This window comes from Hippocampus bargibanti, linkage group LG11 (genome assembly GCF_051943395.1).
Source record: "Hippocampus bargibanti isolate YZ-2025 linkage group LG11, ASM5194339v1, whole genome shotgun sequence".
Classification (NCBI taxonomy): domain Eukaryota; kingdom Metazoa; phylum Chordata; class Actinopteri; order Syngnathiformes; family Syngnathidae; genus Hippocampus; species Hippocampus bargibanti.
In genome coordinates this window covers 12756206-12826997 of record NC_142744.1, presented here as the reverse complement: position 1 = coordinate 12826997, position 70792 = coordinate 12756206, and the positions used below count along the sequence as shown (strand labels likewise).

The following is a 70792-nucleotide window of genomic DNA, read 5'->3' as shown; positions in this document are numbered from 1 at the left end:
GCCTTCTGCGTTGTGGTGTCAGAAAAAGAAATCCTGCAGTTCACTCAAATAAATAATTGTCTGACCCGCTTTGCACGCTCGCTCTTCGCGGAGGAATGCGGCTAACGTGTGTCCAAGTAGAGCGTGTCGATTTGCTTGGTTAAAGCAGCTGTCAATCAAGGTTCCCAAATGCGGATTGCATGTAACTAGAAGTGCCTACGCTGTCATTAAATATCACATCTGGTATATTTAGTGCATGTGGAAAATATTCACAGTAATTCACTTTCTCCACATTTTATTGTTCCAGTCCATAAGTGATTCTGTTAATTTGCTTTTTACGTAAAATAAAACAATTACACGCCAAACTAACAGCCTTCACGACTTTTAAGACACAAAGCTCGGCACGGCATTCTTTTTCAGTTCCTCAATGCAACATTTTATTATTTCAAAATAAAATACCATTTATTACTACACAACATGAAATTTGGGGGACATCTTTTGTGGGGCATCATTAACTCATTCACTGCCATTCCCGAAATGTATTCGGGAATTGACAATATGACAAAGAGCGCCATTCTCGAATTTGTTTGTGGGTTTTCTTCATGCTGGGGTGCCGATTAAGCACTGGCCGTGGCCTCTGGCAATGTTTTTTCCCTTCCACAAGGGGGCATCATTTCCCTTTGTTCCATGTTAGCGCTTTGTTCCAGCTTCAGCTGTTGTTAAAGTAAACCGATATGGATGTATTGCACTGTATTTTGGACAGCCACCATCATTTCAAGCTCAAATAACTCCAGACCCATATCATGTAGGAATTAACTCTTTTCTGATGAGAGAACAGAGTCTACGTTTTGTTATGCTACATTGAATGTTTATGTAGTCCTAAAACTCAATATTTTGTGGCTCCTGGAATTCGAGTGACAATGACAAAAACCCTGGCACTGGAGTGGACACATTTTTGCACATTGTCTGGCAGCGAATGAGTTAAATGTTACCGTTTGTAGTCTATGGTGTAGAGCAGAGGTCCCCAACCCACGGTCCGTGGGTCATTTGGTACCGGGCCGCGCAGAAAGAATAAATAATTTACATAAAATGAAAAATGAAAGATTACCAGATTACATCTGTTTATGATTTACTCTTGACGCATGTCAAAACGCTTGTCTAGGTCACATGATACATACCGCTAAAATTAGCCCACCGTAAGCTCGCAAAATGAGTAAAAAACAAACGTCTTATTTTGTTGTTTTTATCCGCCGGTCCGTGAAAATATTGTCTGACATTAAACGGTCCGTGGCGCAAAAAAAGGTCGGGGACCACTGGTGTAGAGCATTACAGTTGAATGTGTCAAGAAACTGCTAGACGTGCAAGCATTTTGCCCCTTGATGACTTTTTCTCGCCAAATGTAATCTGACAGCCAGCGGTCAGATGATGACAAATGACAGAACTCAGCGTTTTCCACGAAATAATCCCAACGTCGCAGCATTTGTCCAATCACCAACTGTTCCCAGCCACTCGCAAATAATCCTCTTGTTCCAAAAGTACATGAAAAAAAAAAACTTGTGTCATTTTTGTCTCACTACGTCACGGGATTGTGACGCACATGCAGCTTGACGTGTTACCATGATGAAAGCTTTCCTAACTGGATAGCCAATGTCACATTTTAATATCTTGAATTCTCATACAAATGAAAACAAATATGAACCATTTTCATCCAATCCTTTCACTATTTATGCAGCCTCGTATTCACCGACTTGTCCTGTCCTGCATTCCAACCCACACTATCACGAGAACGTCATACACATTTTTCTCCTGTTATTACATTTTAACTACCTGCTGCGGGAAATTCTATGCTCTGTTTCACTTGGACTCGGCTTTCATAAGATTGCTTTTTCAACAGAAGCGACTGATTTTCTACGCCATACCTGCAATGTTAAAAGTCATAAATCTCTAACAGATAGGAGATTTTTATTTTAACTCATTCACTGCCATTCCCAAATTTATTCAGGAATTAAAAAGCATCATGTGGAGCGCCATTCCTGATTTATTTTTTTGCGGCAAGTGTGCCAAAAAAGCACTGGTCATACCTCAGGCAATGTTTTTCCCTCCCACGTGGGAGCCGCATTTGCGTTGTGTCCAGCCACTCCCATTAAAGTCACAGTAAAGTGACCTTAAGAGTTTTGAAAAGTGCTTATAAATGAAATGTCTTACTGTATTATTATTTCAAGCTCAGATTACTCCGGACCCATATAACTTAGCTCTTCTTTCAGATGAAAGAAGAGAGTCGAAGGTTTCTAACGCTGCATTGAATGTTTATGTAGTCCTCAAACTCAATATTCTGTGGGTCCTGCAATTTAAATGAAAATGACAAAAACCCTGGCACTGGAGTGGACACATTTTGTACATCATCTGGCAGTGAATGAGTTAAGAAACATGACATGCTTGGTTGCTAAAATAGAGGCAATATTTCTATGTTTATGAAACCCGCAAGGGAAAATCAGGACGATGAAATCGAACAGCGGGTAGGTGTGTGTGTGTGTGTGTGTGTGTGTGTGTGTGTGTGTGTGTGTGTGTGTGTGTGTGTGTGTGTGTGTGTGTGTGTGTGTGTGTGTGTGTGTGTGTGTGTGTGTGCGTGCGTGCGTGCGTGCGTGCGTGGGGTGGGGTGGGGGATCGAGATGGTTCTTCTTTAATATTGATGAAAAGGTTTCTGGAAAGAAGAGCCTTTTCAAAAACATGTACATTGATATTTAGTGCGTCTAATGTGCACTGTTTATATAGTCCTATCTTTACATTCATCGCAAAATTCCCCATTGTGCTTTCTGATTCTGATTTAATCATCATTTGCCCAGTTCAATTTCTGTATGTCTACTTGATGCATTTGGCAAGCGAAGGTTGTGAGCTAGCTTGCTGGCTACGTGACAATCTATATCTTCCATCAAGGATGCTTTTTATTAAACATCACAAATAAATGGACAAAGATGGCAGGGGCTGATTTGTGAGTGTAGATTAATCATGACCATGTCTACTTAGGGTGATGAGGCTTTGTGGGCTAAATATAGAGCATAGCACTTTCCTTTGACAGCCTACTGATGATTGGCCCGCGGGCATAGCCGACTTCAACTTCATTACTCATCTGCTTTGCACTTCCTTCACCATCTACTCCCTCATCTTCCTCAGGATGAGTCCATGAGTATTGCTACCTGAATATGAGCTCATGTGAAGCTGCATATGATGACTCAGTTTGAAAAATTCACAAGAACCTGTGCATGAAACGGAACAGGAACACACCCATTGGAAAACTACACAGGGTCAATTACACAGGGTGCGTTTGCAAATACGGTCCGAGCGTGCGCTGGTTCACGCCAAAGGTTCGCAAAGTCAAAGCGTTGTTCAAATGTGCCGTTCAGTTCCACAGTGCCCCCAAAAGGGAGTGCTGGAACATATTCTAGGCCCAACTACTAACATCAGGCAGTACTGGTGGAAACAATTTGAGCACAAGCTGTTTATTGCGTTGACAAATTAAAATGTCTCAATACGCTAACAAGTAGCCCTTTGGAAATTTTGCAAAAACATTCTTCCCCCAAACGTGTTCCACAGATCAACATAAAATTGGGTTGATGTGATCATAATACAACGCACAAAAATTTAAAGCAATTTTTTAATCAGCCACTGAATCCCACCAATACCAAATTGGGCGGCCATGTCGATGAGAAAATGACCAAGATTTTGGCAATTAATCGAAATGTAATTGCAACACAACATTTGGAAAACATGTCAATCATAATAGGACATAAAAAAACTAACTAATTCACTGCTATTCCCAAATTTATTAAGAGAATTGAAAAACGGGGAGCGCCATTCCTGATTGTTTTTTTTAATTTTGGCAGGGGTATAAAACGCGATGAAGCGCTGGTCAGACCTCCGGCAATGTTTTTACCCTTCCACGAAGGGGCAGCATTTGCCTTTTATACAGCCGCCCCCCACATTACTCCAGACCCACATAATTTAGAAATTAACTCTTTTATTCTGATGAAAGAAGAGAGTCGAAGGTTTCTTACGCTGCATTGAATGTTTATGTAGGCCTAAAACTCAATATTCCGTGCGTCCAGGAATTTGAGTGAAAATGACAAAAACCCTGGCACTGGATGCATTTTTGCACATCTGGCAGTGAGTGAGTTAATGTTGAAAGCAGCCATTTCACAATCAGTCCTTCAATCTGAAAAGTTTGGAGGACAGAAAAAAACATTTTAAAAAGAACAAGGTAACCAAACAACTCGGTTATGTTATGCTATGCACCTTTAAAAATAAGGGCTTGCATAACAATTTAGGTCAAGCAACAAAGGTCAATGAATTTTGTGGTCAGTTTGAGCACAACACAACACGTTTTATTATGTGCAGGCTTGTTCCCAAAACAGTAAGACTTTTACAGCATGGAACACCCAGAGGCGAACCTGAGGTCACCATCTTGTTTTGTACATTTTTCCTTTAGAACGGCTACACCAAGTGACCTTTGAATACGTGTCAGCCATTTAATGATGTGGTTCATCTTAGGTGAAGCCTCCCATACGCTGACATCCATACATAAAACGCGGGTCAGGTAGCACCTTCTCCGAGGTACGTTTTTACTCCCGAGCAGCGTCAGCAGGATCATCGGAGAAGCTCTTAATCCCGCATTGTGCCCATTCTGGTAGCGGCTGTCACGGTTTTGCAAGGTGGTGATGGCGGGTTCGGATCCCAAAAAGCAGGCAGGAGGGAGCAGGAGGTTGTTTGACAAATTGTATTAAAATAAAGGTCAGCAGTAACAAAATGTAAAACATCAAAATGATCTGAATGGAAAAAATACAAAGTAGCAAAAGAAAACCAAGTGTAAAAGTCCGCCAAGGTTAAACAAACACGTACACAATGCATGCTGCCAACAAGCAGCAAACAAACAATGAATCGGCACCGGATGATCGTGCCAGGTGTCTTTTTAAATGTTATTGATTATAACGACCAGCACCTGCGAGGCTGCAGGCAGGGCTGACGTCGCTACCCGCTGGTCGCCAATCTGATCGGGACGACCAGCACCTGTGCAGGTGCAGGCGGGGCCGACAGCGCCCCCCGTTGGTCGCCAACCAGATCATGACAGTACCCCCCCTTCAAGGGGCTGCTTCCAGAAGTCCCAACAGTCTCCCAAAAGGTCCACTCGCCAGGGAACGGTCGGTGGAGAGGGCAACCGCCGCCTCTCCAGCACACGACGGGCGGCGGCCTGATGGGAACGGGACTCGGCCTGGAGTGGACGAAGACGCGGCACGGATCATCGTGGGCGCGAGTGCGATCCCTCTCGCACGTTCACGCGACGGCGCATGGCTCTGCGTAGACGTCGAACTGCCAGGCGCAGAATGGCACCCCGTACGGCCGTATGGGACCAGGTCTCGGCCGGACGCCGACGTGGGCTTGAACTGCCCGGCTCCGGGGGAACGAGACCAGTCCAGAGCCGCTCCGGGATCCAGCGGTGAGTGGGGTCTCGGACCGACATTGACGCGGACGTTGCACGGCTCGTCGTGGATGAGACTCAATTCGTCATGCACGACGACAGCGTGGCTGGACGTGGGCGTGCAATGCCAGTCACCCAGGGTCACCCTGGACGGCCACCTGGAAGGAGGTCTCGGCCGGACGTTTACGTGGACGTTGCGGCTCGTCGAGTGACGCAATTCAAACGCGACGATGCTTGCGCTAACGTGGACGTAGCATAGCCAGGCACAGGGTGGAAATGAGACGGGTCCGATGTACCTGCGGGATCCGATGGTTGGCCGATTCATTCTGTCACGGTTTTGCAAGGTGGTGATGGCGGGTTCGGATCCCAAAAAGCAGGCAGGAGGGAGCAGGAGGTTGTTTGACAAATTGTATTAAAATAAAGGTCAGCAGTAACAAAATGTAAAACATCAAAATGATCTGAATGGAAAAAATACAAAGTAGCAAAAGAAAACCAAGTGTAAAAGTCCGCCAAGGTTAAACAAACACGTACACAATGCATGCTGCCAACAAGCAGCAAACAAACAATGAATCGGCACCGGATGATCGTGCCAGGTGTCTTTTTAAATGTTATTGATTATAACGACCAGCACCTGCGAGGCTGCAGGCAGGGCTGACGTCGCTACCCGCTGGTCGCCAATCTGATCGGGACGACCAGCACCTGTGCAGGTGCAGGCGGGGCCGACAGCGCCCCCCGTTGGTCGCCAACCAGATCATGACAGCGGCAGGCTGTGGCTTGTGACAACCAAATGAACCGGAATGTCATCGGAACGCACGACTCCCCGTGAGGAGCCGGCTTTTGTCTCCAGCATGTATCTCCTCTCCGCCTCGAAGAGCAGACAACTCCAGGTTGGATCAGATGACAACTTGGATGATAGAAGTGACTCAAAAACCATTCGACTTCAAATGTTTCCTAGTGGTCAAAAATGTTTCTTGTCTTTTCGACATCCTGAGGAATTCTTGTGGTGTTAGTTCCATCCATTGGTGTTACAGTTAAGTGTGGGGGGGGGGGGTTAAAAGTGTTGGAAGCATTTTCGCTACAGCAGTCAGTGTAGAAACTTTCACTTTCTAGTGCATGCAAGGATGGATCTGGGATATTAAAAAAGGGGACCAGTTGGCCCCCTTATGTCTGAAAAGGGGGCCAAATTCTAAAATTGAGGGGGCCCAATATAACTAGATTCCCAAAGTATACAAAACAGTTTGAAATAAACGAAAAGATATTCATTGGAGTATTATATTTCTAAATTGCAAATGAAAAACTATTATTTGAGTAAAATGTTTTTGAATGGCAGGAATGTCGGTGCCATTTGACTGTCATTGCTGGACACCACAGGGGCCATTGTGCTTTTTTGCGCCTCTTCAACATCTTCACAGCATTTTCACAGCCCCGCTTTGTTCAGCGGAAAGGACAGTGCTGTTGGACAGTCTGCAGCTGGATGGATGCATGGCTTGAGGAGCCCGCAATAAGAAGAAAGGAGCGTCAGCGCAGAGCGCCGAGGCGTATGTGGAACTGTTGCGGCTTGGAATTGAAGCGGATTTATGTGGGACATGAGATTTGAGACAATCTCTTTTCGTCAATGGATGCGACAGCTGTGTGTTTGCTTTCAAAATTTAGCTAGTAGCAGACGTGCACATTCAACCATGATGTCCCTGATCCACTGGTGAAAAGGACGCTTTGATCCTCTCCTCTTTCATCTAGAACTGCTTCATGTCACAAAGAGTGTACAGCAAGTGCTGAAGAATGAATGACTGTGTTGTCATATTATTTGTTATTTAGTTTTTTTTACTTCAAGATGGCGCCGCGAGAGTGGCTGCCTTTGCAGCAGCTCCATTATTTTATTTTTCTACTGATTTCTTTCCTTTCTTCTTCCTTTCATAACTTTGCTGCTGTGAAATGTAAATTTCTCCAATGTGAGACAAATAAAGGTACATGCAATCCAATCCGAATCTAATTTTCTAATATATCAACAAACAATTTTAATTCAAGTCCAATACTTTTTCCATACATAAAATAAACAAATACGTGTAATTTCTTTTGTTCCTACACAATCAATCCTGTGCTATTTTGATATTGTACAGTATTAAAATATCCTGTGACTGTCAAGTGTCCTTGAGAGTTTTGAAAGGCGCTTATAAATGAAATGTATTATTATTATTATTATTATTATTATTATTATTATTACAGACAAGAAAAAGAAAGCAGACGTGGCACGTTATTTCTTACTAGTCTACTCCACTTAAACAATATGTATGTAATTTAAACAAATGTATTTGTTTGAAAATTTCCAACGTGCTGCAACAGCTCTAAAATCATTCCCATTAGCCACTAAATTCGAATCATTAACAGCACTTTGCTGCAACAAATTGTCACTACCCTCCGCAGAGTTATTTGTTTCTTAACAAACAAGATTTTTTTTTGCTGCCTCTTTTTAATGTCTTTTACAGTTTTACTCATGTTCTAACGCCCCATATTGCAACCATCCGCCATGTTCAATGAAAATAATGCAATGCACCATGGGTAAATGAATATTAAATTATCTCTTTCGGTAGTTTCTGGCGGATCACGGAAAAGCCCAAAATATCCTCTACTACGACTTTGGAATGCACCGAAACAAATGCAAGGTGCATCAGACACAGAAAATTAAAACCTCTGAAGGAAAACAAACAGTTTTCAATTGCTCTTGTGTGGCTGTCAAAATGCGTAAATGGCAAAATGGTGCAGCCCAGATGCATCCCTGTGGATGCAAACATAACATTTCCTGGCCCTGTGCCCTCCATCAACAGTATTCTAAACACCCTCCACCCCAAAAAAGAAAATGTGATAATATATATAGCTTCTGTACGTCCCCATTTTTCATGGTTTCGCAAGAAATTTCAAGTCGACCACACCGCAGACATCCGTGTGGTAAAACCTGACTTAACTCCAACGACACGTGAGCCTTGGGAGCACTTTTCCGCCAGAGAAATCTATCTATGTGACACCAGCTTGAATCGTCACACTTTCCCCTCCTGCCTCATTCAGCTCATTGCTCAGGTATGATAGGATCTTTCTGGATGTCAAAGCTAGCACACTGTTTTTCTATTATTACCCCCACTCCTTTACCCCTGGGAAGCATTCTTCTGTAATGACAAGGGAAGTGACAGTACAAGCCTTTACATATAAACATTACAGCGACATAGAACACGGTGGACTCATGTTGCGACACTTAGGAACCTTACACATATTTTGTTCGTTATTTATTGAGGAAAAAACATTGAATGGAATCGAAAGTTGGTTTAAAAATTGAAAATAAAAATGGCAATTTGGCCTGGAAAGTATTGATACCCCTTACTCACCCACAAGCCCGGGGGCCGTTATGAATTTGAGGAAGCCATTAACTCATTCACTGCCATTCCTGAATTTTTGGGGGAATTGAAAATATGACATCAAGCGCCAGGGACATCATTTACCTTTTGTACAGCCGCCCCCATTTCAAGCTCAGATAACTCCAGACCCATACAATTTAAGAATTAACTCTTTTTTTCTCATGAAAAAAAAAAGTCTAAAGTTTCTTGCGCTGCATTGAAATTGTATGTAGTCCTAAAAGACTATCTTCTGCCAGTCCTGCAATTTGAGTGAAAATGACAAAAACCCTGGCACTGAAGTAGACACATTTTGGCACATGTCTGGAAGTGAATTAGTTAAAATGTTTCATCCTCTCCACATATTACATATAGAGTGCACAAATAATAATAATAATAATAATAATAATAATAATAATAATAATAATAATAATAATAATATACATTTATATATAATAAATTTCATGTATAAGGGCCTTTCAAAACTGTCAAGGACACGTTCCAATCATGAATAACAACTTTTCAAATTTGTCTAAAAGTCAAAAATAATGTCATGTTGGGTGTGGTTTACATTGGTCAATTTGAAATTTTGGTTCAGACTTTAGCAAGCATCATGAAATTCCATTTGCTTTCGCGGGCCAAATAAAATAATGGGGCGGGCCAGATTTGGCCCCCGGGCCTTGACTCTGACACCCGTGTTCGACACTCTATTCCTAAAGTAAAGTGACAAGCAAGCTTGGTGTGAAAAGTAAAGTGCCTGCTCTTTCTTTTTATCGCTGGATCTGTTGCTTATATTGTGACGGAACATCATGTTTTGTGGGTTTAGAAGGAGGGCTGAAAATGCTGTTGTCTCTTTCTAGCCATCGGTATGACGCAGATAGAAAATGTGGCACGGTCGTTATTTTGATACGGTTCAAAATAAACAATTGTGCTCTTCGGGCAAAAACTAAAAGTAAGCGCTTCCTACAGATCAAAGAGAAGAAAATGTAACAATTCCCGCATAAAAACAGGTTGATCTGATAAGATGTGACTGATGAAGAAAAGTGCCTGAACACGTTTCGTGGAATTTGATGAAACTTTCCAATGAAATCCGATTTGATGACAAGTTGATTTATTCATTTGTTCGCGTTCGAGAACACTTATTCTCATTAAGGTCACGGTCAGGTAAACTGGAGTCTATCCCAGGTGATTTGGGGGATTTTTTGGGATTCCAGCACATCACAGAGCACATGTTGATAAACAACCCTCAATAACAGGAAAAACTATGAGAGGCTTGCTTGCTACATGTCAAATCAGATGCACAATTTGACGAGTGTGCTGTCTTTAGAAAATACTTTCCTGTGAGAAAGAATTTTGGATCAATTTGAAATTCAAAAAAGTATTGTCTTGAGATACAAGCAACAATTTAAAACACTAAAGCGCTTCAGACCTTGACTGACGGCTGCAACTCTCCAGATTTCTATAGTGGCATATCTCCAGTGCATTGCACAGGTGTAAAAGTTAAGGCCCAGGGTCAAATCTGGGCCACCACATCATTTTATTCGGCCCGCAAGGGCAAATCAATCTTGTGAAATTCCAAAACAAACTTTCACATTTTCCCACGTGAACCACAATAACTGATAATTTTTTACTTCAAATTTGAAAAATAGTAATTAATTTGTTGTTGTAACAGCCCCTGAGAGGAAACTGTAACTACAATGTGGCCCGCGGCAAAAAAACGAGTTTGACACCCTTGTTTTATGCAGCCAACCTTTAAAGTATGATAAAAATAATAAAGTGATTCATAAATATTCAATTCAACAATGTAACTCAGGTGACAAGTACCCGACAATAAAGTTTGCAAAACATCACTTTTCTTGTTTTCAACAACCCGTCAACTAGCTGTCATCGGCTTTTTTCGTTAACTTTTTATGATTAACCCATTCACGAAATTATTTGGGAATTGAAAATATGACAGAACGCCATTCTCGAATTTGTTCGGGTTTTGTTTTTTCATGCTTGGGTGCCGATGAAACGCTGGTCATGGCCTCTGACAATGTTTTCCCTTCCACAAGGGGGCAGCATTTGCCTTTTTTCCAGGTTAGCATTTTGTCCCAGCATCATCTGTTGTTAAAGCGCTCTATAAACTCATATGCATGTATTGCATTTTATTTTGGATGGCCGCCCTCATTTCAACATCATATAACTCCAAACCCATATATTTTAGGAATTAACTTTTTTTTCTGATGAACGGAGAGTCCCTGAGGTTTCTAACGCTATACTTAATGTATATCTAGTCCAAAAACTCAATATTCTGTAGGTCCTGGAATTCAAGTGACAAAACCCCTGGCGCTGGAATGGACACATTTTTGCACATCGTCTGGCAGTGAATGAGTAAAAGGGCGACCAAATGTTGCTTAAAAAGTCATGACAGAGCAGTGTTGCGGTAATTAAAACTGGGTGTTTAGCGAACAAACAGCAGTAAACATAAATGGCATTACAGGGTCCGCCCCTACCCCTGGTCAACCAGCTGCACCAAAAGGCAGACACAGCGTCTGTGCGAGCGTGCAAGAAAAAAGGCCCGCCAAGAGTCGGGTAAAAAAAAATAAACAACTCACATTTCTACCAGACAAGTGGGATTTAATGACAAGCGCACACCCTCTTAATGAACGATTGCGTCCTCTAATGTGTAATTTAATGTTGAAAAACGTGTAATATGCCTTTAAAGTGCACCTTAAAGACCAAGTTAATGGTGTATATTGTAACCTGTTTCCGTCTTGAAGCCCGAACCCACATCTTACCTTCTTTTTAGGATATAAAGTCAATAATAAAATGTTCCAGCAGCAATTGGAGATTAAAAGTGTCACTGTCATGAGGATAAGATCATTTTTAAAAGCTCGGTTATCAGTTCATAGCAACTTTCAGTCCAAGAATATAGCCTTGAGACATTTAACTTGATGACATATATAGTATGACAACTTGACCCGCTCTGATGAAGGCTGTAAAAAAACATTCATGAAGTCATCAATCAGACCCAATACTGTAATTTTGAGGTAATGAGTCAGCACTGCCAGATGACTTCACATTTGACAATTTTATTATTTATAATTACGATGATCATCAGTAGAATGTTTCAAATGTTTGTTATTGTGGACGCTGCTTAGATGCAAACCCGTCAGCAACTTCAGGAAGCTTCTTCGACACTTTTCGCCCAACATTTCCAACTGGGCCCCAAATATGTTAATCGTCGTGCATGGGTCTGAAGATGCTAGCAATCTAATTTTCTAACATCTCCTGAAAGCTACTACAACTCTTCCAAATCACTATTGTAAATCAATCGAAAAACAGTCCGCAGGAAAACGCAAACTTAGAACCACACCGATGGTAACAAGTTAAACAGCTAGCACCCCTGGAAGCTTCTACCACTCCCCCAAAGTGTGGCTACAGTTTCCAAGTGGTTTTAGGACCATACCAGCTACATTGAAATGCAAAATGCTTTACATAGTTTTTTGTATGATAATTGGCTAGCATCTTTTGGAAGGCTCTCACGGTCTTCTGAAGTAAGTCCAATGTTCCCTATCGCAGCAAAACATGCTACTACATCCAAAACAACATTATATAATTGTGAACTTTGTTGATGAGCCGGTGCCATTCATGGCAGTGACAGGGTTACATGACAAACCAAATGGAAATGTTTACGTTGAAGTTAGCACGGACGGTGCTCATATAAGAAAAAGACTACATTGTCAACAGAAGAATGTACAGGGGAAAATGACCTAAGTAAGAGATGGAACAATACATTTGAAAAATATTCGCTGGTGACAGCCCAACAATCATGTATGAAGATGAAGGTGATGTTTCATTGCCCTGATATGCCAGCTTCGCAAGGTGACGTTTAGGAGCAAAAAAAAAATCACAATAATCAGTGAAGACAAATATTTGAAGTGGGTATTGTTTTACTTATCTTTATTTTACTAAGTAAAATGAGATACCCCATTTTGCATTCTTGTTGACAGCTGACTGCATGCAATAACATGAGGGGCAACCAGCATTTCTGGTTCACTTCAACTTGATAATTCACATTTAGGTTCAATATAATAAATATAAAGGGGATGAACATTAGCATTGGCTATTGTCATTTAATAAGCTTTCACGCATGCACTTTACCATCTTGTTTTTTTTTCCTCATGCATAAAGTACATTTCGTGTTTTCTATAGAACTTCTGTGATTTCACAAATGCAGCATACTGTAGTTTCTCATAAATATTAGGTTAAAATGTCACACAGGGTTATCCTCGAGTAAGATGTCAAGTTTTGGGTTTCCCCAGTGATTTTCTTTTTCCACTGTGGGCGAGCGTCCAAATCTGAGTATTTCAGCTTGCCGACTCCTGCCCTTGTTTGATCCCCTACAAAGTCTCATGGACCAAACTAGCCAAAATGCGCGTGCATGATCTTCCCAATGCCAATGTCCTAACAACAAAGTTGCAAACGTTTTCTCTTTTTTATGGGGTTCTGTGATTGCTAACTTTTGCACAGAGAAATAGCAAAGATCATTGAAAACTTGACAGAAACAATCGGATTGCTCCAAGTTTGCGCCATATTGTGTGCGCACGCGCACGTCCCCCCAACGACGCGTCCAGAAAGATCGCAGCAACAAGTAGGCTAGCTAGTCGGGCGTGCTAACAGGCTAAAAACAACAGTAAGAAGACAACGACTGCGACGACTCGACTTACCTTGGCGATGGCCTTTTTATACCTCATAACGGCCTGTTGCACAAGGGCGTACACGTGAATGTTGCCATCCCCGCACGGCACAACAACGCGCGTCCGTCCGAAGCACACCGTCACTTTCATGGTCTCCGTCCGCCCTCGCTCGATGGTCCCAAGCCCGGCGAGAGGAATCGCAAGAAGTCCACAAGCGGCATGAGTTGGAGGGCGAACACGATGGGATTTGAGGTGGTTCTTTCCTCGGTTCGTTCGGTGGTGATTCCGCTAAAGGGGTTTTTCCCGTCCTCCCCGCAAGCACGACATGTTTGCTTGCTGTCTGTCGGTTTTTTTCTCTTTCGGACCACCTGTTTAGTGGAGGTCGCTCTATCTATTCTCTTTCTCCTTTTTTCCTTCCCGCGCTCGCTCGCGATGCATCTCTGCGCGTGCCCGCACGCCGCCCCGTGATGCCTTCTGCAAGCTCGGAAACTCGCCTTTCCGAATACGGTCCAGGTCTAAAATGTGTTTGATTGGCGAACAAATAATTTGTGATGTTATCAGGACGAAATTGAATATTAACAATGCAAATAACAAAAATGCACTGTTGCAGGCTGGACAAGCCACTTGTGAAGTTTTCATTTCCTACTGCTACAGTTGAAAGGTAATGATATTTCTATTTTTTAATACAGTACGTACCTTTTATCAATGTTGCATGGTCAATCCCAATCAATTTAATCTTCATTTGTATTCCACATTTTATATTTAAAAAGCAACACAATGCACTATATTGTTGCACTATAAAAATACACATTTCAATAATAAACACCCAAAAGCGGCCATCACAATTTAAGATGACCATGAGCGCATTTTTACAGTTGTCACGTGAATATTTCTATCCATCCCTGGTAGCAAGTGCCGAGTGTCCAAACTTCACTGTGACATTTGAACCTTAATATTGACGATGTGGCGTCTGAAAACATCCAAAAACACGTGCAACGATGGAAAACGTCGGAAGTGATGCAAACACTTAGTTTATTTTTATTCAAACCACAAAGAACATCACAAGTTTGAGTCTGAACGTTATGTGATTTCGAAGCCATTGTCCCACCTCAAACATACAAAGAAGGCTTTGATTTCCTCATTTACGTTCACTAAAATTCGAATCAAACGGAGCAAAGCGAAAAATGAAGAATACGTTTTGCCCATTTTCAAAGGAAAATAATGACATGTCACCTTAGGCTTTTCTATTCAAACAAATCCACGGAAGTCCTCTAATGGGTCTGAATTTGAGCACGAATGTTTATCTATTGTGTGCGTTGCTATTGGATGGCCGTTTCCTGTCCAAAGACAGCTGGGACAGACAAAGAGAAAAATGGACGTAAATTTTTTTCAAGTTTGTCCTGAAATGTGCACATTTAAAGTGTCCTCTATGCTTCCCACAAATAAACAAGTTAATAGCCCCCTCTAGAGATCATCAGTGGTAACAACAAGCGCCATTGTTTGTTGCTATGGTAACATGTATTATGGCGCAACAATTGAAATGACGTTTCTAGCTCATTCTCGGTGAATGTGAAATATTTATAGAAAATGACATAACCGCAATGAATGATTAAGTCTCCGGATAGATATCCTCATCCAACCAGTTTTTAACTATGGTTTAAGGCCAGGGTTAAGGTTTCAAGGGCTTTAAACAACAGTGTGGTATCAAATCATGTGAGGAGTTTGAGAGTCTGTTTCAAGCTAAAGTTATTTTGACCAATTAGGGTTGCGTGCTGCAGTTCCGGTTCCAATTTAGGGTGAGAACCAGGGTTTCGAATGAAACTGCACATGAAGTAGGGATTCAATCCATCCATCTTCTGCTGCTTATCCAGGGTCGGGTCGCGGGGGCAGCAGCTTCAGTAGGGAAGCACAGACTTCCCTCTCCCCAGCCACTTCTTCTAGCTCGTCCTGGCGGATCCCGAGGCGTTCCCAGGCCAGCTGGGAGACATAGTCTCTCCAGCGTGTACTGGGTCATCCACGGGGTCTCCTGCCAGTGGGGCATGCTCGGAACACCTCACCAGGGAGGCGTCCTGGAGGCATCCTAATCAGATGCCCGAGCCACCTCATCTGGCTCCTCTCGATGGAGGAGAAGCGGCTCGACTTTGAGCCCCTCTCAGATGACCGAGCTTCTCACCTTATCTCTAAGGGAGAGCCCGGACACCCTACAGAGAAAGCTCATTTCGGCCGCTTGCATCCGGGATCTCATTCTTTCAGACACAACCCATAGCTTGTGACCATAGATGAGGATTGGGGCGTAGATCGACCGGTAGATTGAGAGCTTTGCTTTTTGGCTCAGCTCCTTCTTCACCACGACAGATCGGTACAAATGCCGCATCACAGCAGACGCCGCACCGATCCGCCTGTCGAGCTCTCGCTCCCTTACACCCTCATTCGTCAACAAGACTCCCAGATACTTAAACTTCTCCACTTCAAAATGCAAAATCTTGTTGCAATATATCTAAATGCATTTCTTGATTCTGCACTATGTACAGTCTTGTTTATAGAACTGTTTTTGCACATCTACATTTGCACAGTATACAGTTGACATTTTTATTTTGTTATGCTTAGAATATCTTGTTTTCTATCCTTTCACTCCCACCCCAACCACATCCCTCTTCAATTGCTGCTGTGGACTGCAAATTTCCCCATTGCGGGACGAATAAAGGTATTCTGATTCTGATTCTGAGTGTTGGAGAGCTCCACTTGAAGACCCCAACAATACCACATCATCTGCAAAAAGCAGAGATGCTATACTGAGGCCACCCAGACGGAAACCTTCAACGCTTCGGCTGCGCCTAGAAATTCTGTCCATAACGGTTATGAACAGAATCGGTGACAAAGGGCAGCCTTGGTGAAGCCCAACCCTCACTGGAAACGATTCCGACTTATTGCCGGCAATACGAATCAGACTCTCAACTCGTATAGGGACCGAACGACCCGTATCAGGCGTTCCTGTACCCCATACCCCCAAAGCACCCCCCACAGAACTCCACGAGGGACACGGTCAAATGCTTTCTCCAAGTCCACAAAGCACATGTAGACTGGTTGGGCGAATTCCCATGCACCCTCGAGGACCCTGCTAAAGGTGTAGAGCTGGTCCACTGTTCCGCGGCCGGGACGAAAACCACACTGTTCCTCCTCAATCTGAGGCTCGACTTTCCGACGGACCCGCCCCTCTAGAACCCCTGAATAGATCTTTCCAGGGAGGCTGAGGAGTGTGATCCCTCTGTAGTTGGAACACACCCTCCGGTCCCCCTTTTTAAAAAGGGGAACCACCACCCCGGTCTGCCAATCCAGAGGCACTCTCCCCGATGACCACGCAATGTTGCAGAGGCGTGTCAGCAAGGACAGCCCTACGACATCCACAGCCTTTAGGAACTCCGGTCGTGGGTGGTCTCATCCACCCGCGGGGCCTTGCCACCGAGGAGCTTTTTAACCACCTCGGTGACTTCAGCCACAGAGATCGGAGGGCCCACCTCGGAGTCTCAAGACACTGCTTCCTCCAAGGAAGGCGTGTTGGTGGAGTTGAGGAGGTCTTCAAAGTACTCTGCCCACCGGTTCACGACGTCTCGAGTCGAGGTCAGCAGTGGTGGTGCACTGCTTTCCCCTCCTGAGACGCCGGATGGTGGATAAAAATTTCCTCGAAGCGGTCCGGAAGTCGGCTTCCATGGCTTCACCGAACTCTTCCCATGCCCGTGTTTTTGCCTCGGTGACCACCGAGGCTGCATTCCGCTTGGCTAATAGATGCCTGTCAGCTGTCTCAGAGGTCCCACCGGCCATATAGGCCCAGTAGGACTCCTTCTTCAGCTTTACGGCATCCCGTACTGCTGGTGTCGGGGGTTGCCGCCACGACAGGCACCAACCACCTAACGGCCACAACTCCAATTTGCCGCCTCAGCAAGGGAGGCACGGAACATGGTCCATTCGGACTCAATGTCCCCCAACTCCCCCGGGACATGTGTAAAGTTCTGCCGGAGGTGGGAGTTGAAACACCTTCTGACAGGGGTTTCCGCCAGACGTTCCCAAACAAACCCTCACAACACGTTTGGGTCTGCCAGGGAGGACTGTCATCTTCCCCTACCAACGGAGCCTACTTTGACAGCTCCGCCCCTCTCTTCACTTGAGTGTCCAAAACATGAGGCTGCAAATTTGATGATACAAGTATAAAGTCAATCATCGAACTGCGACCAAGGGTGTCCTGGTGCCACGTGCATATATGGATACCATTATGTTTGAATAAAGTGTTTGTTATAGACAATCCATGTCGAGCACAGAAGTCCAATCACAAAACACCACTCATGTTCTGATCGAGGGGGCCGTTCCTCCCAATCACGCCCCTCCAAGTCTCACTGTCATTGCCCACATGACCATTGAAATGGGCCAGCAGAACAAGGGAGTCCCCAGGGGGAGTGCTCTCCAGCACACCCCCTAAGGTCTCCAAAAAGGATGTGGACACTGAACTGCTGTTTGGTGCATATGCACAGACAACAGTCAGAAGCCGTCCCCCCACCCGAAGGCGGCGGGAAGCAACCCTTTCATCTACCTGGGTGAATCCCAACGTAGAGGCGGCGAGCCGGAGGGCAATAAGTATGCCGGCACCTGCTCTACGCCTCTCACCGTGGGCAACTCCAGAGTGGAAGAGAGTCCAACCCCTTTCGAAAGGGCTGGTACTCAGGCTGTGTGTGGAGGCAAGCCCAACTATGTCTAGTCGGAACTTTTCAACCTCGTGCACCAGCTCGGGCTCCTTCCCTGTAAGAGAGGTGACATTCCACGTCCCAAGAGCTAGCTTCTGCAGTCGAGGGTCGGTCCGCCAGGGTCCCCGCCTTTGGCTGCCGCCCAGCTCACAATGCACCCGACCCCTCCGGCCCCTCCCATGGGTCTTGAGAATGGGGACCCACGTTTCCTCTTGGGGCTGAGCCCGACCGGCCCCATGGGTTCAGGCCCGGCCACCAGGCGCTCGCCAACGAGCCCCATCTCCAGGCCTGGCTGGTGACCCGCGTCCGGGAAAGGGAAAACCAAATCCATTTGTGTTTTTCTTCATAAGGGGTCTTCTGAGTCGTACTTTGTCTGGTCCCTCACCCAATCCAAATTCAGAATTTAAAAGTAATGTTTAAAGCCAAGGTTATGGTTCCAAATGTATTCAATGTATCCATCAGCTTTTTGTCTAGTTTGTAATTCAGCCTGTAACAGATGTGCCAATGTGCATGAAGTTTCTGATTAACTGCCGATTCCCTCCTCTTTCACAGAGAACTGCTTCAAACAGCAAAAGGGTATGCTGGAATATCTTAATGATTAATTGCCTTTCGTTGCCTTATGTGTAGTATGTTATGTCTACTGTTCTGTAAATTAACTAATGAATTAATTAATGTTCTGTAAATGAATGTTTTACCGCTGTAGCTATTGTGAAAACACGACACAAATAAAGATGTACAGTATTGTTGTGTTTTACAAGTTAGGGTTTCAAGCCAGGGTTTAGGTGTTCTAATTTAGAGTTGAAACATAAGTTTTCAAATCAATGTGAGTCTGTCAAAGTAAGGTTTCAAATCAATATTAGGGTTTGAAAATGGGGGTTCGAGCCACAACTAAAGTTACAAGTGAGGGTTCCAAATTAGGGTTGTAAGACAGGGTGAGGGTTTAGGTTTCTCAGGGGGGTAAGGGATAAAGATTTTTGTTGTGTCGCCGGAAGCTGTTAATCTCTGCAAACTTCGAAGTCCTGATTTTGGGCTTTGAAGAGCCAACCCGGAAGTAAATGGGACTACTGCTCTCGCCCCTTTCTGGTCACAAGCACTCTTTGTCCGAAAAGCGTTTCTCTGCGTCGTCGTCATCCACATCGTCGTCGCTGACGTGGGATCGACGCGCGCGTGGTCACACTTCGTCACCAGTGACGAGCACTGCGTCAAAGTTTGGGTAAGTCTCAACTCAATCCGTCGACCAATCAATCACCCAATCATGAATTTTACGTGATAAATCCACTTTAGGTGCAGCAGAAAAACCGTGGAGATGAGTCAACAGGAAGCATTAAGTACATGTCAAGTTTAAAATTGTGACGTAAATGCAGTCAGGACGGAAGTGGGCTCTTGAAAATAAAAGTCAAATGCCTTACATATGCATTCGAATGCAAGCATGGGTTTGGTAATGCTTTTGATTGCAAGCCGCACTTATGGTTTCACGACTGTGGTATGATTACAAGCTTTTTAAAAATATTTTTTATTTATTTATTGACAATTAGGACTCCATTTTCGCTCATTTGTGCGACCAAGTGTTTCTTATTCATCAGTTCCAACATTGCTGTTTGTAACTTCCTGTTTGAAAGTTAAGTGTCAACATTTTTCACACACGCTTCACTTTTTATTAATCACTTAATAACGACCATCTCCAAGTTGCCTATTAATGTCATGGTGTATTGAAACAAACGACGGACTTGCAGCCAGTGTCAGAGGTTATTAAAGTGAACTGCTTAAATGCCAGAAGGGGGTTACAATTTAACATCGGTGCTACTGGGAGCCCACATAGATTCCAGCACTGACGAAGAGGGATAACAAAAATGCCATTTTAAATTCAGACAAATGACATGCCCTTACTGTATTTCATTTGTTTTAAATACATCAGAATCAGAAAACCTTTATTCGTCCCACAATGGGGACATTTGCAATTGCATTGCATTTCTCAATATATGCCTCTTTCACTATCCAAATTGGCGTTTTCGTGTTTATTATCTTTGTCAGTCATAATAAGTGCCGTGCACGCTGGGTCCGAGAGGACAGTAATTTCATATGTGCTGTATGACATGCATATTAGCATATTTGACAATAAAGCTGAGTTTGACTTTGACTACCCAATAACAAGGGCTTTGAAGCAAGCAACAAAATTGAAAAAGCCTCCACCCGAATGCAAAGGCCTTTTATTTAAAAGTAGTCATTTAAGGATAACAAAGGATAACAATGATGAGCAAGAAATGATTATAAGTGGAACATTTCTCCACCCCCCAAAAAAACTCACTCAAAAATGTAATATTAATGAGGTGCTGTTTTTTTGCATACCATTCCCAATGTGTAAAAAATGATTTGACCAATTCACGTCATTTCAGCAGCATAAAACCTATTTTCAGTGCAACTAAGACACGCCTGCCATCTACAGTAGTGTTGAATGGTTATATTTCAACATACCGTACATTCGGGTGTATAAGGCACACCCAAAAGCCTTGATTTTCTTGAAAAGATGACCCTGCGCCTTATACACAGGTGTGCCTTATATGTGAAGTCATATTAAGCCACAACAAGTCTCACAACTACTGTCTGCAGCCACCGACTCTATTTGCCCCTGTAGAAGTAGTGCGTAACCGCAGCCTCTACTGTAGCGCCTTATAATGTGGTGTGCCTTATTTTTTAAACGTTTAATATATTTATGTATTTGAAAAAAAATTTTCATTAATTGAAGGTGCGCCTGATAATCCAGTGTGCCTTATATCTGGAAAAAGTTTGAAAAGACACCAATCATTGGGGGTGCGCCTTATATTCCGGTGCGCCTTATACACTGGAAAATACGGTAAACATTAAACAGTTCAACACCTGCGTATTCACAATTTTTCAATTTCGTCCCATTTTTAAAAATACTGTATATTTTACATTTGGGGATCCACCACCACCTTTGTTTCCCCCTCTTTAGTGTGGAAAATGAATCTTAAATATTTGTCAGCATTATATCTGACTTGTTTAGGTTAAGCAACCATTGCCGCCAAAAGAAAACACGGTTCCATTTTTTTAATCCAAAGAGCGACCACAAATGTAATCTATTTGTTTCGTTTGAAATCAAAACTGTGTTTTAGGGTGTTTTTTCCCGCCTGTTCACAGACGAGACACGATGGACAGCGCCAATGACTCGACGGAAGACGAGGAGGAGCACCTGGATGGAATGTCTCCTTCACGAGTAAACACCTTCACACTTTTTGTACTTTCGACGTAATATGGCGTGAATCGTGAATTTCAATCTCGATTTTGTGTTGTTGTAATGAGTACTGACGCTTTTTGTGTGTGGGATGGGCCCTCTTCACTTGTGAAGGAGCCACTAACCACACAGCAAAACTGGCCATACTCTTGAGTCTCCAGAGATAAGGTTAAAAGTGTGGGTTAAGATCGAAAACAAACGATAGGGTTTCAAGACAGGGATTTCAAACCAACACTAGAAGGGTTTCAAGACTCTGTTAGATTGCCAAACCAAAGTTGGGTGTTCAAACTGGGGTTTCAAGTCACGGCAAGGATTTCAAAACACCATTCGGGTTTGAAATGAGCATAAACAATAACTCTATCCAGCAAACTTAATCTAAAACAGGATTAGGGTTTTAGTCAAGATTTCAAACCACGATTATACACTACAAAAACACAGCAACACTGACAAAACTACAAGAATCCAGAAACAAGGTTTCAGGCTCAATGGTACAGTACATACAAAGGTTGGGGTTTTGAACAAGGGTTAGAGTTTCAAACTCAGGATTACAGCCACCAACCAGTCTGAATTTCATTGACAAAAAAAAGCATCACAAATATTCTTCATTCAGACAAAAAAAATTGAGGTAATTCATTGATACAGTAACGATAACTCGATTGAGAAACAAACGTTTCAAGGCAGGGTGAGGGTTTGAAATTCAGGGTTTGAAATGACGTTTAGGGTCCACAAGAAAAGTCAAAAATGCAAGTTAGCGTTTCAAGTCAAGGTTAGGGTTTCAAATTATACGTTAACTAGGAGTACCAAAAAAATAGTATAACATTGGGTTTATGATTTTGAAGGGAGAGTTAAGGTTTCAAATTCGACTAGGAAGCCAGGGTTACGCCTGACTGTCATCACATTCAGGTGTTGGACGAACGGGAAGACTGCGACTCTGACAGAGACACGCCCACGGGACAGCCGGCCATTTCCATGGACGGTGATGTGAAAGAAGAGGGGCAAGACTTGACTTCATTGAGATCGGGACAATACGGTAATATATCGGGTGGAACGACACAACTCTCACCAGTATCATATGCCATAGAATTCCTCTCATATATTACTTTATATGAGGATCTCATACATTATTGTACATTTTTCTGCTCTCACACCACACGTTATCCACAAAAGCTTGGTAAAATACCTTCACATACACAACTGAAATGCTCAAACACATTTCAACTGAGCTCTCATGCTGAAATATTCACAATGGCACCTCTAAAACTCTCTCTCTCTCTACTTCTCACACACACACAATCAAAATGTTACTTGAGCACACCAGTGAAATGTTCTTTAAAGGACAACCGACGTCTCCGGCCGGACAAGTTGTGTCCATAATTTATAAAATGGCTTCAAATGACTTCTACTGAGTGTATTTTACAAAGATTCCACCGCATATAGCTATATTTTACGTTTTAAGACTTGCCCTGAATATTCCGGAAGTCTTGTTTTTGAGTTGGTGACGAGTCCTCACCCTACGTCACTGAAGGAACGCCCCTCACCGAGAAAGGACATACCTTGCATCACCTCAATGCATTTTGCGGTACTTTGTTTGGTCTGAAAATTTCGTGTTGATCCGTGTTGATGGCGAAATTAGAAGGAAAACACAGAAATAACACGATGGTGAATCGTTGTGTGTTGCGCCAAGACTTCTAGAGTGTATTTGATGTTCGCTTACAAAACGTCCCAGGAGACAATTTACACTGAGCTTTGTCGCCCTCTTCTGCATTTATTTGGGTATTGTGAGTACTAAAGAGTTTGTCACTACATTTCTCTCCAGATGCATCAAAATGACCGGAATAAATTCTTTAATCGATTGCAAACATGTATGCTTTCCTCTTCAGAACTATTTGAATCATATTCATAACTGGATGAGTAACAAGAAAGCATATTTTCCGAATCTGAAGCCATTGTTTTGATTCTCCAGCAAGGCAAGACATCTTGGGGTGATACCACGAACAAGGGGGCGGGACCTTCTGAAACTGGCCACTTCCGGGTCAATTTGAAGTAGTTTTTGGACACTTTAAGTCATTTTTATTGGTTTTGCATTTGACTAAAACTATCATACTGTGTGTTTTGGGTATTTTAGATGCTATAAAACGTTTTTCTGATGTCAGTTAGGAAATAAAAAAGTGATGTCGGTTGTCCTTTAACTAGTCTTCTTTTCCTTTCGGCTTTTCCCTTCAAGTGGTTGCCACAGCAAATCAGTGTCCTCCATCTTTAGAGGTTTGATCCGCATTTTGTTTTGGCCAAACTTTCACGTCTGATGCCCATTTTGACACAACCCTCTGTATTTATCCGGGCTTGGGATTTTATTTTATTTTATTGCAACGACAGACACACTTTCTCACTGAGACACAATCCTGATTATCATTCTACTAGCTAATAACGCTGAGGTTGCATTTCCACAGCCGCCATCTCACAGAGTGCTGCCGCCGCCTCACCGGGCGGGGCCCACCAGTTCTACATCCATGCAGGACAGATGATCATACAAGGTATGATTTCTGGTCAGGATTTCAGAGCTGTGTTTGGAGTTTTAGTCAAAGGTGGTTTGTTTGGGTTGAATGTGAATTTTACAAGCCAGGGTTAATGTAAATATAAAGGTGAAGGCTCTCCTTACTCCACTTGTTGTGAAGCTTTACCAACCTTACCGAGTTGGCTTCTCAAAATTTCATGAGACCTGAACCTCATCAGGTGTCAGCAGCGAGGTTGTAGTTTTGAAAAAGCTAAATTCCTGGGTTAGCGTTTCAAAGTAAGGGTTCAAGCTTGAGTCAAATTTTTGTTTCAAGACATGGTCAGTGTTTAAAATCGCACTTCGAGAAATGAATTTCGACTAAACTGCACAACGTTGACTGAAAACAAATAAAAGGGCAAAAAAATTAGAGTTCAAAATTCGCTATAACTCCTCCGTCCTCCATAACTTGAAACACACCATCGTCTTTGGCCTCTCGCCCCGCCTCCCGTTCTAGAAGCAGCCAATCAGAGCGGCTTCTTGTTTGTTGCTCCTCTCCCTTTGCGTCACTGCCTCTAAAAATAATCTCCCTCCCCTTGACATTTTGTTACTCTGGGGAGGGTGGGGGGGGTGCTCCACGGCAGCGCGGCTTTCACTGACTTCAGTGGCCGCCTGTGACGTCATCATGACGCCAATGTCGGTAATTGTAATCCGGCTGCAAAATTGACGAGCGGCCAGAGACGGCCCAAAACGTCCAAGGAAGCGAGAGCAGAGCGCCAAAACGATTTTATCCTCCCAGTGAAGCCACGAAGTAGTGTAGCACTTTTTTTGTTTGTACCCCTCTGTGTTCGGTTCTGGCTTACTGGGGAACAACTATGGCAGTCACCGGGGATGAGACTGAGTCAGGTACGGTAAACTTTTTTATGTATCCCGAGTACACTTTAATTATCTTTGGTCTCTTTTGTTTTGTTGTCTTCCTTTTCCTAGTTGTTTTTGTGTCTTTCGCGTCTCGTAATCGTCTTCCGGTTCCAACTGGCGCATGCGCAGATTATCCTAGCCAGGATATCGTTGCGCTAATTTTGTTTCGATTAAATTCAGTTGCAACGACCGTCACCTAGTTGATAATACGCCTTGCGCTTACACAAGAAAATAAAATAATTTAGTTCGTGAAGATGGAGGACACTGATTCGCTGTGGCGACCCCTTGAAGGGAAAAGCTGAAAGTAAAAGAAGAAGTTGAGTGAAGAAAAAAATGTGGCCATCTGGTAAGCAACACGTTGTTGACATGCAGATTGGGTGGTGGTGGGCGGTGAACAAATGCGCTCCTTTGACGTCATCGTTGCTTCCTGGAACACTAGTGTGTGTGTGTGTGTGTGTGTGGGGGGGGGGGGCAGTGACGTCAGTACGTCGTTCTTTTGTGCCCAATGGGTCAAGATGACTCATCGTTCCAAAGTTAACATTTTAGAGATTTAGAGTAGTAAAATTTAACTTTAATACAAGTACAGAAACAATATTAACTCAAGTGGACCAGGTTTTGCTTCAATTAAAACAAACCTACAAACGAAGAGAAAAAAAAGCAATTTGTCGATGCTCCTGACTGTTCCACGTTCAACAAATTGCGGACCAAACAAACATGGTGAAATTGCAATGTTAGTTTTGAACAAACATGGCATTGTTTTTGTGTCTTTAAAATATGATTATGAACTGTGAGTGTTGCACTCCATGGCAGTGATAAACAACAGCGTTAAAATTAGTTATCACAAACAACCTTCACATGATGCTGATTTATGGTATATAATCATTAATATATACAAGCACAAAGTGATGCGACAGCTCAAATGGGAAAACAAATAATGTTATCTTAACACCACGCTAATGGTCATTAAATGTGTCGGATGTCATCTAGAATATTGCTGAATACTTTCTGTTGTTGAATAGTTTGTTCTAACAACAAAGTATAATAAGTGCACCCACCATTCGTTGGACTATTGGGTGAAAACTCAAAAGACACTTTCACTTTGAAACAGACACACAAAAGAAACTACATTTACAACACTAGCACAATTCCACAAGATGGCAACAAAGTGGAAACTTAAAGGACAACCGACACCATTTATTTGTTTCCTTACTGACATCAGTAAAAAGTTTTATAGCATCTAAAATACCCAAAACACACAGGCTGATATTTTTAGTCAAATGCAAAACACCAATAAAAATGGCTTAAAGTGTCCCAAAACTACTTCAAAATGACCTCGGAGATGCCGAGTTTCAGAAGGTCCCGCCCCCTTGTTTGTGACGTCACGCCGGGACGTCTTGCCTTGCTCTAGAATCAAAACAATGGCTTCAGATTTGGAAAAGATGCTTTCTTGTTACACATCCAGTTATGAATATGATTCAAATAGTTCTGAAGAGGAAAGCATACATGTTTTCAATCAATTAAAGAATTATATGTGCCATTTTGAGGCAACATTGGGGGAAAATCTCTCACCCAAAAAAAAAGAGGCACAAAATGGCGACCTCCAGTGGCCATCTCCGCTTCCACAGGCTGATAAATTCCTTATATGGCGCTTGGACGCCCTCTTCTGGCCTTCTGGCGGCTTTTGGGTGCAACACGAGGTCCCCAGACCAAACAAGTACAGCAAAATACATTGACGTGATGGAAGGACCGCTACAATGCGTCTTTTTTACGGTCAAGGACGGTCCTTTAGTGACGTCACGTACGGACTCGTCACCTACTCAAAAACAAGACTTCCTGAATATTGAGCGCCAGTCTTAAAACGTAAAATATAGCTATATGCGGTGGAATCTTTGTAAAATACGCTCAGGGGAAGTCATTTCAAGTGATTTTACAAATTATGGACACAACTTGTCCGGGACGTCGGTCGTCCTTTAAATTGACCCACATATAAGAAATGAGTCCCTGAATAACATAGTAACATAAGATGAGAGAATGGGAGTGTCATCCCAACACAGTGGAAGGTATAATTCCTCCGAGCTAATCATCAATGATATCTTAAAACAGATTGTGGAGGCGATAATGTGTCATATGTCACCCACCACAGCCGCCACGGGAGACATCCCCGCCTGCCAGTTGCGCTCGCCCACCTCGGGCCTGGCCCACAGCATCGTGTTGGCGGCAGCAGCGCCGGGTGCCACCCACAGCCCGGTGCCGCACCACACTGAGGAAGTCACCCGTAAGAGGGAGGTCCGGCTTATGAAGAACAGGTAGACTTTCACTGTCGACCCATTAAAGGGGTCCGGGATGGTGTGTGTTTTAATTATTGTATCTTGGCAGGGAGGCTGCGCGCGAATGCCGGCGGAAAAAGAAGGAGTACGTCAAGTGTCTGGAAAACCGTGTGGCCGTGCTGGAGAACCAAAACAAGACGCTGATTGAAGAATTAAAGGCACTCAAGGACATTTACTGCCACAAGGGGGAGTAAGAGCACATAGAACATGTTCCAATGTTTCACCGCCTCTGCCATAACCTGAAAAAAACTGTTGTGACTGCTCCGCTTGCTCTGGCCTATGCCTCCCCCCCCCCCCTTGTGTCCCGGGAGCGGGCTTCAGCTCTGGACTTGGGTTGTGCTCTGAAGGATTTTGAAAAATTAAGCCTCTTGGGAACGGCACACCCATTTGCACCATTTGTGGCATTTTCGCTTTAGTTTCTGCCTATTTTTGTCAAGTCTGCATATTGCGATGGCTAACTTGCGCGAGTTCATTTCCAACCATTTAAATCAGCAGTAAGGAAACAAATGGTAATTATTTTTTTATGTCCAGAGACTCCCCTTGTTGTTTTAATTAAATCCAAAAGCCATCCAAAAGGATGTTCTTATTTGATATGCCATGATAAAAAGTTAATAATGCTAATCCACTTGCTAAATGCTAACAGTTAATTGTCAACAACAAAGACCATAGCTTTGCTAAGATCACAGTAATCCTCTACTTGTAAATCCAAGATGTGACGTTAAAAATGAAAATGATCTCACAAGTCGACACCAATGCTTGCCTTACGCCTACTCATGATAAACGGCAACTTTTCATATCGTGTTTATGTGCAATTACATCACGCCAATTCTCAATGTTAGCACTGATGCTAATATACCCCCGGCTCGTCTTTGCGTGGCCATAGAAACAAACTATTCTTAAGAGAAACTGAAGGGCTAGGCTACTGCTAAATGCTAACAGAGCTTGCTTAAGTTGGAACAAAAGTGTTATTTGTGTACAAAAACCCACAACCACATTTTGGCTAGCATTAGCATCGATTCTTCTAAACAGTGAGTCGGCAATCCAGAGGTTCCCATGGATACAGCAGAGTTATGTTCCATTCCAGTGTCGCATCCTGAAGATTTTGAACCTGTTTCGTTTTGGGTTCACTTGGTACAGATGTGACATGAATTGATACAGATCGGTATTATTTTTTTCGAAATGAGTTTGGCTGGCGATTGCTGCTCATCAATCAAGCTAGTATTGTCACATCAATGTCTGATTTGTATGGTCTTTGTGTACAGGCAATGCATAACTATAGCATTAGCAGTGACGCTGAAGCTAACAGAACAGTATATGAGTCCTGGCCGATCCACCAAAATTAACATGAACCATTAATGTGTTTGAACAGTCATTCTATTTTCCACCTGACATAAGCTGGCATCGTGTCCTCGCAATTCTGAAGTTATATTGTTACATATCATTGCTTTAATTCAGACAAAGGATAACACCAATTTTTGTGTCTTGTCGACACTTACACTTATTACAATTGTAATAAACTGATTTTGAAAGCTAATTTGACACTTTTTAAACATGAGAGCCCGATTGTCCTTTTTGTACATTTTTCATCTTCGTTGTGGTGTAAATAAAAGTTGTTTTGTGGAAAAAAATGGCACTATCTTTGTGTGTCTACGCGTGAGGGTGTCCTTGTGTGTGTGTGTTACAGTCCACAATAGAGGCTCTGGTGTTGTTTCCACGGCAGCCAGGCATTGAAGGGATGACGCACGTAATAAATATTTTGCTCTGCCAAATTGTGAGCTGCAGCACACTCAATGAAGCTCACAGTATCCTCTTCAATATTTATACACAAACACTTGATGAATTGTACTCAAATACATATAATTTGTTTTGTCATCAAAAGATTTTAAGGGCTGAAATGATCACGTAAGATGTGTATTTATTCACCCTTTTGTAAACATGGTATTTGTTATTTTAATGCTTTTAATGGTGTCCTTTATATTGCCCATAGAAATAGATAGAAGTGCCCAAAGGAGGCAATAGCATTGCGCCCGTGGTCACCAGGTCGTGACGTCACTGATGATGTCACGAGTTGTAGCCTCTGACACAGTTCCGTACCATATGAATAATTTTTGCTCGTTTTTCATCGATTTTCTTCCGGTATTCGACGAAATTCTAATACTTTGTGGCTAAATATGTTTTAGAAGACAACTACTTCACTCTCACGTCGTCTTTCGGCGCTATGTGAAGTCGGACAAATCCAAAAACCTCAACATTCAAGATCAGATATGCTTTGGATTATAATTTTTTTGTAATCCAAAACATACAATTGCAATTAAATACACCACTATTGATGTATATTTATTCAGAGTCTAAAAATGTTACGAATAATAGAAATGACAGCTCTTTAAGATTGAAAATTCAAATACATAGTATAATTATCTTTTGAGTGTGATTGTAACCAATCTTCAAACGTGAAAAAAATAACATTCATAAAGAATGATCATACTTAATTGGTGATCGGAATTGGACTAAATCAGAAATTGTAGAGGATTAGGTAACACTGTGTATAGTGTATATATGTGTGAAATCTACAACGGATCAAAAAGATCAAGAAGTAATTATTAGTATGTTGTATGAGCAGAGTCGGATAACCTGGGCCGCGTTTCACTAAACTTTGCTATTTAGCAATATTGCTAAGCGTTAACAATATTGCTAAATGATGTTTAGTGAGACACGTTTTTAGCGTTAACAATGAATTTAGCAATATATTAGCAATATTGCTAAGTTAGCAATGTTTAGTGAAACGCACACCCCTGCAGTTCAAATTTAGTGTCGAATTAGTTACATGCTTGAGAAGGCAGACGTCTGTGTAAGCTCTCAGTCGTACAGGAGTGGTCCATCGATGAGAAGGTTTCTTCAGCCGTCATCTGTACAAAAGTGAAGGTTTCGGACGTTTCGCCTCCTATCCAAGAGGCTTCGTCAGCGAACTAAAGTCTGACTGGTCGTATCGGCCCCATTTATATATACATCTGCACCTAAAAGCTAGCAACCACTCATTTGACGACAATGAGGTTAAAATCTTAGCGAAAGAACATAGATGGTTTGAAAGGGGGGTAAAAGAAGCGATTCTTATAAAACAACAAAATCCTTGATTAAACCGGTCTGGTGGGGTGAGGTTCAATTTGGATCGTTCATACAATAGCCTGCTTAGGCAAAACAGGTTAGGCAACTTTCGCAATGCTGATGAGGGTCGTTATGCTGATGGGGTGATACCGGGGGCAGTGGGGGTAATAGGCCAATCGTTAGTCAGGAATGTAGGAACAATCAGTGGGGCCACAGGGAGGGGTCCTCTGCCCCCCCCCAACCTGAGAGTAGGGACCTATCATAGCTGTGTCCGGCGCCACCATGTCTGAACATTAGGGATATATAAATAGGGCCGATACGACCAGTCAGGCTTTAGTTCGCTGACGAAGCCTCTTGGATAGGAGGCGAAACGTCCGAAACCTTCACTTTTGTACAGATGACGGCTGAAGAAACCTTCTCATCGATTGAGGAGGCAGAGCCAATTCAATTTCATACTAATGAAGAACAGCTAGAACGTACTTATACACGGTCGAAGATCGAAAACAGGATGAAAATTAGTCGCTAAAACATCGCAAAACGAATGGTTTTTTTTTTTCTTTTTATAGAAATTTCATTTTCACTCACTTCAAGAACGAAATTCCTTTGTTTTTCAGCTTGTAGTTGAAGCATCCGTCAGCAAAACATTGCGGCCCCCAACTGTTGTTCTTTTTTACAGCATCCATACGTTAAATAGACCTAAATACGCTCAAAACTATCCTATTTCTATGCCAAACCAAGCCACGTTACTATGGACATGACATTTTTAAACCGATGTCTCGTGCTAATGTAAAAATGCTTTTCACCTAGCTCATGACATTTTTAAAATATTTTTATTGCCCACTATAGTCTTTATGAAAAAACTCAATGAGACAAGGTTAATTGCAACTCTGATTAAAACATTTAGTCATCTTCTTTTCCAATATATGAAATGCTGAGCGAGCCAGCAAATGACCTGAGAGATAAGATCATGGCAAGAATGAAAACTGGGCAACGAAGGCACCGATTACAACGGCTATGTGAAGTACCACCTGAAAGTCTCATGGAAACTGTGAATGCAGCACTGACAACGATCCCGACCGGAACGATCACGGAAACCAATGAGCTGATATACACCTCAGCATCAGTGATCCTAGACATGCTTGGCTACAAGAGCAACCATGAGAGCCACGAGATTCATTACCCACCATGGAAAAGACGGTTGGAGGCCAAGATCAAGGCGGCTCGGAAAGATGTGAGTCAATTGACGGAGACCCAGAGAGGTGTGAATAAAAGGCCAATACCCAAGAGGTACATGCAGATAACCATACCTGAAGCACTCGAAACTGCCAAACAAAGGCTCCAGGCCTTGGCCAGTCGCCTAAAGAGGTACACGAAAGAGAATGAGGCCAGAAGAATAAACAGGCTGTTGGCAACACAACCTGCGAAAGTGTACGCTCAGTGGCAGAGTTCTAACAGCAGAGCAGACCCTCCAAGGCTGGAAACTGAAAGATACTGGAAAGGCATATGGGAGAAGGAGGTCGCACATAACAACAGTGCACAATGGCTGGTGACTCTGAAAGAGGAGCACAGCAACCTCCCTGAGCAGAACCCAGTTACCATCACAGCGGCAGATATACAGGGAAGAGTCTCAGGTATGAAAAACTGGACGGCACCAGGCCCGGATATGGTCCACACCTACTGGCTAAAGAAACTCACAGCTCTCCACGAGCGCCTAGCAGCACAAATGAACCAGCTGCTGATGGATGGGACTCACCCAGGATGGCTAACCGAAGGGCGAACAATCCTGATCATGAAGGATTCCTCAAAGGGTGCAGTTCCTTCCAACTATCGGCCAATAACCTGTCTCTCCACAACATGGAAGCTCATGTCAGGCATCATTGCGGCTAAGATAAGTGGACACATGGATCAATACATGAGCAAAGCACAGAAAGGCATTAGTAGAGATACTAGAGGTGCCAAACATCAGCTGCTGGTTGACAGAACAGTCGCTCAAGACTGCAGGTCCCGACATACCAACCTGTGCACAGCCTGGATTGATTACAAGAAAGCATATGACTCGATGCCACACACATGGATCAATGAATGCTTGGAGTTGTATAAGGTCAACAGGACCCTGAGAGCCTTCGTTGCAAACTCGATGAGGATGTGGAAAACCACACTTGAAGCCAATGGCAAGCCACTAACGCAAGTGTCCATCAAATGTGGCATATACCAAGGTGATGCACTCTCCCCACTGCTGTTCTGCATAGGACTGAACCCCCTCAGCCAGATAATCGCCAAGACAGGCTATGGATACCGCCTCAGAAATGGAGCTACGATCAGTCACCTCCTCTACATGGATGATATCAAGCTGTATGCTAAGAGCGAAAGGGACATAGACTCCCTGATCCACACAACCAGGATCTACAGCAGTGATATCGGAATGTCATTCGGGCTGGAGAAATGTAGTCGGATGGTGACTAAGAGGGGCAAGGTAGTTCACACTGAAGGGGTCTCACTCCCTGAAGGAACAATAGCAGACATTGAAAACAGCTACAAGTACCTCGGTATACCACAGGCCAATGGCAACCTCGAATTAGCAACAAGGAAAGCGGCTACGACCAAATACCTCCAGCGGGTGAGGCAAGTCCTCAGAAGCCAGCTCAATGGCAAGAACAAGACCCGGGCAATAAACAGCTATGCCCTGCCAGTGATCAGATACCCTGCAGGAATAATAAGGTGGCCAAAGGAAGAGATTCAGACCACGGATATTAAGACCCGAAAACTCCTCTCCATGCACGGAGGGTTCCATCCCAAGTCCAGCACCCTGAGACTGTACACAAGCCGTAAGGAAGGAGGCCGGGGACTAGTGAGTGTGAGAGCCACTGTCCAGGATGAAACATCCAAGCTCCATGAATACATCCAAGAGAAGGCTCCAACGGATGATGTACTCAGAGAATGTCTCAGTCAATGGGGAACAGAGGATGAGGTGCTGGAAGAGGGACAATCATGGGAGGAAAAGCCCCTACACGGGATGTACCACCGAACCATAGCAGAAGTGGCTGATCTCAAGAAGTCCTATCAGTGGCTAGAGAGGGCTGGCCTAAAGGACAGCACAGAGGCACTCATCCTGGCTGCCCAAGAGCAGGCCCTGAACACCAGAGCCATAGAGGCAGGGATATACCACACCAGACAAGACCCAAGGTGTAGGTTGTGCACCTGAGACAATCCAAAACGTAACTGCAGGGTGTAAGATGCTGGCAGGGAAAGCCTACATGGAGCGCCATAACCAGGTGGCTGGCATAGTCTACCGAAACATCTGTGCGGAGTATGGACTGGAAACCCCAAGGTCAAAATGGGAAACACCTCCCAAGGTGGTGGAGAATGACCGAGCAAAAATCCTGTGGGACTTCCAGATACAGACTGACAAGATGGTAATGGCCAACCAACCAGATATCGTGGTCATAGATAAAGGGGAAAGGAAAGCCGTTGTCGTGGATGTAGCGGTCCCGAGTGATGGGAACATCAGAAAGAAGGAACATGAGAAAATCGAGAAATACCAAGGGCTCAGAGAGGAGCTGGAGAGAGCCTGGAAGGTAAAGGTGACAGTCGTGCCTGTGGTGGTTGGAGCACTCGGGGCAGTGACCCCCAAACTCGACGAGTGGTTGCAACAGATCCCGGGAACAACATCGGATATCTCGGTCCAGAAAAGCGCAGTGCTGGGAACAGCACGGATACTGCGCAGAACCCTCAAGCTTCCTGGTCTCTGGTAGAGGACCCGAGCTGAAATGGGGACAGACACCACCCATGGTGGGTGAGACGAGGATTTTTTTTTTTTTTATATATATAACAATTAATGACAATAAAACCTCAGGATGCAGTTCAGGAAAAGTAGGAGAACATAGGTCTGTGTAAGCTCTCAGTCGTACAGGAGTGGTCCATCGATGAAAAGGTTTCTTCAGCTGTCATCTGTACTTCTTTGAAGGTGTCGGACGTTTCGCTTCTTATCCAAGAAACTTTGTCAGCAAACTAAAGTCTTACTGGTAGTTTAGGCCCTTTTCATCTTTGGATAACATAGCGTATCTATACAACTTCATAGCTAGAGAGTTTACACCTGATTATATCCCGAGCCGCCATCAAATTGATTTTTCATCATTTTGAGGCTTTTACTATTTATTGTGTAGTAAGATGACTCTCCCTCCATTCAGTTGGCGATTGCCGTGCGTTTCTTTCCTCTTTGGCAGCCGTCAAACTCATGTTGCATTATTAATCGTCTGCATCCGTACAGTGTGGCTCTAACTTCTCATTGAAGCATTTCCTGTTTGTCAACAAAAATCCTGACATATTGCCTCCGAGTTGTTGGGGCAATTCGCCATACGAACATCTCTAAACATCTTTTTTGCATCATTTTGTTTTTCATGGACTTTCTGACACGCCATATCCTGCCCGCCTTTACACGCCGTCACATCCTAAACGTCACATCCGATACCTCACATCCTGTCCGTCTTTTATAAAAGCTCTCCCAACACGTCTCTCTCTGTGTGTCCCTCCGCAACCAACCTCACAGTGTCCCTGCTGTCTACAAGATTAAAATAACTTATTCTGTTCAACAATTTGGTTCAGCGGTGGGCACTCCTGGTCCTGGAGGGCCACCATTCTGCATGTTTTCCAAGTCTCTTTGTTGCAACACACCTGATTCAAATGAGCAGGTTCAATGTAAGGCTTCCGCAGAGCTTGGTGATTATCTGATTATTTGAATCAGGTTCATTGTAACAGGGAGACTTGGAAAACATGCAGGAGGGTGGCCCTCCAGGACCAGGAGTGCCCACCCCTGCTTTGGTTCCTGCTGATTTTACCATCCCACTTCTAACACCCTGAAGAGCCATGAACCAGAGGGAACGGTCATTTTTAACCCATCACTCGTGACCGGTCGAGCTTGCTGGCCTTCAACTGCTCCAATCTAAGATGGAGACATGGTTGATTGTTCGTTCGCTACTTTCTGTTGTTGTTTTTTTTCTTCCTAACTTTGATTCTCTATTGATATGTGAAAAAAATATGATTTCATCCGCACTTTACAGACTAAACTCAAGATCATCAATACTGGGTATGTTTTTTTTTCATAATAACACCATCTGTCAGTGGTGATTCACTTGTGTACTTAAAACACACCTGGTTAAACAAAATGACTCGGAATCTGAATGTCACTCATTGCTGATTCAAAATAAATAATTTGTAATCATTCGGACTGTTCTATCCATCCGTCCATCTCTGTAAAAACGTAATAAAGATTCAAATCGTTTGAATCTGATGTGTGGGAAGGGTCCATTTATAAAACAAGCAGGACTGCGGCTCTTTGGGCCCAGAGTAGCCCGCCCCAGCCCTGCGTGATTCGCCAGTCACGGTATACGTCATCTTTTCGAAAAAGAGTGTAAAGGCTTTCATGATGTTGAAAACCGACATTTGTGATGTATCATGAACCGCTACTGCCATCGCGATACTGTTTGACAAGAAAGCAAAGTTGTTTTTCAAGTTCTATTCGTGCACACAAACTTATCGGTGTGTTTGTGTGTTGTGAATTTACATCCAGTATCGGCATGACTTTGTAAATAACCTAATGGATGTTGCAAATGACAATGAAACGATAAACAGACTTGAGTGAGTGGTGCTCAGCCTCAATGCTCGACATTTTCCGGTTCTGTCTGGGAAACAGCAGCCATCATTCTAAAGCGTCTCTCCTCACACATCTATCTTCAGCTTCCTGTAGCCAGGGTCCAGACTGCAGACTTCATAAACAGGAGCACACAAAAAGCCATGGAAGCAATTGTTTCCAAACATTGCGAGAAGATGCGAACAGAGACAACACGATACGTTGAATACTTCACATGAGACGAGTGTGTCAATTTTCCTGACATCAACGCAACCAAAACAAATATGAACTAAACCGTTTTACAAATTATCATTGACAGTGTGACGGCTGTGGTTCGAAGGCTGGGAGTGACCGTGATGCTGATGAAGATGACTGAGGCTTCCGGTTGTATTTTCATCCTGTTGATGATGTGAGTGATTCCGGTGGCCGTAAAGATGATGATGATGATGATGATGATGATGATGATGGTCGTCTGTGTGTATTGTTTTAGGAGTTGTTACTGTCATTTCAGCATGCTCTGTGTGCGCTTGATATTTGGGTGAGGTTGTGGTGTGGTTGACGTTAGATGGCAGTGTGTCATTCTTAGTGACATCGTTCACTATTGTAAAATTAGCCTGGGAGAGATAACAAAAAAAAAAAAACATATGAGAAACCCCGCCAAATACGGTGGAGTGGGATTTCACATTAGATCTCATTACATTTAAACTGGAGTACCCAGAGAAAATCCACGCAGGCACGGGGAGAGCATGCAAACTCCACACAGGAAAGACTCTGGGTTGGAATTTAACCTTACACCTCTGCACTGCGAGACTGACGTGCTAACCATTTAACTACTGGTCAGCTTTTACTTGACTTATTTGATAAACACATTTATTTGGCAATTGAAAAGCATGCCGTTGAGTGCCATTCCCGAATTTGTTTAGGTTTTGTTTTTTCCTGCGAGGAGTGCGAATCACACTACGGTCAGACCTTTGGTAAGGTTTTTCCCTCCCACGAGGGGGCAGCGTTTGCTTTTAGTACAGCCGCCCCTATTTTAAGCTCAGATAACTCCACATTTAGGAATTAACCTTTTTTTTCTGATGAAAGTCTAAGGTTTCTTATGCTGCATTGAATGTTATGTAGTCCTAATTCTAAGCAATCTGTGGGTCCTGCAATTTGAGTGAAAATGACAAAAACCCTGGGACTGCAATAGAAACATATTTGCACATTGTCTGGCAGTGAATGACTTAATCTATGCAGTCTCAACATGTCACTACTTTATGGCTCTTCTCATTGTTTCCATTGGGGCTTTGTTCATATTGGAATCGTGTTGATCACAGCAGTTTTCAAAGGTCAACAAAATGTTGCAGTCGGCTCATCGTAGGGTGATAAGACAATTTTTGTACCGCACTAGTGTCAAAGTCAAGGCCCGGGGGCCAAATCTGGCCCAACACATCATTTAATATGGTCCACGAAAGCAAATCAAACTTGTGAAATTCTATTATGCTTGCTAAAGTCCGAACCAAAATTTCAAATTGTCGTATGTAAACCACAATAACAGTCATTCTTCAGATTTGAAATCTAGTTATTCATTAATTTGTTGTGCTTTCTGTATGTAATATGTGGAGGAGATGAACCATTCTAATGGCTTCCCCAAATTCATAACCCCAGATAGTTTTCTATCTATTTGAGTTACTTCAGGGTTGAGTGAATGCTGGCGCATGAGGCTGCCGCTGCTCACCCACAGAAAAACTTATGTGACTGTAAAGTGACCTTGAGAGTTTTGAAAGGCACTTAAAAATTAAAGGTATTATTATTATTAATTATTATTATTATTATTATAACGCTCCCCGAGAGGAAACCGTAACCACAATGTGGCCCATGGCAAAAAAATTAGTTTGACACCCCTGTCATCGCAGGAAGAAAAAGTAAGTATTTGTATTAATATTTGAATAAATACGGTGTGTTAGTGCATCAAATTTGTGTTTGTGCGATTACTCACCGTGCAATTGCAGATATTTTTATAATGGGTGGCTCTTATGGCAGCTTCAACATAAGGGTAGTGAAGGAAGCTGTATGGAAGCACTATATGAAATGTGAGTAGACCGCACCTGAACAGGACATGAAAAGACAGAACGACCTTTGACATTTAGTTTGCAAATATAAACAAAGTATGTGTTCAGGGAAATTAAGAGTGTCTTACTTCTTAAGAGGAGGCTAAGTTACCTGTCATAGATGAGGAAGTCATCTTTGTCACCCTCCAGCACCTCCCACACGTCATCTTGAAAGGGAGTCTGCTGGTAAACCGGTACATCAGCGGGTGCTTTTCTTTTCAACTCCCAGTACATTGCTCTGGACAGAGAGTCTCGCTCATTAATGATCATAAAGGAAACCTCTGTCAGGTTGCTGCGGTTCAGCTTGTCACGCAGGCCTTGGATTCTGAAGAAGGGACACAGAATCAGAGAGTTATTTAACTCATTCAATGCCATTCACACATTTATTTGGGAATTGGAAATTTGGAGTTGGGGTGTCATTCACGGATTTGTTCGGGTTTTGTTTTTTCATGCTTGGATGCCGATAAAGTGCTGTCTATGGCCTCTGGAAATGTTTTTTCCTTTCCACAAGAGGGCAGCATTTACGCTTTTTCCACATTAGTGCTTTGTTCCAGATTCAGCTATTGTTAAAGCGCTATATAAACCGATATGTATGTATTGCATTTTATTTTGGACAGCTTCCCTCATTTCAAGCTCATGTAACTCCAGACCCATATAATTTAGGAATTCATTCTTTTTTTTGGGATAAAAAAACAGTGTAAGGGTTCTAACTCTGTACTAAATGTTTATATAGTCCTAAAACTCAATATTCTGTGGGACCTGGAATTCAAGTGAATAGGACAAAAACTGTGGCACTGGAGTGGACACATTTTTGCACGTTTGGCAGTCAATGGGTTAAGATGAGGTGGAAATTTCACCCAAAACTTCAATCTACCTCAATTGTACGTATATCATATAATCATAATAAAATGCCTTTTAAATAATGTCGCAACATTCAGATAACAAGCTGCAATTGCTGACGGCTGACCGCTTCTTGTGGTGCAGATCATACGCCACCAGCGGTGGACCGTCAGGCCTTGGCAAGGCCTTCTCTGCTGGCCTAAAAATATCTGAATCACAGACTGATGTTGATTATATTTTGTCCATGAATCCTTATTAAAAAAATCCAAATTGTCTTTCAGCTTCCTTTCATTGCTTTTCCCCTGTTGCGCTACTTACAGACGCGTTATCCTACTTATGCATTTAACCAATCACATTTCAGTCATTATTTGTTACCAGGGTCAGAAATTTACCTGGACGCCTTTGCAATCAGTTTTGCGGGCCCTGTCGCATAAAAATCAATATCGATCACACTGTTGCTTTAACTAATCGATTTTAAATTGGCCACAAGAAGACCTTATTTCACTTCCAACATTCGTAAGATCGATTCTCTTCCCACCTTCAAATCCCATCTCAAAAGCCACCTATTTAAAATTGCATTTTCTGTGTAGCTCTATCTCTTCTTTCTATTTATTATTGTATTGTAGTTATTTTATTCTATTTATAATTGTATTTTATTTATTATTGTATATGTGCTTGTCTGTGACTGTAAAGTGTGCTTGAGAGCTTTGAAAGGCCTTTGAAATAAAATGTATTATTATTATTATTTCCTGGCAAACAGTACCCTCTAGTGGACTTGTAGTAAATCACAACCCACTTGTTAAATGAGTCGCAGTTGCAGCTGTAGCTGCATTATAAAATAGTTAAGGGTTAGATTGATTCATACATCGCACTACTGAAGGCCTCTGTGTGAAATGTATGGCTCGTCACTGTGCGCCACTATAGGTAAAAGGTGATTTGCTTTCACTATAGTGTAATCCCTCGCGATCAACTCGAGACCAGCCCGCGGGCGACTTCCTGTTTTTTCTTACTTTGAGGCCTGAGTGAGACAAAACTGTCAGCTGGCTTTCAGCAGTGCCACCACCACAATACTTCCTCGTAAGGCTTGCATAGGCGCATGTCCTTTGATATCCCAGTGAGGGGCAACTTTACAGATCCTGGTTCCTGCGTCCTCCCTCTCAACCAAGAGACTGGCCTGGGAGGCCAGCAGCAAACCTGGCAAAGCCGCACATGTCCACAGCAACAGGTGAGAGGACATTGTCCTCTATGGCTGTTGCGACAGATCCTCCTGAGAAAGGGAATTCAGTCATGTTAGTTTGTCTTACTCATTTGCAGGGAAGACTGAATGCGTACGTGGCTCTAACATGATTTAACTTCGCTCATCTATAACAATAGCTGAAATGATACTTTTGGTTGATCGACTGCGATGGACACCATCATGATTTTGAAGAAGTAGGACTGCCATTTACAAAATGCAATACTGTATATACATATCCCCCGCCCCCTTCCAAGTCAGACTAAAACAGCTCACCTCCGTTGTCTCCTTGCTGTCCTTTTGACCTAAACAGATCCTTACACCTCTGCTGTTTTTGAAGCTTCTGATCTGGACTCTTGCCCCAATACAAACAAAGAGGAGGAGTAAAATACTGTCCGCACACAACAAAACACGTTGATTGTGAAAGTCTTTTGTATTTATCAAGTGCAAGGTCCAAGCCACTTTCTGAACCCTCACACCGGTTTAAAAGTCACCTCTTTAAAGTCAAACCTAAAAACAACAAATTCTTGCACTGGACTTTAGCTGTAGCTACACATGACCTATGCATGCACATGGAAGATAGTTTACTTGCTGAATCATAATAACACATATCATCAGCCACATAGCAGAAAGTAACTTTGCCATATTATTTTTGTCAACAAAATAACACATTTTTTGAACACACATTGGCCTTTTTATTGGTACATGTACTTGTTCACCCATCTGGGTGAATTTGTTTTGTTCAAAAAATCTATAAAACACACCAATGTGTGTTCTATAAATTGTCTATTTTCTTTTCTTGTCACTTTGACTCAGTTCAAGGAGACAGTTTTCTCTTTTCCATCAACCTGGGATGCTCTTGTCATCTCAGAAAAGGGCACCCTTGGTTCAATGGTGCAAAAACAAAATAAAATAAAATATTTTTAAAATGCCTTTGCTGGATCTCTAATGTGGAAAGTGCACAGATCAAGACAAGACACCAAGAAGATCTTCCTCGTCGTTGTCGCCAATGTCCTCCGTCGGGCTATTGCAGGCCCCCATGAGTCCCAGGCCCAGCTCTGCCAGTTCCTCACAGCTCATATCAGTCGTGACCATGATTTTGGTTTCTAGGCGGTTACATAACGTCCGGTAGGAGGGCAACGGGTAACCCAGCTCTCTCAGGTACTCGTAGCCTTTGGTACCCACTGCGCTTCGAATCTTTCTGGCCTTCAGGATAGTCTCGGGAGACCAGACGGCTCGGCGAGAGCGTTTGGTGAGAGACAGAGCGCGGATCTGGTCGTCATACAAAAAGTTCCGGAGTCCCTTCTCAATACGGTCTAGCCTGTAGAGACGTTTCTTCATCTCCTCTGACTGACACACAAAAAGCAACAAGCAATAACTTAGTTAAAAAAATGCGGAATGTGACATTTGTGTAAATTCAAAACAACAACAAAAGCTGATGCGTATGTGGAACTATCGCGGCCTGGAATTGAAGCGGATTTACTTCTTTTCGTCAATGGATGCTACAGTTTTGTGTTTGCTTTCAACATTTAGCTTGTAGCAGATGTGCACATTTCACCATGACGTCCCTGATCCACTGGTGAAAAGGACGCTTTGATCCTATCCTCTTTCATCTAGAACTGCTTCATACAACAAAGAGGGTGCAGAAAGTGCTTAGGATTCAATGACTGTCTTTGTGATGTCATATTATTTGTTATTTTGTTCTTTTGTCTTCAAGACAAAAAAAAAAGACGCTTTGATCCTCTCCTCTTTCATCTAGAACTGCTTCATGTCATCACAAAGAGGGTACAGCAAGTCCTGAAGAATGAATGTCTCTCTGTGTCTTTGTTTTGTCATATTGTCTCTATGCTGTCATATTATTTGTTATTTAGTTTTTTTTTGTTCTTTTGACTTCAAGACGGCGCCCCGTGAGTGGCTGCCTTTCCAGCAGCTCATGTATTTTGTTTTTCTACTTTCATTCCTTTCATCACTTTGCTGCTGTGAAATGTAAATTTCTCCACTGTGAGACTAATAAAGGCAAATCCAATCCAATCCAATCCAATCCAAGATGGTGCCGCAAGAGTGGCTGCCTTTGCAGCAGCTCCTGTATTTTGTTTGTCTACTTCTTCGTTTCCTTCCCTCTTACTTTCATCACGTTGCTGCTATCAAATGTAATGTTTTTCACTGTGGGACTAATAAAAGCTAATCTAATTTCAAATTTCCCCATTGCGGGACGAATAAAGGTATTCTGATTCTGATTCTGATAATCCAATCCAATCAGAAAATAATTCCATAGTTGAGTAACAGATTCATGGTCAACTTGTGTTGGATGTAAGGCAGTACATATGTGCCAGTTATTAGGGTGTGCATACTTGTACAGGTTACTACGACTCACACTGATGGTAGTGAAAGGTTTGGAAACTATCTCATCATTTATCAAGACCTGCTTATCTGCCATCATGAGGCGGCTTCTCACCTCCTTTTGCAGCCTTAGGGTGTGCTGCATTTCTTTCTCCAGCTGTTTTTTGAGTAGGTGACATTGAGTGCAAGACTGTTGGCCCACAGCTGTCCTATCTCCATCCTCCTCTTCCAGGCCGAGCAAGGGAGTGCGTCTAGCATAGCCATGGTCACCAACGATGGGCTCCTTTTCCACTACAGACAGAACATTACTATTCCATAAACAACCATACTCAGTGTCTTAAAAATCACACCATGTCATTTGTGGTTCAAAAACAAAGAGACAATCGCATTTTTCCAAGGAAACATAAAGACATAAGCAATTACAGTGAAAAAATGGTCAAAACAAACACAAAATATTTAAAAGTGGCTGTCGATAGGGTAGCATTGAATTTACCTAGCTCATGTTTCAAGGGCAGCACAATGAATGGAGTGGTAACTGCAGGGTATGGAGGATCTCCAGCACTGAAGATTGTTGGAATGGCATTGGGCTTCAATTTCTTTCCGCCGGCCGGTGACTTTGCCAACTCCTCAAACTGACTATGCTCAAAATGGTCCTACATTATTGAGAGGAGTATAAAAAGATCACATTGATTATATTCGTTCCAAAAGTCGCCCCAATTGTGAATGAATAAGATCAAATATAAAAAAAACAATTGCAGGCACACATCATCAGGAAACCTAGATGGGAAATATGACCTTCGTCAGATTACACATTTATCATATTTTAATTTAAAATAGATTGTTTTCTTACAGACAGTGTATTGTACACGACGAAGGCGGAAGTATACGCGAAACATGGCAGGTATTTGAATACCTACAATACACTGTCTGTAAGAAAATAATTTATTTTAAATGAGATATCAAGTAGACAGGATTAACTTAATGCAAACATTTATCATTTTAATCACAAGTACTATTACCGGCGATGTCTCGGCCTGTATCACAATCTGTTTTATTTGTTTTTCCGTCAAGATATTGACGCATACTATACTCACTTGACAAAGTCGAGAGTGTGGAGTTGGTTCAAAGTCGCGTCGGCAATTCATAACCCATTTCATCTTTCTGACAGGGTCTTTTGGAAACCTGTATAGCTGTTTCCCGATGCTGGTTGAATTGGAACAATTAGGAGCCGAGCAGCCACCCATTGCGGACGGAAAATACACGGGTGTCAATATTATTAATATGTATTTGTTGATTCGTGTATTTATTTATTTTATGCTGACAGGTAAGCTCCGTGGAGGTAATCATTACTTTGTGGATATCAACCTGCACGTTTTCATGGTTAAAAACAATAATTAATTGTAAAATTTGATATCACTCACATACGGAGGTTGCTCGAAAAGCCACACGTAATGTATTAAACCTAAAATATTAAACATTTGTATTTGACTAAATGTTTCTGAGTTTTATTTGAGCCAAAATGGCGACCCGTTTAGCGAGTTGGGTTTGTGATTAGGTGTCTGCGTCAACCGCCTGAGATTAAAAAACAAACAAAATAACGAGCACATCAAAATAAGAGGTCTCCAGGATAAAACATGGAATGGATAATACTGAGGGTCACAGTGTGATGTAAAATAAATTCAATTTACGTTTGAGATAGTAGAGGGTATTTGGAAATCACAGCTGCCGGTATAACAGGCGCATGGCCAACTCTCTTAGCGTATGACACTGAGGACCGGTGGAGCACGTTGTGGCTGTTTACATGCCGATTTATACTCTCAGTCGGCACTCATTAAGTAGTTATTTTACTTGCGTATAGTTCTTATGGCAATATGAATACACTACATTAAATATATAATATGAATGCATATTAGAATCAAATCCATTGATGGTTTACTCCTTTCCCACATGCAGTTGTACAATTGACGCACCGCATTATTCCTGATCGCTTTCCATCAGTAAAATCTGTGTTTACTGTTAATAAAGTCAAAATGACATCCTCATTTGTCGTTCCTGTAATTGATGTCCAGAATAGCAATTTCAAAGAACTTTGGCCGGCTATGGTGATGGCGATTAAAACATCTTCCTTCGTTGCTGTTGATACGGTATGTAAAAGATTACGACAGCGGTTCATCATTTAAATTGAGATGGATGCATTTAGTTACTTGGTTACCGTGATCAAAAGATGAATAAATGACCTAGTTTTTGCAATTTTGTGTCGTAGGAGCTGAGTGGCCTGGGAAATAGAGCATCATTGCTTGCACAGTGAGTACAAATCTCCTGACTTTCCCACGTTCACCACAAATAGACGAGACGCTTATTTTTGTTGGCATCTTTTAATATCATCTCTTGAATATATTTTTCCAGGTCTATAGAAGACAGATATAATGCCATTTGTCACGCAGCTCGCTCTCGCTCCATCCTCTCATTGGGAATTGCATGCTACAAGAAATTCAGTGACAAGGTGAAAAAAAACGACATATTGTCCAATGAATTTGTGACGTGCGTTGGTTGAACAGTTCAGCTCAGTGGTGATGTAGAAACATTAAAAATTGCCCTGTTTACTTTTTAATCCAGACTGCAGACACGTACCTGGTCCAGGTGTACAACCTCACTTTACTATGTTCAGAGGAATACATCATTGAGCCTCAGTCAGTGCAATTCCTCGTACAACACGGGTTTGACTTCAACAAGCAGTATGCAAAAGGAATACCTTACCACAGGGGTAATAATAAGGTATGTGATAATCTCATTTGAGCCCATTGAATGTTCGTGCCATAAACTCTGCTCATCCTTCGCATTTCTGTCATTCAACGGCGTGCCATGGAATAAAGCGTGTCATTTGAAATTGTGAAATTGCAATTGGGACTTAATATACAATTACATGTCAGGTTCAAGTAAATGTTTGGCTCTGATTTTGATATTTCCTTTCTCTGTTTTGGAAGGGCGGCTCAGACTACCAGGGTGTGAATATTCGGGCTTTATTTACTGAGCTACTACGTGCAAGAAAACCATTGGTGCTCCACAATGGCCTCATTGATATCGCTTTTCTCTATCAGGTAGGATGTTAGCATTCAGGGCCTCATCATTCTTGTTTTTTGATGATTCGTTTTTCAAGTTGTAACGACTTTTTTTAACACAATCAACCACATGTTTTTTTTCCCTAGAATTTCTATGCACATCTACCGGATCGTTTAGTCACCTTCACGGCTGACCTGTCGGAGATGTTTCCTGCCGGCATCTTTGACACTAAATATGTGACAGAATTTGATCTTCGCTTCAGTTCCTCATATCTGGAGTATGCCTACAAGAAATGGTGGGAATTTTCTGAATGTACCTTCAAGCTAAACATCTTGCTTTGAGAAAGTAAGGACAATGATGAAAAAAAATCTCCTTATTTGACTGATTTGCCCATGTTTTTCTGTTCCTTCTAGCAAGTTGGATAATAGTCGAAATGAGGCCTCCGGTGGGCCTGGCTGTCATGTCTACCTTGAGTTCTGTCAATATGCTGGCGCCATGTCCAGATATGTTGACCACCGAATCTGTCCGGCTGGGACCTCCATTTCAGAGCAGGCTGACATCTGCAGGTCCTTCTCGGTTAGTTTTACCTAAACTTTTATCACGTTTATCTTATCAAAGTGAGTGCTTCCATTTCAACTGATCGTACTTTCGATGTTTGTACAAATTAATGGCATTTTCTGCAGGCATCATTTCCCCATTTTGGGCCCACTTTTGGGTGCTTGTATTTTGATTTGATTTTTTTGCTGTTTATTTTTGACGTGTCATCAGCTATCCCCTCCGAAACCTTTCTCTATTGGCTTACCTGGCAGGCTTTCGGCTGGTGTTCCAACGGCACCAAGTGTCCTTTGTCCCATGACACTGACCTCATCATTCTCCATGATGATAAATCTAAGAATGACAAGAAGAAAAAGCGCAAGCGTCAAAAGAAGAAAAAGCAAGGAGGGGTAGAGGAAGATTCCTCCAATGTGGAAGGTGCCCCCCAAAACAAAATTCCCCATTTGGAATTGAATCCAGACGAAAGTCATCAAGCCCTGTCTTCAGAATATCTGCAAAAGGCCAATTTGATAGACAGCAAGAAAACCAACCAACTCCTTGACGGGGAAAATGGGAAAACAGAAAGCGAGGAGAAAGAACTGTGTGAGGACAACGTGGAATCTACCAACACAGAAATGAGCGAAAAAAGTGAAAACAAGGCAGATCCGGGCACGCACCGTGCTGGCTTTGATGCATTCATGACAGGATACATATTTGCCTACTCATGCACTCTGGTGAAGAAGGACGACGTGGATGTAAGCGGAGAGGAGCAGATGCAACTTCCCACTTCATTCAATAAGATCTACCTGAGTGGCAAGGCAGCACCTCTCAACATCGTCAAGAGCACCTTCTCCAAGTCATCCAATGCCCATGTGCAAAAGATGGAAATGATTTGGGGGAAAAAGCAGAAAGGTATGGACAAATAAAGACAATCGGACTTGTCAGAGGGCTTTGAAAAGCCAGCGTTATTTTTATCTATAATTGCTTCATACGACAAAGAGGGTGCAGTAAAGTGCTTAAGATTGAATAATTGTCTGTGTGTATTTTGTGTTTTCATATTATTTGTAATTTTTTTGTTGTTGTTTTTACTTAAAGATGGCCCCGTGAGAATGGCTCCCTTACAGCAGCTCCCGGATTTTGTTTTTCTACTTATTCTTTTTCCTTTTCTCTTCCTATTATCGTCAATGGATACTACAGCTTTGTGTTTGCTTTCAACATTTAACTTGTAGCAAACATGCACATTCCACCATAATGTCCATGATCCACTGGTGAAAAGCACACTTGTATTCTCCTCTTTCATTTAGAATAGCTTCATGTCACAAAAAGGGTCCTGAAAGTGCTTAAGAATGAATGACTCTTTGTGTCTTTGTCTTGTCATATTATTTGTTCTTTCGATTTTTTTTTGTTGTCGTTTTGACTTCAAGACCGCGGGAGTGGCTGCCTTTCCAGCAGCTCCTGTATTTTGTTTTTTCGACTTCTTTCTTTCCTTTCATCTTAGTATCATGAATTTGCTGCTGTGAAATGTAAATTTCTCCATTACGAGACTAATAACGGTAAATCTATTCCATCATAACTTTGCTGCTGTGAATTAGAAATTTATCCTATGTGGGATAAATAAAGGTTATGTCAATATCATCATCATAAAGGTTATGTCATCATCATCATTGAGCATTGAGAATGTAAATTTCTCCACTGTGAGACTAATAAAGGCATATCCAATCCAAATCCAATCCAATCATTGTTATAATTGGATTGGATTGGATTGGATATGCCTTTATTAGTCTCACAGTGGAGAAATTTACATTTCACAGCAGCAAAGTGATGAAAGGAATGAAAGTAGAAAAACAAAATACATGAGCTGCTGGAAAGGCAGCCACTCTCGCGGCGCCGTCTTGAAGTCAAAAGAACAAAAAAAAACTAAATAACAAATTGAACCTTTTTAATTCCTAATCTGAAACTATCTGTTTGAAAATATAGAAATTCCGTTACATTGTATTAAAACAAAACGACTCAAAGTAGGTACCTTATCCCATGACTGTAAAGTGTCCTTGAGAGATTTGAAAGGCGTTTAGAAATTAAATGTATTATTATTATTTTATTATTATTATTATTATTATTATCAAACATGCGGATCAAGCCTCTAAAGATGGAGGACACTTATTTGATGGGAAAAGCCGAAAGGAAAAGAAGATTATTATTATGACTTATAAACATCAAACAGCGGACATTTCATCAAACCCGATTCGCCTCCAGTACACAAGGGGGCGGCGTTGTTTTAATTGTTTTGCACTTCCGGCATGTGAGCGGACACAAAGCACTTTGGACAGTGGTACGCCGCCGAACAGTCTTGTCCCATGTATATATTATGATATATATTACCATATACTGCCGTGGATGTAATAAGGCTTCTAAGTCGCATAAAGCCAGTTCGGAGTGCTGCGAACGATAATGGCAAATGATGACATGGACTACAATATTGTGTTTCCGGATGAAGCGACCACCGGTGAGCATCTTTCATTGACAACAACACTGTTTACGCCATCACAATAACCTAGCCTTCTTCCTAACTTTCTTCGGAAAAGAGCAAATGTCAGTCTACCATACACGTGAAGAATTTGCTTTATATTCGCTACCATGCTGTGTTAATAGTTTCCTGTTTTTTTCCAGTGACACATTGGCAGGGAACAAAAGAACCTGTTGTGATACTGTTGGGATGGGCGGGCTGCAGAGACAAACACCTCAGCAAGTACAGCTCCATCTACAATGAACAGGTTGAAAATATAATTGAGATGTATTTGTTAGTTTTAAAGCTTACCTATCTTCTTTTCCGATATAGGGGTGTGTCACTATCCGTTACACAGCACCCCTCAAGACCGTATTCATCTCCGAGTCCTTCGGATACAAAGAACTGAAACGGACAGCCCTCAAGTTACTGGAGATCCTCTTTGATTATGAGGTGGAGCAGAGTCCTATTTTCTTCCACGTATTCAGTAACGGTGGCTTCATGCTGTACAGATATATTGTCGAGCTTTTGCACAAGGACAAACAGTTTAGTTCCCTGTGTGTAATCGGGGCCCTCGTGGACAGTGCTCCCGGCAGCGGGAATGTCCTCGGAGCGGTGCGGGCCCTGGACACTACTTTGGGGCCGAAAATAAGTCCTGTTTTGAAGTACATCCTGTTGGCACTCTTTGCGGTGACTGTTTTCCTGCTGCGAATCGTGTTGTACCCCTTGACCAAATATGTGCACAAGAACCACTACGATGCGGTGCAAGAGAGGCCGCCCGCCTGGCCTCATTTCTTCCTCTACTCTCGAGCCGATCAGGTGATCAGGCCGAGAGATGTCAGGCTTTTTGCAGACACCCTCAAGTTGAAAGGAGTTCCAGTGGACAGTTATGATTTTGTCACTAGCGTCCATGTCAGCCATTTCCGGGAATATCCGGAGCAGTATGCTTGCAAGTGCCGCAATTTCCTGAGTGCCTGTATGAAGGACACAGATGGGAAATTAATGAGAAAGAGACACCGCCTTCAGGATCAGTAAAGTGTGTTACATCTAAGTGTTGCTGAGATCCTCGCAAATTTCTCCGGGTATTTGACATGGCGTTGTGTGTTTTTTTTTGTTTTTTGTTTTGTTTAATTCACTTGTCTGTGGAGTTGCAATCATTTTTCATTAAAAAATACAGGTAGTTGATTGACACTGTATGAATGGCATTGAAGATAATTGTGTTTTTTTGTGTGTTTGACAGGTGATGCCTTGTAGATCTGTCGTACTGTCACAGTGATAAAACCTAATTGAAATTGATATTCGAGAACAGTTGAGATGTATTTGATGATGAACCTTTATTTATCTCATATTGGAGAAATTCCTATCTCACAGCAGTAAATTCCTTTTGGTTTATTCCTCACGAGAACCTTAACAGAACATGCTGTAAAGTCAAATGAGGAGTCAGAAAAGGAGTGTGACACATTGACATGAATTGCTAATTCCATGTCAGAGGTTTTAACATTTGGTAAAATCAGTGACGGGCCGCGCATGTCACTTCTCGGCCTTCAGTTGTACTGTCGAATCAATCAGCTGCAAGTGTGGTGTGATATTACGATACGTCCACTAGAGGGTGCCGTTGGCCAGGAAATAACTTGTGGCTTGAAGAAACGTAATATTGTCATTAAACGGTTCAAAATTTTACGATGGGCGTGTGGATTCATGATAACCTCGAAAAGTTGCAATATGATTTGATATGTTTTGCTAGCTTCAGAGCTGTCCAACCTTAATGATGTCATTTTTTCTTGAAAAGTCCTTCTTGAAAATTTCTAACAGTAAATATCCAACCAAATCCATTTCTTATCCTCTTTCAGCCATAGTGGCTTGACAAAAACTGCGATTAAATCAAACACAACAATACTTTTGCTTATGCAGCTCGCTTAGGATACAGTGTGCTAGCTCTGGTCAGTATGCTCTTCACTAGTGGCTAGTGATACTCTGATTGGCTAGTCAATAGCCTTTCATGTGACTAACCTAGTTTGTAAAAATTCTGATGTTTCCAGCGCCGACCAGTAGGCTTTTAGTTGCCAACTCGAACTCTGATTGGTTTGAGCAACAATTTCATCGACATTTATTTTTACGCTCCAGGGCCTGCAGAACTGATCGAAGACGTCCAGGCAGATTTCTTATCCTGGTCCCAAATGATGGCTGAAATGTAAATGGTTAAATTCTTAAATAGGAAAACACACGTTTGGAAGCAGCACATCCGAGGAAAAGCAATGAAATGCAGCTGAAGGACAATTTGGAATTATTGAATAAGAATTCATGGACAAAATATAATTAACATCAGTCTATGATTCAGATATTTTTAGGCCAGCAGAGAAGGCTTTGCACCACGGGGTAAAATGAGTGGCTGGGATTTGTCTGCACTGGACCGGGGCTTCCGTACTTCATGTTGCGTGGAGCCGCAATGGGAATTTTGCATCTCGTCACGGACAAATGAACATTGTTCACCGGAGTGAACAGCTTTCTCTCATTCTACCGTTGACTTACTCCAATGGTTCATTGACTTCACTGTATTAAAAGTAAATACAACTGTTTGGAATGTAATTGCCATATAAGCCCCCCACCCCCATCCAGTAGCAGTGAAGTGATCCATGATTGTCCCTTCACCAGGTAACATTGAGGGGAAAGGTAAAAACATGCGGCAAAAGTCAGCCATTGGCCCACTCTTGACCTTCCCCCCTCGGCTGTCTTTGCAGTACTCGCTCCCTTCCTGAGGAGGGCAGCATTGATTTACACTTGACATCAGTACGCGCAGTCGGTATATTTATTCCCGTTTTGCACCCTTTTGCCTAAGAATACAAGTGGGCGCTTGTTTCGTACTTGTTTATTTTATCGTACTAAAAAAATCCAAAAGGTTCATTCACCACTTGCATTCAAAGAGGGAAGGAAAAATCGAGTTCGTTGTGGATGGCTGGATAAAAAGACGAGGTGTAAAAAAAGAGGCCTTAATAGAGAAAATTACCCCACAAAGTTAATGAAGTCTCCCAAGCTGATGAGGGGGAAATTGCTGTGAAGCGAGGTCAGCGCTTTCTCTTTAGCCTTTCACTCTTTTACAGAAAATGGCTGCAGCCAAGAACCATACTTTTAGAGGACACAGAGCACTTCAGCACATGTGTGCGTGTGTTTGCGAGCGTGCGTGCGCGTCCGCGCGCGCGCGTGCTAAGATTGATAGTATTAAGTGGTAGCACTCAGCAATAGGGCCTCAATATTCTATATCCCAGGTATTTTCCATTCTGACAATTGCATGCATTATACAAGTGGCTGGAAAGCCTTCTCTGCTGGCCTAAAAATATCTGAATTACGGACTGATGTTAATTATATTTTGTCCATGTATATTTATTGTCTTTCGGCTTCCTTTCATATATGTACTTCTCCCCTCTTGCGCTGCTTACAGACTTGTGTTTTCATATTTAAGCATTTCACCAATCACATTTAAAGCAGAGGTCCCCAACCCTCGGGCCGCGGACCGGTACCGGACCTGGGTCATTTGGTACCGGGCCGCGCAGAAAGAAGAAACAATTTACATAATTTCCGGTTTATTTATTATCTGAGTCCGAACTATGTTTTATTTCGAAAAATGAAACGTCAGCGCTTGCAGCACATTTCCGTGACGAGGAATGGGTCGCAGAGCTCGCTTACTGGTGCGACATATTCAACCTGCTCAATGAACTGAATCTGTCACTTCAGGGAAAAATGACAACAGTCTTCAAGTTGGCTGATAAAGTAGCTGCATTTAAAGCCAAACTGGATTCGTGGTGACGGCGCGTGAATAGCAGTGTATTTGACATGTTTCAAACATTGGCGGGGTTTTTGGAAGAGCCCGAGCCTTAATTTCCCCAGCTGATGCACAAGCACCTGTCTTTGCTTTTAAAAGAGTTCGAGCGCTACCCAGCCACAAAAGACCCACGAACTGCCAAGGAATGGATCCGCGGCCCATTTGTCAACGAACCAGGTGAATCCAGCATGCCTGTTCAAGAGGAAGAACCACTGCTGCAGTTCGCAAATGATGGCGGATTTAAAAGTATGTTTGAGACAAGAACTCTGCCGGTGTTCTGGATTAAAGTGATGGCAGAATAGCCCGAGATCGCCACAACAGCACTGAAAACCCTGTTGCCGTTTCCGACATCTCATTCGTATGAAGCGGGGTTTTCTGCAGCGACAGCAACCAAAACAAAACTACGGAGGAGACTGGACATAAGCAAGACACTTGGGGTGTCATTGTCTTCCATTATCCCTAGACGGGACCGTCTCGTAGCAGAGAAACAAGCTCAGGGGTCCCAACGATTCAGTTGTAGTGAGTTGTATTCTTCATGCGCTTTTTACTTGTTTTTGTGGTGTATCTTTTTTTGAAGTCACGTTTAAACATTACCACGGTGACGATAGAGCGTTCAGGGGCAGAGACGATGTTATATATGTTGTTGTTGGCGTGATGTTACCAGGACTCTGCTAATAAAGTTGTAAAAAAATACACAATGGATTCACGTTTATTATTATGTTTAAAAAAAAATGTTTCCCTGCCTGTCGTATCATTTTATTTTGTTGTATTTCTCCGCTGGTCCTTGAAAATATTGTCTGACATTAAACCGGTCCGTGGCGCAAAAAAGGTTGGGGACCACTGATTTAAAGGACAACCAACGTCACTTTTTTGTTTTTAACTGACATCAGAAAAACGTTTTATAGCATCTAAAATACCCAAAACACACAGGATGATATTTTTAGTCAAATGCAAAACACCAATAAAAATGACTTATAATGTCCCAAAGCTACTTCAAATTGAACCCGGAAGTGGCCAGTTTCAGAAGATCCCGCCCCCTTGTTCGTGATGTCACGCCAAGACGTCTTGCCTTGCGTCGAGAATCAAAAAAATGGCTTCAGATTCGGAGAAGATGCTTTCTTGTTACTCATCCAGTGATGAATATGATTCAAATAGTTCTGAAGAGGAAAGCATAAATGTTTGCAATCGATTAAATAAGTCTTTTCAGGTCATTTTGAGGCATTTGGGCAGAAATGTAGCACCAGAAAATGCAGAAGATGGCGCCAAACTCCGTCGGAAATGGGCAGATTTTTCGTCTTGGAATTTGTGTCAGCGAATATCAAATAGTTGTCTTGGTGCAACACACAACGATTCACCGTCGCGTTATTTATGTGTTTTCCTTCAAATTTCGGCATCAACACAGATCAACACGAAGTTTTCCGCCAAATGCAATGTGTGTCCTTTTCTCGGTCAGGGGCGTTCCTTCCGTGACGTGACGTCAGGAATCGTCACCAACTCAAAAACAAGACTTCCTGAATATTCAGCGTGAGTCTTAAAACGTAAAATATAGCTATATGCGGTGGAATCTTTGTAAAATACGCTCAGTAGAAGTCATTTTAAGTGATTTTACAAATTATGGACACAACTTGTCCGGAGGCGTCGGTTGTCCTTTCAGCCATCATTTGTTACCTGGGTGAGAAATCTACCCGGACGGCTTCACAATCAATTCTACGGGCCCTGTCGCATCAAATGAGTCGATCAAACTGTTGCTCTTATCCAGCCGTGTCAAAGTCAAGGCCATGGGGCCAAATCTGGCCCAATACATCATTTTATTTGGCCCGGGAAGGCAAATCAAACCTGTGAAATTCCATGATGCTTGCTAAAGTCCGAACCAAAATTTCAAATTGTCCCATGTAAACTACAATAACAGTCATTATTTTTGACTTCAGATTTGAAAACTGGTTATTTCTCAATTTGCTGTGTGCTCTATATGTAATATGTGGAGGGGATTAAACATTCTAATGACTTCCCTAAATTCGTAACGGCCCACGACAGGAAACCGTAATTACAATGTGGCCCGCGGCAAAAAATGACTTTGAGACCCTCGCTCTAACCAATCAGATTTCGAGTTGGCAACCCAAAAGGGGTACCAACGCCTTCTTGAAGGTGCTGGCCAACGGCAGCATTTTCACAAACTATGATTAGCTAGTCACTAGCCAATCACAGTTTACGAAAACTGCTCTGATCACAAACCCTAGTGACAAGAGCATACCAGCCAGAGCTAGCACAATGTAGTGAGCTGCATAAGAATATATTGTGTTGATTTAATAGCAGTTTTGTCAACCCACAATGGCTGAAGGAGAAGAAATGGATTTGGCTGAAGATTTACTGTTAAATCAATTTTCAAGATGGACTTTAAACAACCATGTATAGAAAGGCATTTTGAGCCGAAAAAACCCCCACCATGTATAGTAAGGTGTTTTTAGCCCAAAAACGACCATGTATAGTAAGTAAGGCGCCTTTTACTGAGTATAACCTTGCTCCCCCCTATCTTTCTGACCTGCTTCAAATCTCTGTTCCCTCTCGGTCCCTCAGATCCTCATCCTCCCTTCACCTCTATGTGCCCTCTGCCCGTCTCACCACGATGGGATGCAGAGCTTTCAGCCGCTCTGCTCCCAAACTCTGGAATTCTCTTCCACCCAACATCCGCAATATTGACTCCCTCCCTATTTTCAAGGCTCACCTCAAAATCCACTTGTTTAAAATTGCTTTCAATGTATAGTTCTATCTGCTATTTTATTATGTATCATTTTACTTATGGTTTTATTGTAATGTGCTTTGTTTTATTGTTTTTATTGTAAAGTGTCCTTGGGTGTTTTGAAAGGCGCTTGAAATAAAATTTATTATTATTATTATTATCGTCATCGTTATTAAGTTCATAGAGTTGTTTGTTCTGTAGCCATAGGGGCTAAAAGGTCAGTGTCTTCTTGTGGCGGTCCCAAGCCCGGATAAATACAGAGGGTTGTGTCAGGAAGGGCATCCGACGTAACAGCTTGGCCAAAACAGGCGTGCGAATCAAGCCTCTGAAGATGGACGAGTCTGATTCGCTGTGGCGAGCCCTCGAAGGGAAAAGCCAAAAGGAAAAGAAGAAGAGTTTTCATGAACAAATGGACATTATTAAGAAAGGTCGGTCAGTTATTTCCTTGCTAATGGTACCCTCTAGTGGACTTGTAGTAAATCATCCCACACTTTTTTCAGTCTGGATTGATTCAGACGTAGTACTACTGAAGGCCTAGCCATAAAATCCCCGGCCCGCCACTGCATTGTACAGTACCTTGCCTTTTTTTTAACTGTGATTGAAAAGGTTTCAGTTTGCAATATAGAATTAAAACGTTGGGTACATCACAGGGATCAAGCCGAAACGTCAAAGATCATAATTTGGAGGTCCTGCGGGTTTTCCCCAAGTCTCCCTGTTGCAACACACCTGCTACAAATGAACAATTTCAATGTCAGGCAGAGCTTGCTGACGATCTGATCATTTGAATCAGGTGTGTTGTAATGGTGAGACTTGGAAAACAAACAAGACTGCACCACTCCGGGAATTGAGTTTTGACAATTTGGCAACCAGTTCAGGTAAGGTGGATATTTTTAGTTTTTTTACATATGACTGACCAATGTAAAATGTTGAAAATTGCTTGCTCATTTTAACTAGAGAAATTTTTGGTTGAACAAATGTATTGGGTTTTTTTTGGGCGGGGGGGTCTCCTTAGGGTTTGGCTCAATGCTAGCGATGTTAAATATATTGACTGTATTATAAACAGGCCTGTTTAGCTTTCCATGTGGGTCGATGCGCGAACCTAGCATTGCTCGCAGAGCTTTTGAAAGATGACATTCTGGCTTTTTAGTTGAATGTCACCCCCAATAAGAAATGTTTGTGTTTATGCACATGCTGACATTTGAGATGCTGCTCTGTGAACCTTCCTTCGAGATCATTGGATTGGATGGCCACTATTTTATCTGACAGTTGCACACGCTCACGATCAAATCAAATCAAATCAAATCAAATCAAATGATCTCTTCTCCTGTTTGGTGATATATATTTTGTAATGTATTTCAACAAAGATTGACATTTTGATTTTAAATCAGACTTGCTATGACTTTATCGGCAGGGATAAAAATAATAATTATAACAATTACCAGTAAATAATAATAATGAAGAACAAAAAAACCCTAAATTACCACATTGTTCAAGTTCCTCTTTCTTTGTATCATTAAAAAAAATACAATTACTCTCATAGACCTAATTGTGAAATATATCAACCTGGAGAAGTTTGTATATGCAGAAGCCTTTTCATTCTTTTATTTTCAACATCTTTTATTTCGATTTTTTTTTTTTATTTTTTTTCCCCACTCATTCACTGCCAGACGATGTGCAAAAATGTGTCTACTCCAGTGCCAGGGTTTTTTGTCATTTTCAATCAAATTGCAAGACCCGCAGAATATTGAGATTTAGGGCTACATAAACATTCAATGCAGCGTAAGAAACATTAGACCCTCTTCTCTCATTAGAAAAAGAGTTAATTCCTAAGTTATATGGTTCTGCAGTTATCTGAGCTTGAAATGGGTGTGGCTTTACAAAATACAGTACAATACATCTTGATTTATATAGCTCTTTAACAACAGCTGAAGCTGTAACAAAGTGCTAACATGGACAAAAGTCAAATGGTGCCCCCTCGATGAAGGTAAAAACATTGCCGGTGTGACCAGCGCTTTTATCGGCCCTCCCTCGCTAGAAAAAACAAAACCCAAACACATTTGGGAATGGCGTTCCATGTGACAGTTTAAATTCCTGAATAAATTCGGGAATGGCAGTGAAAGAGTTAAATTCAATCTCATCGTCACTAAAATGTGGTTGTTGAAGTGGGCGGTGCGTATCCACCGTATATGTTAGAATTTTTTTTTTTTCATGTCACTGTCATGCCTACTTGACATCCGTATCCCACCATCCAAGCAACGCACGCTGGCTCACCCTCAGGTGCGCCACAGGGCTGGCCTTGTGATCATGTCCAGTTGCCAACATTTGACACGTACAGTAAAGTCTCGTTATATCGATACGCAAGGGAATCCGAAAAAAATATCGATATAACCGGGACTATCGATATATCCGATCCTGTGGGGGGGATGCGTAAATGCGGCATCTTTGTTATGGCATGTAATTTCATCATTGGGTTCATGGATTGCGTATCTAACATGTTTTTTTGTACAGTAGTGAAGTGAAAAATAAAGTTGTGCATAAAATAAAAACGTCTTTACACTTTTTAATGACTATTTCCTTTCAAAAATGCAACCAACCAATGCTAAATCGTCAAGTTCTATTCACACGAAGCCACGAACGCCAGCATGTACAATCATATGAAAAACAGTGATTGTTGCAAACAATAAAGATATCTGGATGCAACACAATTAAATACTGTACATGGATGAAAAACCAAAACTGCAACGTTTACATAACTTACGTGACGTTCGAGAGTGGCTGAATAGAATGCCGGCGCGCAGCTGTGACGTTACAACAGCTTTTTGACTGACTCAAGAAACACAAAAAGTGATGTTGGTTGCCCTTTAATGCACAGTATGGAATGTACAGTCATTTTCAAAATCATGACGCTTCAGCAGACAAAACAACAAACATTGTTGCAAAAAACGCTTGCATTCATGTAACAGTACATGTACATAACACTGCAATTAGTATGTATGTAAGCTATTTAAAAAAGTCATCAATCTTCTTCTGCTTCCCATTTTTATATTTTAATATGAACACTTCCATCTTGTTTAACGTTTCTAAAAAACCGGATGCATTTTCTACGGATTCAAAGAAAGATCGCGTGTCCGCAACCCCTTGCAACGCTTTTGTCGAAGTTGCAAAAGGTGTGCATTCAGTCGCTTCTTCTTCATCGTCATCAGCATCATCATCATCACGGTACTGTGGCATACTTGGCTTTGACCTCCGCTGCGATATCCGCATCTGATGAGCTTGGGAATGTCGCAATGTCTTTGTCGACTGCGACATACGATGCAATGTCGGCGACTTTTAGCTTTTCAGCCAACACTGCAAGAGGAATGTTGTCGTCATCCTCTTCGTTAGCTGCAGATGTTTCCTCACTGCACCCTGGATTTTCCAATTTGCAGTGACGGAAGCAGTTCTTGATGGTGTTTTCGGACACCGTGCTCCACGCTTTGGAAATTGGTCTGATGGCATCCAAAACAGTCCATTGTTGAAGACACACGAGCAGCCGTCTGATACACACGAGCTGCCGTTTGAAAATGGCGTCTGCTCGGGAGAGCTGCTCACGTAAAAAGATACGTGACCAAGTTGACCAATGGCGCGACGGATATATCGATGTAAACAACAAAAATGGCCGGCGGGGGATGAAAAGGAGCACCGAAATAACCGGATTATCGTAACAACCGGGTATCGTACTAAACGGTACTAATTATACATAAAAAGACTAGAAATGTGCAAGGGAAATGAAAATAATATCGCAATAAGCGGTACTATCGTTATAACCGATATCGATATAACGAGACTTTACTGTAACTCCAGTCAACCCTTAATGAGCAAAGTATTCTACACAAGTCAAGTTTAAGACGGCGTACGGGCGAGCGGGGGCGGGGGGCACACCCACTAAGAAGCTTTTGCTTCACACACACACACACACACACACACACACACACACACACACACACAGCCGTCAATCGGTCGAAAGCCAGAAGACCAAAGTCTTCCCGCCTTTGAGTAACTTGAAAAAAGGTCTCCTGGTGTTTTGGATTGAAGAAAGACGAGGGAATTGATGTGTGCGGCCTGAGAAAGGGACTCGGTTTTTAGGAGCCAGCCTGGGAGGTGTCCCCGCAATCTACCTTGGTCTATCTCATCTCCTCAGCCCTCTACTTAAGAGCAAAAGAGGGAAGCCAGGTGATGGAATGTTGGATAAAGAGAGAGCGAAAAGGCAAAGAGATAGAGAAGAGAGAGCAAGATGGAGAATATGAGGAGCAGCCCTCAGCATGTGTGCAGCAAGCTGCCTCTTGCAGCCCATTCAAAGCCGGCGTGTGTGTGTGTGTGTGTGTGTGTGTGTGTGTGTGTGTGTGTGTGTGTGTGTGTTCCTTCACAGATGTCCTTGAAAAGAACCCCCTCGGCTGTGTGAATCCCTGCTGCCACTACAGAACATTTGACAAGCAGCAGGCTCTTGTTAGAGCACTGTCAAATTAGAGCTGTGCGTGCGTGTGTTGAGTAAATGTCTGCGCTTGTGTGTGTGTGTGTGTGTGTGTGTGTGTGTGTGTGTGTGTGTGTGTGTGTGTGTGTGTGTGTGTGTGTGTGTGTGTGTGTGTGTGTGTGTGTGTGTGTGTGTGTGTGTGTGTGTGTGTGTGTGTGTGTGTGTGTGTGTGTGTGCGCGTGCGTGCGTGCGTGCGACAAAGTGTGCGAGTGTGTGTTTTTTTAGCCTGAGCACTGTCAAAAGTACCAAACAAAATGTGCATGTCACCTACCAAGACCGGTGTGTGTCTTGGGAGGTGATGAAGCGTCATGTTTCTTTGTCTTTTTTCTTATAGGTGGATGTTTGTAAACATATGCGTTCATTTAAAGGACAACCGACGTCACTTTTTTGTTTTTTAACTGACACCAGAAAAACGTTTTATAGCATCTAAAATACCCAAAACATGCAGTATGATATTTTTAGTCAAATGCAAAACACAATAAAAATGACTTAAAGTGTCCAAAATCTGCAAAAAAATTGACCTGCGAATTGGGCAGTCCCGCCCCCAGTTCGTGATGTCACGCCAAGATGTCTTGCATTGCTTGTGAATCGAAACAAGGGCTTCAGATTCGGAGAATATGCTTTCTTGTTACACATCCAGTTATGATTCAAATAGTTCTGAAGAGGAAAGCATACATGTTTGCAATCGATTTATTAATTTATTTGGGCAACATTGGGGGACAATCTCTCACAAAAAAAAGAAAGAAAGAAAAAGAAAGAAAGAAAAAAAAAAGAGGCACAAAATGGTGAGAAATTAATCAGCCCCTTTCCACAGGCAGATATATTCCTTCCATGGAATTTGCCTCCCTCTGCTGGCGGATTTTGGGTGTAAGACATGGTTTTCAAAAAAAAAAAACAGAACAGCAAAATACATTGACGTGATGGAAAGCCGCTACAATGCGTCTTTTTACGGTGAGGAGGCGGTCCTTTTCTGACGTCTCATCACCAACTCAAAAACAAGACTTCCTGAATGTTCAGTGCGAGTCTTAAAACGTAAAATATAGCTATATGCTGTGGAATCTTATTAAAATACACCCAGTAGAAGTCATTTGAAGCCATTTTACAAATTATGGACACAACTTGTCCGGAGACGTTGGTTGTCCTTTAAAAAAAAGGTTTATGTATTTATTTATTTATTCCAATCCTCTTTTATGTCAAAAATGTAGCGGGAGAACACATAAGCTTACCGTACAAACAAAAACATGTACTTAGCAACAACCTGTCAGGGGATTACTTGAGTGGAATTTTATGTAGTTGGATACACACTGTATAGGTAAATGCCCTCCCCCCACGAGCCGTATGTGGAACTACCGCGGCTTGGAATTGAAGCGGATTTACAGTATGTGAGACAATCTCTTTTAGTCAATGGATGCTACAGCTTCGTGTTTGCTTCCAAAACTTAGCATGTAGCAGGTGTGCACGTTCCACCGTGACGTCTCTGATCCACTGGTGAAAATGAGGCTTTCATCCTCTTTTATCTAGAACTGCTTCATGTCTTGTCTTTGTCTTGTACTCAAACATTATAGAGTACATGGGGAAAGTCGTTAAGATTGCACAACTGTCCATGTTTTTATGTTCCTGTTGTGTTTATTATTTTGCTTTGTGTTGACTATTATGTGAAGCGTTTTGTTACAGCTGCAGCTGTTGTGAAAGCACTATACAGGATAAATTAGGGTGTATTGTATTGTGTTTGGACAACACTGATATAGTATTAGGACATTGAATGCGTCACCGTATATTTTGTTGGACAATTTAGATTTTGTAGCATATCTGTCCGTCTAGCTAATAGCTGCCCTTATAAGTGATTACAATTCCCGTATAAAAGTTGTAGAATGCCGTACATTATTTGAACTAGAAAGAATGCTAACACAAGCGGAAACGCAGACAGTTTACCGCGCATGTCATGCTATTGTCAATCTGACCGTATGCAACGATAAAAAAATATGATTATTACTTTTGCTGGTTTGCCGTGACAATAGGAGCGATCGACGCCAGCATTGTCGTTGGCTAGCAGCAGTTGAGACCAACTGGATTTCAGCCAAAATAGTCTTCAAATTTTTTTGTATTTGCATCACAGAATTACTACGCGGCGGAGGCTAATGCTACCTTCCCTTCATTGAGAATAAAATATTCTGATTTATGAAGTTGCCAGCTGACTAATATCTTTCAAAGTTTTATCCAACCCCCCCTCCCTTATCTTGTGGCTGGGAGGCCGATTCATCTTCAAGAGTGATGAGGGGGCGGTTGCTCCCTATGCAAAACGCATTAAAGCTAAATGAGGAGTCTATTACTCAAATCTGCTGGATAATCCGTTAGCTAAAGACCGCCGGCCGCTAACTAAGCAGATTAAGACATGTCATTGCGACCTCCACCTGCTCGACAACGGTACACGATTTACATTCCCGGACGCAAATGTGCATGCACGCAAACGTTGGCCCCTCACATGCTTGCGCATTCTTAGTCGGGTAGATTGGCCCAAAAGTTGCGCCTGTGCGCATCGACACAGTTATGCTCTGCTTCCGCACCCCGCCACATATATACATACGCAGTCTCATTGCCAGTGCACTTCATAGAATTAATTCCCGACACACCACCCGCTCCTTATTTGCTGTTTCTTGTGTGTGTGAGTGTGTGAGGGAGAGAAAGAGGGATGCACAGGGGACTCATGAAGAGGCCATGTTTGCATGAACGCGGGCAATTCATCATGCCTTGATTAACACGCAAGCTCACCCTCCCTCTTGTTCTCGCTTGCTTTCGGTCGTGTGGTGATAATTACAAATTATTTATTCCTCCTGGTTAATTGGCTCATATTGTTTCCTTTTTTTCACGCGGAGACATTTTTAACAAAGGCCCCATACACCACTCTGAAAAAAAGTCACATGTTGCGACATCAATAAATTTCCTTGACACCTTATCCATTGTAAATCATTAAATATTTCATTTAAAATAAAAATCTCATATGGCACAGTGAACAAGACATTGCATATGCGGAAGTGCAATAATTGTAAAACATTTTATCGAGAGTTATGTGATGTATGTTCTGTTTTGATGTCCGGAACAGATGATGTTCAATGTACTTTTTGTTTATAAAAAAAAAATCAATAAAAAGTTTAAGAACAAAAAAAATCTTCTTCCTGTAAGATTTGTGTATATGTATGTACGCATATATATATATATATATATACAGTAAAGTCTCGTTATATCGATATCGGATATATCGATAGTCCCGGTTATATCGATACTATTCCTATGCACGCACGGAGAAAATTACATGCAAACAGGGTCAGATATATCGATAGTCCCGGTTATATCGATACTATTTCTATGCACGCACTGAGAAAATTACATGCAAACAGGGTCGGATATATCGATAGTCCCGGTTATATCGATATTTTTTCGGACTCCCTTGAATATCGATATAACAAGACTTTACTGTATGTATTACTCACACAGTAAAGTCTCGTTATATCGATATCGGTTATATCGATAGTACCGCTTATTACGTACTATTTTCATTTCCCTTGCACATTTCTAGTCTTTTTATGTATAATTAGTACCGTTTAGTACGATACCCGGTTATGACAATAATCCGGTTATTACGGTGCTCCTTTTCATCCCCCGCCGGCCATTTTTGTTGTTTATATCGATATATTCGTCGCGCCATTGGTCAACTTGGTCACGTGTCTTGTTACGTGAGCCGCCATCGGTCGCGCCATTGGTCGACTTGGTCACATGATCCGCCATCGGTCGCGCTATTGGTCGACTTGGCCGTGTGACTTTGTCACGTGTCACGCCATCAGTCGCGCCATTGGTCGACTTGGTCAGGTGACTTGGTTACGTGCCCAGCTCCCGTGTAGCAGAGCCATTTTCATTTTCAGACGCTAGCTCGTGTGTAGCAGACGAGATTGAAGTGTTTGTGTTAAAAGGTAAAAATGGGAAGCAGAAGAAGATTGATGACTTTTTTAAATTGTATACATAATACAGTAAGATGTAAGCGTTGCAGTTCCCTGTTGTGTTATGTACATGCCCACTGTACTGTATATGAATGCAATCGTTTTTTGCAACAATGTTTGTTTTGTCTGCTGAAGCGTGATGATTTTGAAAATTAACATTCCATACTGTGTATTAAAGGACAACCAATCTCACTTTTTATTCAAATGCAAAACACCAATAAAAATGACTTCACGCCAAGACGTCTTGCATTGCTTGTGAATCCAATGGCTTCAGATTTGCATAATATGCTTTCTTGTTACACATCCAGTTATGAATACGATTCAAATACACTGTAGAGGAAAGCACTGAAGAGGAAAGCATACATGTTTGCAATCGATTAAAGAATTATATGTGCCATTTTGAGGCAACATTGGGGGAACATGTCTCACCCAAAAAAAAAAAAATGCACAAAATGGCGAGCTCATGGCCAGCTCCGTTTCTTATATGGCGCTTGGATGCCCTCTTTTGGCGGCTTTTGTTAATGCAGTTCGGCGCAGGATGGATATATCGACACTACGGTTATATTGACATTTTTTTAACTCCCGAGAATATCGATATAACGAGACTTTACTGTATATATATATATCTTACAGGAACACGTTTTGTTTTCCTGCATGGCTATTTGTGTGCTGTTACCGGCGTTACAATATATGTGACGATCAGTCATGCAGCATGCAAACTAATCACAATATTGATATTTTGCACCGACTCTAATGTTATCATCGGAAACACTTTTGACTACGCCAGCTGGTGCCTCCACTGTGAACTAATGCAACAAAGGAAAAGCTTGGGGGCGGGTGAGGCAGGAGTTGGTTGGGCTGGAGGGGGGGAGCAAACCTTGAGGTCGAAACAGAATCACACACCGCAGCTGCTTCACTCAAGCTAATGGACCTACTCGGACCTCCTTTGGTTTAATCCCGCACCCACCATGAAAACCAGGGGGAAGGAAACCTTTTTTTACTCAGGGGCAAACGTGAAAAATTCTATTTCCAGACTTTTATGGGTTTATGGGTTATGAGGTGGGTTAGCACATCCGTCTCATCGCGCAGCTGTCCAGAGCAGTGGCGGGCGGTGCATGTCACCCCGAGGCCTTCAGTAGTGCTACTTCTGAATCAATCAGCTGGGAGTGTGGTGTGATATTACTACACCCCCACTAGAGTATGCAGTTGGTCAGGAAATAACTTGTGACTTGAAGAAACGTAAGAAATATTGTCATTAAACCTTCAATTTTTTACTATGAATGTCTACGTTTGTGATAACCTCATAAAATTGTAATATTTGTTGCTATTTTTCTTAGCTTCAGAGCTGTCCAACCTCAATGAAATCCATCTATTCTTGAAAAGTCTGTATTAAATTGTTTTAACAATAAATCTCAAACCAAATCCATTTCTTCTCCTCCTTCAGCCATTGTGGGTTGACAAAACCGTTATTAAATCAACCCAAAAATATTTTTACTTATGTAGCTCGCTACAGACACTGTGCTAGCTCCGGCCAATATGCTCTTATCACCTAGCGGCTAGTGATACTATGATTGGCTAGTGACTAGCCAATCATAGTTTGCAAAAACCCTGGCGTTGCCAGCGCCTTCCAGCAGGTCTTGAGTTGCCAACTCCAACTCTCATTGGTTCATGCAACTGTTTCATCAACATAGATTTATGTTCCAAGGCCCGCAGGACTGATTGTGAAGGCGTCCAGGTAGATTTCTGAAATGCGATTGGCTAAAGGCTTAAATACAAAAACACACACAGGAAGCAGCACAACAGGGGAAAAGCATTGAAAGGAAGCTGAAAGACAATTTTGAATGATTTTATAAAAATTCATGGAAAAAATTCATGGACAAAATATAACTCACATTAGTCATTCAGATATTTTTAGGATAGCAGAGAAGGCCTTGTCGGCCCTGATGGCCCACCACTGGTCCAGAGTATGATTCCACAACCGGCCTTTCAGCAGGGCATTTGCAAATTCTCCCTGGTTTCCTCCCACATTCCTAAAACAAAGATTTCAGGCTAATGGAGCACTCCAAATTGTCCCGAGGTGTGATTGTATACCCGAATGTTTGTTTGGCTATGCGTCGCCTGTGATTGTCACATTACGGTTTGCGACCAATGGGTGCCACTAGAAGGCCCCACCTGCAGCTGCACAGTTGTTGGTTGTTTTAATCAATGGCAGTTAAAATGAATCCCGCATGACCATTCATTGTTTGTTTCACCTTGTCATGGTTTCCCTCATGGTTTTGTTTGCTACTTTGAACCTTTTTGTTCTGATGACTTTGTTATTTGAGGTTTTGTTCCAGCCGACTTTATTTAATACAATGTGTCAGATACACCCTGCTGCTCCCTCCTGCCTGCCTTTTTGGGGTCCACCACCACCTTGCAAATCATAACAGCGAGTGGCTCATGACCGGTTTAGGGTGTCCCACACACACTGCCCATAAACAGCTAGGATAGGCTCCAGCATGCCCTGCAACCTGAGTAAAAGCTCAATATAAAATGGATGGTTGGATATTGTATGCAACAATCATGAGCAACAAAACTACTATTTTATATTTTTAAAAAAGTTTTAAAAATCCTTTTTTATTAAACGCCGCAATTTTGAATCAATTCATGTGATTCGAAGCCCAGCTGAAGACAATATGCGGTTGTCCTGTTCGGGTGTCCCCATCACGCCCGCCCTTGGAGCGGGATGACCTATGCTGGGCCCATCTTGTTTCCAATGGCCGTTTGTTACTAATTAATAGACTGAAGGCCATTTTGTCAGGCTGAATGGAACACAAACTACATGCATTAAACATGACTGGACCTCCTTGTACTGCCAGAGACACAAAGTCTAAAAGATGGAGAGGAGGAGACAAATGGAGACGATTAAAAAAAAAAGTATGGGCACCGATAAAATGTGGCTTTTCAAATACAAAGTCCACAATTTGGCACAGCGTTCAACGAGAACCAGTTGTGTGGCTAAAATATAAGTCTGCAGTAGCCCATTTACAGAAATTGAAATACTGGAATTAAAATAATCATCAATGTCCATCCACCCATCCATACCTTTACCAATATGCTTATATAAGTTACATATATCATATATGCTTTTTTATACTTGCACTATGTACAGTTCCTATGAAACATTTTTGCACAAAAGTACTCTGACATTTCTAGTATGCTTAGAATACTTAGTTTTTATATTTTCAACCCCCCCCCCCCCCCCTTTTAAATTGCTGCTCTGGATTGCAAATTTCCCCATTGTGGGACTATTAAAGGCTTTCTGATTCTAAAATTGTGCCTAAAGATGGGTGTAGCTCTTCGGGAGTTGACTGGACATACAAACGCGCAAACACACACGCACTAGCAGAAGTTAATGTATAAATTGCCATTATCGATGCTGCCGCCGGTGGCAGTGGCACCCCCACCAAGATCACCTCAGCTGACAAAAGTTAATTTGCGCTAATGATGCTTTACTCCTCTCATTATCTTAAATCATCGTCCCTTTCCTCCCTGCCCTCCCTTCTCTCCCGCCTTTTCCTTCTTGCACAGAAAGCAGATGAGAAATGCAAATAGAAAAGTGCATTCAAGTGAACCACTGACAACGCGTGTGAGAATGCCGAGTAACAATTCAGAGTTTGTAACGGTGTATGATGGAAGTTGATGTTATCTGTTCCCAGCTCTCTATTTCTGCATGAGTACTATGAAATATTTCAAAGCATGGTATAATCACCGAAAATCATTTAAGATCTTTTTTTTGATGAGCAGATGGCGATGCCTACGCTCAAGCGTTTTTACTGTACAATCGGCGAACGAGTTGTATTTATGTCGTGGGCTTAAGTGGTGGACTTTAACAACAATGCTGTTGAAGTCTAACACATATGGAATGTTTGATGAATGAATTAAATGTTTACAATGCAAATTGGAATATTATTGCAACGTGCGTGGACTAAGCTAATGCGGATTTTATTGTACATGGTTGAATGTAGACCCAAATAATACTGCAGAACGGTATGGAAAGCACCCGTTTGAATTTTTGAACAAAGATAGGTGTATAAGGCGCACACCCAATAAATGGTGTATTTTCATTTTTTCCATAAACAAGGTGCAAAAGACTATTAGGCGCACCTTCAATTGAATGAAAACATGTTTTGAAGTATAATATGTAAGACTTTAGTTTGCTGACGAAGTTTCTTGGATAAGAAGCGAAACGTCCGACACCTTCACAGAAGTACTGATGACGGCTGAAGAAACCTTTTCATCGATATAATATGTAAATATATAAAAGTTTTCCAAATAAACAGCACACCCCTTTATAAGATGCTACAGTCGAGGCTAGGGTAATGCACGACTTCTTCTACAGGGGGAAATTGAGTCGGTGGCTGCTAAAAGTAGTTGCAAGACCTGTTGTGCGTCAATTTTACTTCACATATAAGGCGCACCTGCGTATAAGGCTCAGGGTCTTTTTTTTTAAGAAAATGAAGGCTTTTGGGTACACCGGACAATACAGTACTTATTTTTTCTATTTATATATATAATATATATATATATATTTGTAAGACCTTATAATTTTTTTACAAAATCTTGAAATGGCCCCACCTTACCTCTCTGACCTCCCTCCACCTTTAATGGTCACATACACACACAGATGCACAAGCCTACTCCTCCACCATGATGCCGGGAGCAGGCCATGCGAGTGATGATCACTCACTATGAAGGGGTGAGAGAGCAGGAAGTAGCTTTCATGATGGATCAAAAGGTTACGTAGCAACCAGGCGAGGGGCTTTCCCGCATGACAGAAACATTCCTCAAAAAGGACAGCGGCCAAAGAGATCAGTCCTCCAAATAGACAGCGTCCAGTATCTTGGCTGATGTGTTTGCCTCATCTTAAGACATCCTGTCTGTCTGTGTCTTCATCTTCATCACTTTCACCCTGATCTGCCCCTGATGCTCTCCGCTAATCCTGATTCCACTTGGTTTCAACCTGGCATGTTTCCCATAAACGTCACTCCATTGAGGGGTTTGGAGGAGGGGAGGTCATTTTATGATATACGGCCATTTTAACTTTATGGATGTGGTTGACAGGCATTGTTTGTACGTAAAACGTAAAATATAGCTATATGCGGTGGAATCTTTGGAAAATATGGTCATTTAAGATCTATTTTTATATTTTTTTGTGATAAATAGTATGACAACCATTTACACCAAAGAAGTACCTGTAATTATCTATTTAATTGTACAAAATGGCTTTCATCACTCAATGTACCCAATTACAATAAGCCTGTCACAGCTGCAACCAGCAGACAGGTGTACATTGTGAAAAAATACAAAATAGCTCAGTTGTTAACAAAATACACTCAACTTTTACTCCATGTGTTGAGCTATTGTTGTGATATGATTACAAGACAGTAAAGATCGCAGAGAAAGGGTGGACTTGTGTGACTTCATCATCATACACACGCACATGGATACACGCGGACACACACACACACAAATGTAGTTCCTATATATATATATACAGTAAAGTCTCTTATATCAATATCGATTTATATCGATAGTACTGCTTATTACGATACTATTTCTATGAACGCAAGGAGAAAATTTACATGCCGCAGGATCGGATATATCGATAGTCCGGTTATATCGATATTTTTTCAGACTCCCGAGAATATCGATATAACGAGACTTTATATATATATATATATATATATATATATATATATATATATATTTGCGTGTGTGTCTGTGAATATGTTTTGGATCGACTTCAGGGAAAGAGACAATGTAAACATATCAGTTTAGAAAGGTGGAAAGTCATCAAGAGGTGACAAGATGGTTGCAAGTTAAGTGATTGTATAACCTCATGTTTTTTTTTTCAATTGTTTGGTTTTGCTTGTGCTGGTGAGAAGCGCGCGACGGCTTCCAGGAAGGTATCTAATCAAACGGCCAAAACATATTAAAGGTAATTTTCTGGCGAAGCAAATTCCTTTGCTCTGGGCCTCCAATCCATGTTAAACAGACAGCTGACCTTTAGTGTCTGATTTCATAAAGAGGGGCAAAATCAAATTAGGCCTGGACAGGAAAGGTCAAACGCAAACGCAGTTGCGCCGCTAGCCGGCTGGAATTACGCGGCACGGCTGCAGCTGTGCGGAGTGCTACCCTGAACATGCCTGAGTGTGTGTCATGGGTGTTCTGCGGTTGGGAAGGGGAGGGGGGGTTGTTGGTGCTGATGGCAGTTAGCCTCTGTGGCCTCTGGAGCCGTTAGCAGAAAGGGCAACATTTCTGACATGGGTGCCGTGCTCCCTTTTTATGACCCGGTGACCACATAAAACGTGCGTATGGGTTAGTGTGGTTGTGGCTACACTTCCTGAGGGCATCTCATCCTGGAAGGGGATGTGAAATGTATTTTTTACAAGACTGTCACGGTCCAAATAAATCCAGCGATCTTTCCAGCTCTTCAGGCTACACCAACGATTTAATGTGAAACCAAGAAGATGGAATTAGTGAATTAGATGAAATTAGATGTGAATGACAACAATTGTACACAAAAGCGGTGCTGACCATGTAAACAAATACAACCGAAAGTTTAGTTTGGTAACAAGCACAAGGAGGCGGTCAACACCCCCCCTGTTTACAATATGGAGGTGCTAAACCTGTCGACATCATAACTGCTGCGGGTGTTCGTGTGTACGCATTAATACCACCTTGTGCCCCACCACTTTGGTGTCACATGCCTCATCTCCAGGCAGTGTGGCTTACAAGACCCTCCGGCAGAGAGAAGGGGGGAGAAGAAAGAGGGTGGGGTTGCAGTGGGGTGCCTGAAGAGGAGTGAGAAGGGGGACTGTAGTGAAGGCATGACAGACACGTGGAGGGTGTGTGCTTCAGTGCTCTGAACAAATTAACTCAATCTTGTAGTTGTTGTTGATTCAGTAGCTCGTTTTTTTTTGATTTTTTTTTACATTTTTTTTGTCCGAGCACCTTTTCCCTGTCGACTTCAAGATGTAGGCTAACTGTGTGTGTTAAGGCAATTTGCTATACAAACACATTTTAAACATCTTTTCATTTCCTTACACATCATTTTATGTTCTCGGACTTCCTGTCATGATGTCACATTCTGTCCTCTTTATATCGTTCAATTGTCATGACGTCACATCCTGTC

General features: G+C 42.2%; 6 protein-coding genes across 10 annotated transcripts in view; 3 read left to right on the top strand and 3 right to left on the bottom strand.

Annotated features, from left to right (window-relative positions):
* Positions 1-13994, bottom strand: part of pard3ab (par-3 family cell polarity regulator alpha, b) — a 154701-nt gene extending 140707 nt beyond the window's left edge. For both annotated transcript variants that reach the window (XM_089008591.1, XM_089008592.1), the window contains exon 1: positions 13542-13994. In XM_089008591.1, coding sequence (XP_088864717.1) covers positions 13542-13661 — 120 coding nt within the window. In that variant the 5' untranslated portion in view covers positions 13662-13994. The remainder of the gene's footprint in view (positions 1-13541) is intronic.
* Positions 13995-19353: 5359 nt separating this feature from the next.
* Positions 19354-28860, top strand: LOC148891659 (cAMP-responsive element modulator-like). Of its 2 annotated transcripts, none has more exons than XM_089008597.1 (6): positions 19354-19457; positions 21401-21476; positions 22398-22524; positions 23942-24025; positions 27044-27206; positions 27277-28860. In XM_089008597.1, the coding sequence occupies exons 2-6, from the start codon at positions 21411-21413 to the stop codon at positions 27419-27421; spliced, it is 585 nt and encodes a 194-aa protein (XP_088864723.1). In that variant the 5' UTR covers positions 19354-19457; positions 21401-21410; the 3' UTR covers positions 27422-28860. The 2 variants fall into 2 exon arrangements, with proteins under 2 accessions (XP_088864723.1, XP_088864724.1); XM_089008598.1 differs by having other exon boundaries at positions 19375-19457; positions 21376-21476.
* A 6647-nt stretch (positions 28861-35507) lies between these two features.
* selenop2 (selenoprotein P2) lies at positions 35508-40533 on the bottom strand. Its single transcript, XM_089008596.1, has 5 exons — positions 40399-40533; positions 39899-40155; positions 38161-38373; positions 37937-38045; positions 35508-36569 (listed from the first exon to the last, which is right to left on the bottom strand). The coding sequence occupies exons 2-5, from the start codon at positions 40123-40125 to the stop codon at positions 36255-36257; spliced, it is 864 nt and encodes a 287-aa protein (XP_088864722.1). The 5' UTR covers positions 40126-40155; positions 40399-40533; the 3' UTR covers positions 35508-36254.
* Positions 40534-40582: 49 nt separating this feature from the next.
* Positions 40583-43706, bottom strand: LOC148891657 (uncharacterized). The gene is made up of 4 exons (XM_089008595.1): positions 43557-43706; positions 42956-43115; positions 42578-42753; positions 40583-41472 (listed from the first exon to the last, which is right to left on the bottom strand). Exons 1-4 carry the CDS (start codon positions 43704-43706, stop codon positions 41089-41091), a joined length of 870 nt encoding a protein of 289 aa, XP_088864721.1. The 3' UTR covers positions 40583-41088.
* toe1 (target of EGR1, exonuclease) lies at positions 43661-47645 on the top strand. Of its 2 annotated transcripts, XM_089008594.1 has the most exons (9): positions 43661-43786; positions 44532-44606; positions 44726-44766; positions 44869-44965; positions 45079-45237; positions 45447-45560; positions 45669-45817; positions 45936-46098; positions 46332-47645. In XM_089008594.1, the coding sequence occupies exons 2-9, from the start codon at positions 44562-44564 to the stop codon at positions 46980-46982; spliced, it is 1419 nt and encodes a 472-aa protein (XP_088864720.1). In that variant the 5' UTR covers positions 43661-43786; positions 44532-44561; the 3' UTR covers positions 46983-47645. The 2 variants fall into 2 exon arrangements, with proteins under 2 accessions (XP_088864720.1, XP_088864719.1); XM_089008593.1 differs by lacking the exon at positions 43661-43786 and having other exon boundaries at positions 44242-44606.
* Positions 47646-48365: 720 nt separating this feature from the next.
* Positions 48366-50219, top strand: tmem53 (transmembrane protein 53). Of its 2 annotated transcripts, none has more exons than XM_089008439.1 (3): positions 48366-48559; positions 48724-48827; positions 48893-50219. In XM_089008439.1, exons 1-3 carry the CDS (start codon positions 48505-48507, stop codon positions 49592-49594), a joined length of 861 nt encoding a protein of 286 aa, XP_088864565.1. In that variant the 5' UTR covers positions 48366-48504; the 3' UTR covers positions 49595-50219. The 2 variants fall into 2 exon arrangements, with proteins under 2 accessions (XP_088864565.1, XP_088864566.1); XM_089008440.1 differs by having other exon boundaries at positions 48382-48559; positions 48724-48802.
* The last annotated feature ends 20573 nt before the right edge of the window (positions 50220-70792 follow it).

What these genes read in the sequence shown, in the direction of transcription:
- LOC148891659 (XM_089008597.1), top strand. Translation starts at nt 21,411, where the DNA reads ATGGACAGCGCCAATGACTCGACGGAAGACGAGGAGGAGCACCTGGAT. An exon ending in AGGACAGATGATCATACAAG is followed by an intron (nt 24,026 to 27,043) that starts GTATGATTTCTG and finishes CACCCACCACAG; the next exon opens with CCGCCACGGGAGACATCCCC. An exon ending in GTCCGGCTTATGAAGAACAG is followed by an intron (nt 27,207 to 27,276) that starts GTAGACTTTCAC and finishes GTATCTTGGCAG; the next exon opens with GGAGGCTGCGCGCGAATGCC.
- LOC148891657 (XM_089008595.1), bottom strand. Translation starts at nt 43,706, where the DNA reads ATGGGTGGCTGCTCGGCTCCTAATTGTTCCAATTCAACCAGCATCGGG. An exon ending in CACACTCTCGACTTTGTCAA is followed by an intron (nt 43,116 to 43,556) that starts GTGAGTATAGTA and finishes TCAATAATGTAG; the next exon opens with GACCATTTTGAGCATAGTCA. An exon ending in GCCCTTGAAACATGAGCTAG is followed by an intron (nt 42,754 to 42,955) that starts GTAAATTCAATG and finishes TTCTGTCTGTAG; the next exon opens with TGGAAAAGGAGCCCATCGTT.
- toe1 (XM_089008593.1), top strand. Translation starts at nt 44,493, where the DNA reads ATGACATCCTCATTTGTCGTTCCTGTAATTGATGTCCAGAATAGCAAT. An exon ending in ACCACAGGGGTAATAATAAG is followed by an intron (nt 45,238 to 45,446) that starts GTATGTGATAAT and finishes CTGTTTTGGAAG; the next exon opens with GGCGGCTCAGACTACCAGGG. An exon ending in ATATCGCTTTTCTCTATCAG is followed by an intron (nt 45,561 to 45,668) that starts GTAGGATGTTAG and finishes TTTTTTCCCTAG; the next exon opens with AATTTCTATGCACATCTACC.
- tmem53 (XM_089008439.1), top strand. Translation starts at nt 48,505, where the DNA reads ATGGCAAATGATGACATGGACTACAATATTGTGTTTCCGGATGAAGCG. An exon ending in TCCGGATGAAGCGACCACCG is followed by an intron (nt 48,560 to 48,723) that starts GTGAGCATCTTT and finishes GTTTTTTTCCAG; the next exon opens with TGACACATTGGCAGGGAACA. An exon ending in GCTCCATCTACAATGAACAG is followed by an intron (nt 48,828 to 48,892) that starts GTTGAAAATATA and finishes TTTCCGATATAG; the next exon opens with GGGTGTGTCACTATCCGTTA.